Source organism: Pinus tabuliformis, chromosome 8 (genome assembly GCF_031772625.1).
Source record: "Pinus tabuliformis cultivar Carrire ecotype Pingquan chromosome 8, CPIR1, whole genome shotgun sequence".
In the NCBI taxonomy this organism is placed as follows: domain Eukaryota; kingdom Viridiplantae; phylum Streptophyta; class Pinopsida; order Pinales; family Pinaceae; genus Pinus; species Pinus tabuliformis.
Genome location: NC_142294.1, coordinates 1,812,882,784 through 1,812,941,599, shown reverse-complemented (window position 1 = coordinate 1,812,941,599; position 58,816 = coordinate 1,812,882,784). Strand labels below are relative to the sequence as shown.

Below are 58,816 nucleotides of genomic sequence, written 5' to 3'. Positions count from 1 at the left end.
TTGAAGGATTTGAATTTCTCGAATGCTTCGTCTTTGTGCTTCATAAGTCCTAACCAAACAAACCTGGAGAAATCGTCAATGAATAATATCAAGTATTCTTCTCCTTGAGGTGTCCTTTTCCTAAATGGACCACATACATCTGTATGGACTAGCTCAAGAGGCATGCTAGCTGATCCTTCCTTCTCTGGAAAGTTAGTTCTGGTTTGCTTTCCAAACTGACATGATTTGCATATGGTGTTTTCTGGAATTTTGATATCTGGAAGACCACGAACTGCCTTATATTTGCATGTTTTCCTTATTTGTGAAAAGCTTAGATGCCCCAACCTCCGGTGCCATAACCAGTGTTCATCATCCTTGCTCAAATAGCATTGTTGTTGTCCTTCTTCAAATATGTATAGATTATTTGGAGTTCTTCTACCTTTGATCACTGTTTTACCTGTATCAAGATCACGAACACGACATCCGTTTGATCTAAATATCACCTCGGTTCCTTGATCACACATCTGGCTGACACTTAGAAGATTATGCTTCAATCCATCAACATACAAAACATTTCCAGCTTTGACCTTTTCTTTTAACTGAGCAGTGCCTTTTCCTTTTATAGCTGCAGAAGTATCATTTCCAAAAGAAACTTTCTTTCCCTTTTCTAAAGCAGAATATGATTCAAGTTTTTCTTTATCACCTGTCATATGTTTTGAACATCCACTGTCAATGTACCATAGATTTTCTTGTCCTTCTGCATAAAATGCTATCCCACATCTTTCTGTTTGTGGTTCCTTTATTCTCCATGTTCTGGTGCTTGAGGCTTGTTCCTTTGTCTGCTGAAACCTGCTTCTGCATTCAGAATCTTCATGACCAAAGTTATTGCAAATAGAACATTCAACTTCATTTTCAAGAGCCGAAAAGTTGTTATAGGTCCTTTTTGTAATCCCGATCATACTTCTTTGTTTTTGAGCTTCTCTAGTCATGATTGTTTTATATGCAACACATTGAGCTGCTTTGTGACCAAAGTTATGGCAGGAGAAACATTGCCCATTGAAGAAATTTCTGCGATTATCAAATCTACCGGCCAAATGATTGTAATTTCTATTGTCATCCATTCTTGAAGCAAATTGAGAAGATTTTACCTGTGGCTGGTTGTAGCTTTTGTTCATCCTTAAGACAGATTGCCCCGGGTTTACCTGATAGTCTTTGTTCGTTCTTGATGTAATTCGTCCCTGTTTTACCTGGTGATCTCCATTGTGCTTTTGCTCATTCCTTCTTGCTGCATCAAGATAACTCTTTGAGGTGGATGCTTGAGATGTTTCTCCATTATACCCCAGACCTGTCTTGTTTAGCGGAGAACACTGTACATTGATGATCTCATCCAGAGTTTCAGATCCTTTGACAAACTTAAGATTAATAACCTTTGTTTTCCCAATTTCTTTTCTAAGGCCAACAATTTCACCTTCTAACTTTTCAAGATATTTTTCTTTTTCATCAATTTGAAATTGTAGAGTATCAATGATCATATTCTTTTCTTCTATACATGTCTTAAGTCTAGAAATCTCTTCATAAAAGCTATCCACATCTATAGCATCCATGTAATCATCTTCAAATGCCATTAAAAGTTTATAGTCATTACCTCGTTCATCTTCATCACTATTTGATAGACCATCATTGTCTTCATGAGTGTAGTAGCTTTTCTTATTTGCATTCTGTTTCTTGCTCCATCTAGCAGGTTCCTTTCCTTTATCAATCTTATCCTTATGAGGACATTTGGCAACATAATGACCTACTCTTCCACAAGCAAAACATTTAAAAGGTAGCTTACCTCTGAACCTTCCAGTACCCCGTTGAAGATTTCTGACAAAATTTGATTCTTCTTCTTCTTCTGGCACGTGACTTGATTCATAGTAGTCTCCTTTGCCTGAAGCCTTAAAAGCAACTTCTCTCCTGTCTGATGCACCTCATTTTCTCATTTCATAAGCAGGTAGGATTCCGTGTAGCTGAGACATAGTAAGAGTTCGTAGATTTTCCTTTTCTTCTATTGCAGACACTTTAGATTCAAACTTGGGGGACAATGATCTTAGGACTTTTTCAACCACAACAGCCTCTTTTATTTCTTCACCTAAGTTTTTCATACAATTAACAATCTCATCTACCCGAAGGAAATAGTTAGCCACACTTTCATCATTATACATTCTGAGATTCTCATACTGAATCCTGAGGGTTTGAAGTTTTGCACGTTTTATCTGTTCATCTCCTTCGTAGCTCAAAACAATCTTGTCCCATATTTCTTTTGCGGATTTATATTGCATAACCTTCACGAATTCAGATTGAGATAGACATCCTAGAAGAGTATTAACTGCCTTTGCATTTGTTTCATATTTCTTCTTCTCAGTTGAATCTGTAGGAGTAGCTGATGGAAAAGTATACCCTGTTTCTATAATGTACCATACTTCTGTACCCAAAGATTGAAGATAGGCAGTAACTCTTACCTTCCAATATACGAAGTTTGTCCCATCAAAAATCGATGGCCTGATTGATGCTTCCCTCTCGTGGTTGCTCATGATGTTAGATCTTCCTTCAAGCGATCAAGCTTCTTTAGAAGGACCTGCTCTGATACCAATTGTTGGAAATAATACTGAGAGGGGGGGTGAATCAGTATTATCAAATTCTTTTCAATATATCTTCCTTATTTATACTTTGAATAATTCTTCAAATATTGATCATTATGTTGTATGTCAGTATCATAAAATAATGAGCAGGAACAAGAAAAGCAAATAGTCACACAAAAGAACACCAGATATAAGGTGGAAACCCAATGTGGGTGAAAACCACCTGCTACAATATGTCTCTATCTTCTTTCAATTAGAAACTCATTTTACAATGATTTTGTACTGGTGCAGTCCTTTACCAGTACGCAGGCTACAACCTGCAGAGAGCTACAACTCTCTCTCTCGTTTTCAAGTCTCTCCTGGAGGGGAGCTACAACCCCCTACTTCTTTTCTTTCAAGGACCACTTTTCATTAATTTTCAGACTGGATCCAAGAACATCAAATAAACATCAAGAACATGTGAATCAACCAATCTCCTTATACAAACAATCCAATGAGCCACCCAAACTTCTCAGAATGCTGTAAACAGAAAAACAACACCAGTAACCTAAACCCAGAACACAACAGAAAATAGAAAACAGGCAGCCAACAAATATTTCAAAACAGGTCCGCAACTTCACCAATATACACCTGCGGATACCCGCACTTCACCTTCAGCTGCACTGCGTATACCCACACTGCGCTTTCTTCTGTACTGCGTACCTCGCACTGTGCCTTCAGCTGAGCTGCGTATACCCGCACTGTGCCTTCCTCTAATTAGGGCCAAATTAACAGTCCTCCAAGGTACCACAAACAGTCAGATCCACAGATCACTATTCCAGCCTTCAGATTTTGACCCATCAATAGAACTTATCCTTCTCCTTATGCTCAGGTTCCTTCTTCATTCAGATTCAGATCTGCACCATAACCCAATCACCGTATTCCAGATCTAGCACTTTATCAGATATTCAAAATTCAGAAGATGCTTTGCCAAATGATCTCCTTCCTCTTTTATAGCCTTAGTCCTTTCTCAATACCACGGTCCAAAACCATAAGATCAAAAAATTGTTGGACTAATACCATGAACCAACCATGAAAGTGCGTGAGATCAACACTTTTGGATGCAATACCACGGACCAAAACCATAGGATCAAAAACTGTCTGACTAATACCATGAACCAACCATGAAAGTGCGTGAGATCAACACTTTTGGATGCAATACCACGAACCAAAACCATAGGATCAAAAACTGTCGGACTAATACCATGAACCAACCATGAAAGTGCGTGAACTTTTCTCTTGCATGAAGGGAACTTTTCTCTGCATGAAAGTGCGTAAACTTTTCTCTACATGGAATAAACTTTTCTTTGCATAAAAATGCATGAACTTTTATCTACATGGAATAAACTTTTCTCTGCATAAAAGTGCGTGAACTTTTCTCTACATGGAATAAACTTTTCTCTGCATAAAAGTGCGTGAACTTTTCTCTACATGAAGGAAACTTTGTTGCACTATAATTTATCAAATAAATTTGCTGCACTATAATTTATCATTTGTGTGATTTGCCATCAAGGACAACACTTGTCTCATAATGCCAACATCCAAGCATCACTTTGAATCTTTCAAACTTTTTCCTTTTAAGCGCTTTGGTGAAGATGTTTACAATCTGCTCATTTGTGGAACAATATCATAGGTGGATTGTTTTGGCCTCAACATGATGTTGAATCAGATGGTATTTTGTATTGATGTGCTTCATTCGATCATGGAACTTTGGGTTCTTGGCCAACTTTATTGTAGAAGTGTTATCAATCAAAAGAAGAGTTGAATGCACTTGTTTCTCCTGCAAATCTTCCAGAATTTTCCTGAGCCATACAATTTCATCTGTTGCTTCAGTTGTTTCCACATATTTTGCCTCAGTTATGGAATCTGTTGGAACTGACTGTTTGCATGACCTTGAGAAGACAGCTCTTGATCCAAGACCCATAACATAACCTAAAGTAGATACCATAGTTTCTTTATCTCCATCGAAATCTGAATCAAAATATTCAATCAAGCTGAAGTCGCCCACTTGTGTATACTTGAATCCAAAGTCTTGAGTTCCCTTCAAGTACTTTAGAACTCTTTCTGCAGTAGACCAATGACCCTCACCAGGCTTTCGCATAAACATGGAGAGGATTCCAACAACAAATAAGATGTTCGGTCTAGTAGTAGCTAGGTAGTTGAGACTTCCTATGAGTTGTTTGTATTTTGTTGCATCCTCAAATTATTTTCTTTCATTGGATGTGAGTTTTAAGTTATGTTCCATTGGAGTAATCATAGGATTGCACTCAGCCATGCCAAACATGTTCAACAAATCTCCAATGTACTTCTTGTGAAAGAGGAATGTAAACTTTGGATGTTGGGTTACTTCAATACCAAGATAGTAGTGAGCATAGCCCAAATAAGTCATTTCAAAACCTTTCCTTAGTTCTTTATTTATGGATGCAATGTGGTTCTCCTTGTTCCTTGTCATCAAAAGATCATCTACATACACCACAAAATATGCAATTGTTTTGCCAACCTTCTTGACAAAAAAAACTGCATCATCAAGATCATAATGTTTGAAATTGAGTTTCACAAGATGCTTAATTAATTTTTCGTACCAGGCTCGCAGTGCTTGCTTGAGGCCATACAACGATTTTATAAGATTAGATATTTTGTGTTCCTAACCCTTCACAACAAATCCTTCTGGCTGGAACATAAAAACATTCTCTTTTAGATCTCCATTCAAGAAAGCAATTTTTACATCCATCTTATTGACTTTCCAACCATTTTGAGTTGCCAAGGAAAAGAATGTCTGAATGGTAGCCCATTTTGTTATGGGGGGGCAAGGGGGTAGGAAGTCTCCTCATAATCAACCCCTTCCTTCTGTGCAAAACCTTTTGCCACAATCTTGGCGTTGTGCTTTTCAATTGAGCCATATGTTTTATACTTGTTTTTGAAGAACCCACTTGTAGCCTATTGGTTTGGTTCGTAATGGAGGATCAACCAGCAGATAAGTGTCATTCTTTATCAAAGCATCATATTATTTATGCATCGCTTCTTTCCATTCATCATGAGAAGCAGATTCTTTGAAGGAATTTGGTTCAAAATATGTAGACAAATTCAGTTGATAATCGAAACATTCATGTCAACTGGTGAATCAAGATTGTCTACATCACCTCCATTCTGTCTAGTTTAGCTTCTTGTTCCTGTCTCTCCAACCCCATCAAGATGAACACTTTCAAGTGTCTTTGTTAGCCATTTTAGAGGACCTTTCTAAGATGGCCCAGGCTACTCAATTCACTGATTTGAGGCTGAATCAAAATTTAGTCTCCCAATTTTGTCAATCACATCACTCAAAGTATCATCAATGTTTGAAGTTTCACGTGGGGGAGAGACTCCTTCAGAAGAAGATTCCACAAATTGATCCAGTATAGGGATCCCCCCTTCAAGATGTGGAATTTCATTTCTTTGGGTATCAAGGCATAACAGGTGGAGCCAAAAACCCTGAGATGCCTCACTGAAGAAATGCAACCATACCACATTTCATAGGAAATCTTGTTTTTTATAGCTTTATATAAACATCTGTAACAACCCTGTGAAAATTCCATCTAATAAAAGTTAATAAAGGAAAAATAATAACCACGGTTGATGGGACACTTATTCCAAGTTGAATGTTGGGCAAAACATCCCAGTGTGGGTGTTCATTTTGGTTAATGTGGCTAAGGAAATTGGCAAAGGCAATGGCTAAGGCTTTGGAAAGGCAAAATGGCATTTTTGGCACATTTATCTATGAAAATAATGGAAATTAGGAGGAAAAGGAAGTGAAAGGTCACAAGTTGCATGTGAGGAGTAAAATGAAGGAAAATAGTGGAAAATGAATGAAATAAAGGCTTCATTAATAAAAAGACTTATAAAAATTAGTTCACAGACTTTTGTTAGTTCATTTTTGGAGCTCTCTCTCTATTATCTCTCTCTCTCGTGCTCTTGGACACTTAGAGTTTTCTTGGAGCACTCTTGGAGGGTGTGGCATACTTGGAGTTTTGGAGCAAGAAGGCAAAAGAAGAACAGGAAAGCACAAGAGGACATTGGGATCAGCAACTATAGCGGATTTGGCTTGCATGTTCCGAGTTGCATGTATGTTTTCCTCACTAATTTTGGAATGCATGTGGTTTGTTGGTAATAATTTGTCACTAGCATGGTGGATTGCCTAGATTGACAGTGGATTTGCCTATCCTTTCCATTTCCTAGATAGCCATGGTGTTGTGGGTTTATTCTTTGTTTTTCTGGCTGGTTCTCATGTTTCTTTTAGATTGGGTTGAGTTATTAGTTCCCAGAAGTCCTGGTTGGAAAAATGCTCTAGAAGCCCAGTAACAACCATGGTTGAGTTACTAGTCCTGGAACCCTTGGTTGGACAAATGCTCTAGAAGCCCTCGTTGGGTTGAGTTACTAGTCCTGAAAGACCTAGTTGGACAAACTCTTTGGAAACCCAACGACAACTGTTTGTTGAGTTACTAGTCCTAGAAGCCTTGGTTGGAACAAACGCTCTGGATCCCTGGAAGGCTTGGGTAGAGACCAATCTAATGATGGTTTTGTGATGTCCAACTGTGAGGTGGAATCACTATTTTATGGGTTAAGGTGGTTGGCTTCTAGAAGCCCTGCATGGTTTTGGATTGATGTGTTCTATGAGATCCCACATTCATTCTTGGAATATGGCACAGGCGTGAACAGTTGAAGAGAGATTCGAATCAACCATTCTATGGTCGGGTGGAACGTGGTAGTCTCATCCAGGGTTTGGATTTTCCATCATCAATAAGAGGTTATTTCTCCTTGTATTTCTATGAGTATTATACTAGTTTATATGTGGACCATACGGCTGTGATTTCCTTGGTATTTCTGTTGCTATTATGTTGGTTATATATATGTTTTACGATAGTAGCTATGTATGACTCTCATCATGTTTTTACTTATAGATGAATGAACAATGTATCTATGACCTAATGGATGAAACTGAAGCTAATGTGTTGAGGCATCAATGCTTCTCAGCAAAATCTGATACCCCTATGCTTAGATATATTATTTACACTTGTATATTACATATTTGTGATATGTTTGATGAAATGCATGTCATGGCTAGTAGGGGTCCAGTCAAGGGCTTGTTCAAGTATTTGGACTTACATCATTGTTTCATTGTTACCTTTATGTTCTGAAGGTGTCATTCGATTATGGGTAGTGACTTGGGCTCTAGGCCTACAAAAATGGCTCAAATCTTGGGGACGTTGGCACAACACTGAGTAAAATAGTCCCTGGACACTGGCATGCCTTGTCATGAGAGCGTCCAGAGCCTCCTAGATGTTGTTAGACCCATAGCATGGGAGCGTCTGGGGGTCAAGTGGTCTAAAATCTCAATGGGACCTAGGGGATGTATATCATAAATGTTGGGATGGTTCTTAGGGGTCTTGTAGTTGATGTTGAAGATCTGTATGGTGTGTTTCCTTCGGTTCCACTTCCTTAACGTGACTTAAGAAGTCAAATCATATCATAGTAACTTCTCGTCACATGTTTACCCCAATTGGTCGGTTACTTGGGTAGATGTGGGAGAAGGATGTTACAGAGTGGTATCAAATGCATGGTTCACCCCTCAGATTGGATGGGTTGTGTGTTGGTTATGCATTCATGTTGGTTGCATGTGTGTCACTTATGTTGTCGGGCTATGTGCTTGTTTAATTTGTATGGTATGAGTCATGGTTGTAATGATGTTTCCATCGAAGTTGATGGTGTTGTTGTCGAGTGCGATGTTATGAGTGTGTGGTTGATTATGCATTGCTTATGCATGTTAATGTTCACATGTGGTCAAGTGTACAGTAACGTAGTGTTTGTTCTCATGTATGAGGTTATGATATGTGTAGTTGACATGGTCATGCATTGATGACAAGACTTTAGCTAGAATGATGGGTACATGGTTATACGATTATGTGTTATGTTTCTATATGTTGTCATGATTATGTTATACCTATATCATGCTGATTTGTTGATCTTGTAGACGAGATATCATCCCTGAACTATACTAAAATACATTGGTTTATTGTGATTTGGTTTAGCTCACATGATATTCCTTGTAGGAAAAAATATCAAAGATGACTAGTAAGATGGTAGATTACAATGCCCGAGACTCTCCCTAGGGATCAGATGAGTAGCGTGGTGTTGGAAACTCCTCTGTTTTAGTAGACACATTGAGAAGTTATTGTAGCGACTACAACCATCCTCCAAAATTTTGCCTTTGCTTCGTTTTGGATCCTCCCTACCAACCATCCTTGGCAGCATGTTTTGCACTACCAGGTAATTATGCTTTCAGTTGAGTTTCTTTGGCTTATCAGCTTATGTTCACTAACTTGTTTGCCTTGCACCCGCAAGTTGACTTCTCGTGACTTGGTCTTCAACTGGTTCTTGTGCTGACTTTGAGAATTGCATAGAACTGGAGGGCAACCAACCTTGCTCTCTAAAATTACGTAGAGTATCCTGGCAGCCAGCTGCTCTCCAAAATTGTGCAGAGCATGCAGGATGCCTTCCCCTTGAAAATTGTGCAAAGTAGCCCATCACCGAGCTTGCTCTCAGAATTTGCGCAGTTCTGGCTAGCAGCCTTGGCTTCAGTCCAAAAATTGCACAGAGCTTGAGGGGCAGTGATGAGCCTCAGTATTGCAACAAGAATGCTGCAACCCCTAAGGCTACCGACTTTAATTATCAACCCAGGGTTTGTACAAACTTAAGAGGTGTTGACACTATATGTGCGGCATACAATGTGTCATTCTTTTGATGTCATGATGTAATGGAGTGCATGTACTGAACTCAAATCCTAAACTAATTGCAGAAAATGAAATGTTCGAAATCGAACCTTAACCTATTGCAAGAAAGAAAGTACAAGAAAAGAGACGAAAATTAAATGCTAAATCACACCATTTCCTAATTAACTGCCAAGAAACTATGCTTTGCAATAATGTTAAATTATTATGAACTGAATGCTACTATCTAAGCATGGAAGTAAGAAGCATCAAACATCACTAATGTGCCAGTAAAGAGACTGAACTAAATCTGTTTTTGCTTTTTTGTCTTTTTATGCAAAATCAAGTATGCAAATTAATTGTTTTTGTGGATGTGGCGGGTGAATTAAGGATGTTTGAGGATCGATGGAAGGGTTATGAGATGGTTGGGTGGTGTGGAAGATCCCTGGGAGGCTTTTGGTGACTTCCTAGAGGTTTTCCATCAATTCGGCCTCAAAATAGGTTGTTTCAAGAAAACCTACAGGATGTACTAGAAACCTACAGGATCATCTTGTAGGAATTACAGGAAACCTACAGGATACAGCCAAGAGCAAAATATGAAGTGTTGGAGGTGATGGGAAGCTTAGGAAAGGTGTGTGATGGGTGGAATGGAGTGGGAGAATACCTAAGATCACTTAGAACTCAAAACCAAAGTTGGGAGATGGATGGATTTGCTCAAGAGGCCTGGAAAAGTTTCCTTGTGAAATGATGAAATTAGCGAGGGTTTAATGACCAAAAAAACCAAATCCAAATTGGTTGGGACAAATTTTGGTATTAACTAGGATGTCTTAGGTCCCCATTCCAAGTGGAATCACTCAAAAAAACCTCTATTAACCCATGCAAAAAAAAAAAAACCATTACTAGTTGAAAATCTAGGAATTCGAGAATTAGTGAGCTCATAAATCTAAAAAATGTCTAACCAAATCAAGTGCAAATGCAATGGGGTAATTTTTTTATGAACTAGAATTTTTTTGTGATCTAATGCAAGTGGAATCAATTTGATTGAAGCTCGTTAGCATGCTCTAAAAATAGCAGAAATTTATTGTTCTTTGCTAAAAAGGAGGTCCAACAATCTAGATTTGGGAATAAGAAGACTAATCCAAGCAACTCAATGATTATTATGAACTTCCAAAGCTTTTCCAAGGATGAAATAATGCTTGTGATCTTGAAAAAGGATTTACATCAACCATTTAACTCAATCCTACAACAAAAAATTATTAATCTTAAATGCAGAAATAGAAAAGAATAAAAACTAGAGATGCATGTGAATAAGCAATGAAAAGAAGGAAAGAAAATGAATCAAAAGGGTTCTAAGGTTCCTGGGATGGCCAAACCCAAGGAAACTCAAAGACCTATGGAGGAGAACAAAATTTAGAGGTTGAACATGACACCAATCTTCATTATTTTAATCAATATAATTACATCTCTGCAAAAAAATACAATGGAGATGCAAGAATACAAACTCTATCCACAATAACATTAATGAAAAAATCTATCCCTAGAGGCAAATTTGACTTGGTACTTATACAAAATGATTGGGAATCATTCTCCATGAATGGAGGAAGCTTTCCCCACCAAAATCTCTTAATTAGTGGATCTAGTCCCCAATACTAGGTATTTGCATTAAATGGCAGGGAACACATTCCTAGATTTTCTCAATAATTCCCTAAAAGCAAATTCGACTTAGTACTTATACAAAATGATTAGGAATCATTCCCCATAGATGGAGGAAACTTTCTCCACAGAAATCCCTTGATTTATGTTTGAAAAATGTGCAGAAGTACTAGAACTTGAACCAGTGCCAGAGGTATTACTTGTCGAAACCATTGTGGTTATTTTACCTTCATCACCTGAGTCGGAACCCAAATCTTGTTGGATTGCTGCCTTCGCTTTATTTTCACCTTTCTTCTTTTGGAACTTCTTTGGTCTGAGTTCTCGGTGAAGTTTCCAACATTTGGATTCATCATGTCTGATCCTTTGTCAATGAGTACAAGTAGGTCTTTCACTTTCCTTTTGAGTTGTCACTGATCTCTTTCCCTTCAAATTGCTCTTCCTCTTGCTAACTTTGGAATCCTTGATTTCCAATTGTCTGGATGGTTTCTGTGAAAACTTGAACGGTTTGCCACCTGATTCAATATGTATGACTTGAACACACACTTCATCAAAGTCATCCGGATTAAACATCAATAATGTATGTTGTAAATATGAATGTAAACTGCCAATTTACTTTAATAAAGTTTCACATGTATCCAATGGAATACCAAGTGCCAAATCTTTCTTCTTGAACTCTTGAGTAAACTCCTGAACATTCTACCCCTTACTTTGCCTCAAATGTTGCCAATCAATAACAATTTGTTGCATATATCCCAAAAGATAGAATTGTTTTCTGAGAGCTTTTAAAAACTTAAACCATGAAGAGATGGCTTTACCTTTTCACTTTACATCTATTTGAGCTTTACTTTCCCACTAGATTAAAGTTGTTCCCCCCATTTTAAGTGTAGCTAAATGAATTTTTGTTTTTCATCAGAAATGTTTTGAATACGACAATACGCTTCTACCTGCTTAATCCAGTTATCTAACTTTTCAGGATTCATTTCTCCATCATAAATAGGTAGCTCAAATTTTACCTCAAGTTTTAAAAGAGATGATTTCTTAGGGAATTTTAATATATATATATATATATATATATATATATTTAGTATCTAAACTGAAAGAAGAAGAAGAAGAAGATAATGATGATGGAGATGCTGGAGGAGAAGGAAGTTTATCAGCCTTGCCTTTTCCCTTGTCCTTCTTCGATGTCTTTGAAGAAGTTGCATCTCTCGCTTTCTTATCTTCATAGAGTTCTCCCAATATTTGTTGCATGCTCAAAAACACTTTCTGAAACTGTTCATCGCTCATTTTCTCTTCAAGAGTTTCACCTGCATTAGATCCTATTATAGTCGATTTATGAGCGACTTTTCGCTTTCCAATCTCTGGATCAAACTCCTCAAGTGTTCCTTCTCCACGTCGCGACTTAGACCTAGTTAACATTCACTGGCAAAAATTCTACAAAACACAACCTGCTCTGATACCAAATTATGTGATCTGAAATCGATCATAATCTAAAACTAACATAGAATGGATTAATTGCCAACAGTGAATTGATCGTTTACCTTAAGTGTTGAATGTGGAAGATCGAAGGAAAGCAGTTGATTTAAGACTTAATCAAGAACTTAAGAAACATAATTAAGCATGAATTTGCAGCAAAAAAAGAGATAGAAGACAACAAACATTGATTACGGAGTTCATCCCTGATGGACTACGTCTCCAGGTCCACTTTCAAGATGGGCGTCTGCTTTATTAGGATTGATTGAAAGAGGTCTAATACACAGCAAAAACACCAGACTGAATGTGCACACGGGCACTTTTGGTCTCTATCGACAGAAAGCTCTCTCTCCTAGCTTTCCAACGCCTCTCTCGGTTCCCAATTCCGCCTCCAGATGGCCAAGATACACTGAAAAAAAAATTGCCTCTCTCTGAGAATCTGAGTACAAGTCTTCAAAAACCTCTAATATCCCCTTCATGAGCAATGGACTGAATTTATAGTGTGCAGGCTAGGTTCAGGTCGAACATCTTGGGCCAAACATGGTAAGTTGTTGAATGTATTTAATGTTTATTAGCCTCGGTCTTGTCACATGATGACACCTTAGGATAGGGTTACATGGTGGTTCAATTAAAAATAGCAAACAGCATAACAAAACCAAAAAATACACCATAGGTTATAGCATTGACCCTCGATTGTCAGCGAACGGCGCAGAGATTAACTACGGATATGTGACTGCGGTCTAACCGTTGGCTTCCACCTAGACGGTTAGTTCCAGCGGTTCCAACGCGCTAGCGACCAACTGTCCTTGTGACAACTTTACACCTGACAGTCGCGGTCTTCCGGCAGTCGACTTCAAGACTGTGCGACTTCCAAACTGCATGCCAACTATTCACATTGTCGATGGTTCCGTTGCGGTCTTTTGATAGCGCGGTTAACTGTGTGGTATTACACATAGTTTATAACATATGATTTAACATAAGTCCGAAAGGGTTTTTACAATGGTTTTTGTACATAAGTTTATAACATATGTTTTACACCATGGTTTTGTTTGCGCCTTAGGAATTTAGCTTTAGTGCTAGGTCTTAGGTTAGGACTTAGACTTAGGCTTAGGGCCATTACAAAAGATCTTGCCACCTAGCTTAGGTTTAGTTCTGTAGAAATTTCTGTTTTCCCACCCCGGTTTTCAGTTTTTCCTTATTTCTCCCATATAGTTAAATGCCCTTTCCCATAACCATACATTTAACAAGCTGAAAAAAAATAAATTTGCTGAAAACACAAATTCTGGAAATTTTACAGAATGCTGGAAATTGCAGAAATAAAAATCAACAGTAATAAACAGCCATTAAAACACATTTAAACACTGAGATTTTTGGTCAATGTGACCCTCGAAAAACCCCCTACAACTCTTGGGGAAAACCAGTTTGAGAGCTCTTCTTTATTTCTGAAAATTGCCTTTTACAGTGAGAAATTTCAGCAAAAAATCAGCAAGCAAATTTACAACTTATCTCTTTTCCCATGCTTCACAGCAAACTGGAAATTACAGCAAACAGGACAGCAATAAATGCTGTACGGTCTCCTCGATTTTCGTGCCCACTTTCAGCATTAAATGTTGCTGTATGGCCCTCATTTTGCGTGTAGAGAAATCAGCAAACTGCGCCTCGATTTTTGTGCAAACCTCTCCTCGAAAATCGTGCCAAAATCTGCCTTTCACTGTGTGCTGAATCAGTTGTACAAATCTGCTCAACTGCTGCCTTGGAATGTGTGCCAAGCTGCTGTCTCCTTCTCCTCCCTGCTCAGAAATCTCTCTTGCTCTCTTGCTCTCCTTCTCCCAATCTGCTCATGAAAGAATTGAATCGAATGTGATCTTTTCCTCCTTTTCCTCCCTTAATATAACTCCAAATGACTTTTGGGTGACCCAAGTGACTTTTGGGTGATCTCTAAATCCAATGGCTGAAATAGATTTAGATCAATGACTGAGATTAAATGCTCATTTAAATCTCACTTTTTATTTTTTAATTCACTCCACTTTAATAAGGACCCACTTAGTCATTTATTTCCAAAGTCATTTTCCTTTCTAATTTTTCATTGACTTTATAAAAGTCACTTTAAAATTAGACTTAGTAACTTTATCACTTAAAGTCACTTTTAAATTAGATTTAATTTTATAAATTATAAAGTCACTTTAGGAGAAAAATTAAATTCTTTTGGACACTTTTCCCTAGGCCAAAGATCAAAGCCTAAGGGAACCACCTGTCCTCCAATACCAAATTTCAACACTCCCTCTTACCGAGGAAGGTGTTCCTCACCACACCCATCTTGTCTCTGAAGTAGACATGCTTGCCCCGTGGTAAGGCTTTGGTAAGGATATCTGCAACCTGCTCATCAGTGGAAATATACTCAAGCTTCACAACTCCCTTTTGAACATAGTCTCTGATGAAATGATATCTGATCCTGATATGCTTTGACCTGTCATGAAATACTGGATTCTCCGTGAGTTTAATGCAACTCTGATTATCACAGTAAATCACTGAAGCTCTCAACGGCTGACCAAATAAGCCAAACATCTTGCGAAGCCAGATAGCCTCACAACTAGCTAGACTGGCTGCCATATACTCTGCTTCCGCTGAACTCAGTGTTACTGACTGCTGCTTCCGGTTGAACCATGACACTACTGCTGAACCCAACCCAAAGCAGCACCCTAAGTGCTCTTCCTATCAGAAGCACAACCTGCCCAATCAGAATCAGTGTATCCTGCCAATCTCACTCCATCTCCCTGCCTGTAGTCCAGACCATAATCCACTGTCCCCTGCAAGTATCGCAAAATGTGTTTTGCAGCCACCCAGTGAACCTTCCTAGGCTCACACATAAACTGACTCATCGTGTTGACTGCAAAACAGATATCTGGTCTAGTGTTGACCAAATACATCAAGGAACCAATCAGCTGTCTGTACAATGTGGGATCCACCAACTCGGAATCTGAAGCATGAAGCTTCTTCCAGTTGGTGATCATTGGTGTCGACATAGGTCTACAATCCTCCATGTGGAATCTGCTAAGGATGTCCAAAATATACTTCCCCTGCCCCAGGAAGAAATTCCCCTCCTCCTGCCACACCTCCAAACCCAAAAAGTAATGCATCAAGCTGATGTCCTTCATCTCAAACTCCGTCACAAGATCTCTCTTGCAGTGCTCTGTGAGTCTCTCTGCACCTGTAATGATCAAGTCATCCACATACAGCACCAGAATGAGAGGCTCCTCACCAATCACAATAAAGTAAAGGTTCAGATCTGCCTCACTCTTTGTGAAACCCATCCCCTGCAAATATGTATCTATCCTGGAGTACCAAGCTCTATGAGCTTGCTTCAGGCCATAAAGGGCCTTCTTCAGTCTGCACACATGGGACTCCTTCCCATGCACCTCAAAGCCCTGTGGCTGCTCAATGTACACCTCCTCCTGTATGAAGCCATTGAGAAATGCGATCTTCACATCCATCTGGTGGATCTTCCAACCCATCTCTGCTGCTATCGATATAATGGAGCGAATCGAAGTATATCGAGCCACGAGAGCGAAGGTCTCTTTATAATCAACTCCCTCTACCTGGGAGAACCCTCTAGCCACAAACCTCGCTTTGAATTTCTCAATGCTGCCATCTGCAGCATGCTTTACCTTGTAAAGCCATCTAGAAGTAACCATGGATTTGCCCTCAGGCCTCGGCACCACCTCCCAAACATCATTCTTCATGATAGAAGAATACTCCTCCTGCATGGCCTCTCTCCAGACCTACTAGCTAGCTGCCTCCTCATAGCTAGAAGGCTTAGAGTCAAGGATGCTGGTAACCATCACCATATAGCTACAAAACCTCTCAGGTGGTCTACTCTCTCTGACCGGCCTCTTCGGCTCAGCAACAGATGTGGCATCTCTCAAGGTGCCCTGAAGCCACTTGGGCTTTCTCTTCCCTGAGCATGCTTCTCCCATAGGAGAATGAAACTCCTCCTCCTCATCACCATCAGTAGCCTGAACTCCTGACTGTCTGTCTGCTGTCCTCCTGCCTGCACCTGAACCTATAGAAGCTGAGGCACCGTGTGAACTGTCCATCAATGGACTCCCTAGTGAGCTGCTCTGCATGCTGCCCGGAGCACCACCCCTCTGGCTCGGCGAGCCACTGCTCACTGACGAACCTGACATCCTCATAGATGTACCTCCGGATCCTCCTGATCCCTGCCCACTGGATCCCTGCGACTGACTCAACTGCTGCTGAGGGTCTGGCTGATCCAGATACTCTAACTCCAGTGACCTCTTAAAGGCCCTGTCCTCCTCGAACTTCACATCCCGTCTGACAACAACTCTCCTCTGTGTAGGAATGTAAATCCGAAAGGCCTTTGAGGTCTCACTATAGCCCACAAAGATACCCTTCTCTGCAGTGGGCTCTAGTTTGGTCCTCTTCTCCTTGGGTATATAGGAGTATGTAATGCATCCAAAGATATGAAGATGACCAATATCAGGCTTCTTCCCAGAGAAAGTCTCCTCCGGAGTCATGTGCCCCAAGGCACGATGCAGACTCCTGTTCTGCAAGTAAACAGCTGTGTTGCAGGCCTCTGCCCACAAGAACAATGGCAAACCCTGATCATGTAACATGGATTTAACAGCCCCTATGATGGATCTGTTCTTCCTCTCCGCAACCCCGTTCTGCTGGGGGTTGTAAGGAACAGTGAACTCCCTCCTAATGCCTACCTCCACACAATAGTCAACAAACTCTCCAAGGGTGTACTCTCCTCCATTGTCCGACCTCAAGGACTTGATCTTTCGACCTGTCTGAGTCTCCACAAGAGCCCTGAACTCCTGAAACCACTTGAAGACCTCACTCTTGGTCTTCAAAAAATAAATCCAAGTCCTCCTTGAGTGATCATCAATGAATAAAACATAGTACTCATATCCACTCAATGAAACATGAGACATCTGACCGCTCACATTGAAATGAATCAAATCAAGTATCCTTGTCGCTCTGTTGTCGCTGCTGGGAAAAGGGGATTTGGCAAATTTGCCCATCGCACAACCTCTGCAAGTATCAAAGTGATCAGTACTGAAATCTGGCACACCTGTAGTGATCTCCTGCAATGTCCTCAAGGCTCCATGATACATATGTCCCATCCTGCGGTGCCAAATCTCACACAGCTCAGAACTGCTAGCTCTGCTGTCGGTACTATTGCTCAATGCCAAAAGGGGCTGGAATGCAAACTTGTACACCTTTGCATGGCGTACACCTATCACTCTAGCTGAATCAACTGGAGTGCCCTTGGGATACATCAACACCTGTCCTCCCCTAAACAGTACCTCATATCCTCTGTCCTCCAAAGCTGAGACGGATATGAGGTTCTTCCTCATCCCTGGCACATAAAGAACCTCTGACACCTTCAAGGGAGGTTTGGACTCCCTCTGAAATGTCACTGTCCCCACCCCGACTGCTCTAACAACTCTGTCATCACCGAGTACTACCTCAATATCAGTGCCACTCTCTGAAAGCTCTGAGAAGTACTCACGGACTCCTGTCATATGACGTGAAGCCCCACTGTCCACATACCAGATACCTGAAGATGCTCCGCTAATCGAGGGAAAAGCATGCTCCCTCTGAACCTGTGTGGCAGGTGATCCTGCATTAGAGGACTCACACGTAGTGAACGCAAACTCTCGGTCAAAATGACCAGCAAAGTACTCAATCTCTGCTGAAGCTGCCACGTCCTGGTTCTTCCCCTTCTTCTTCTTCTTCTCCGGACACACAACTGCATAGTGTCCCATCTTTTGACAATTCCAACACTTCACCTTGGAATAGTCATTCTGTGTGTTCCCCTGTTTACCTTTACCTTTGCCTTTGCCCCCACCACTGCTTGTGGAAGCCTGCTTCTTCCCTTTGCCTTTCTTGCCTCCTGCCACTAGTGCTACATCCTCATCCTGCTCAACTGGCTTGGCTGCCCCAAACTGACCTTCCCTGATCTCTGTCTGAATGAAATCATCCCAAAACCTCTCCCATGTGGGAAGGATCTCACGTGCACAAACCCCATCAGCAAAGTTCAACCATGAACGGGGGAGGCCATTCACTGCAATCCGCACCAACTCAGTGGGTGGAATGGCCTCTCCAATCGCTGCCAACTCATCTCTCACATTAGTAATCTTTGTGAGATATCCAGCTGCACTATCATTACCCATCTTAATGTTCTTCAGCTTCTCCTTCAGGACCATCTTCCGGTTCTCATTGGTACTCTGGTAGAGATTGGACAATGATGTCCACATCTCATGGGCATTGTTCTTTCCTCTCACATGAGGAATGCAATGGTCTTTGATTCTGTCTAGAATCAGCCTCTTACCCTTGTTATTCTTTTTATTATAAGCTGTCAACTGAGTAGCATTAGTAGGCACAACAACAGGGTTCTGTGTGGTATGCACCATGATATCCCAGACTTCTGCCTCCTCAAAGATACTCTGCATTCTCTCATTTCAAACGCTGTAATTTATATGCCCATCCAGCCTATCCTCCACCCTTAATCCCAATGACATCCTGCTGTCCTAAAACTGAAAAATAACACTGTTGTAGTAAAGATAAAATTGTTGTTTATGAAAAAATCAGCTCGCTGGAATTTTCTGAGTGAAAAATCAACAACTGTAATTTTTCCTTTTGCTGTCCCAAACTGCCCTTCAGCACTCAAGCTCTGATACCATGTAGAAATTTTTGTTTTCCCACCCCGGTTTTCAGTTTCTCCTTATTTCTCCCATATAGTTAAATGCCCTTTCCCATAACCATACATTTAACAAGCTGAAAAAAATAAATTTGCTGAAAACACAAATTCTGAAAATTTACAGAATGCTGAAAATTGCAGAAATAAAAATCAGCAGTAATAAACAACCATTAAAACACATTTAAACACTAAAATTTTTGGTCAATGTGACCCTCGAAAAACCCCCTACAACTCTTGGGGAAAACCAGTTTGAGAGCTCTTCTTTATTTCTGAAAATTGCCTTTTACAGTGAGAAATTTTCAGCAAGCAAATCAGCAAGCAAATTTACAACTTATCTCTTTTCCCATGCTTCACAGCAAACTGGAAATTAAAGCAAACAAGACAGCAATAAATGTTGTACGGTATCCTCGATTTTCGTGCCCACTTTCAGCATTAAATGTTGCTGTATGGCCCTCGTTTTGCGTGCAGAAAAACCAGCAAACTGCTCCTCGATTTTTGTGCAAACCTCTCCTCAAAAATCGTGCCAAAATCTGCCTTTCACTGTGTGCTGAATCAGTTGTACAAATCTGCTCAACTGCTGCCTTGGAATGTGTGCCAAGCTGCTGCCTCCTTCTCCTCCCTGCTCAGAAATCGCTCTTGCTCTCTTGCTCTCCTTCTCCCAATCTGCTCATGAAAGAATTGAATCGAATGTGATCTTTTCCTCCTTTTCCTCCCTTAATATAACTCCAAATGACTTTTGAGTGATCCAAGTGACTTTTGGGTGATCTCTAAATCCAATGGCTGAAATAGATTTAGATCAATGGCTGAGATTAAATGCTCATTTAAATCTCACTTTTTATTTTTTAATTCACCCCACTTTAATAAGGACCCACTTAGTCATTTATTTCCAAAGTCACTTTTCCTTTCTAATTTTTCATTGACTTTATAAAAGTCACTTTAAAATTAGACTTAGTAACTTTATCACTTAAAGTCACTTTTAAATTAGATTTAACTTTATAAAATTATAAAGTCACTAGTAGGCCTATCCATTTCATCCTCATAACCCGGTTCAGATTACGATTTCTTTAGTTGAAGGCCCAATAATCCCCGTGTCAAGGAAGGTCCTCTCCTCTCCTCTCCTCTCCCTAATGGTCGAGCACCTAAAGGTCCTCTCCTTAACAGTCGAGCCTACTTACGCATCCTCTCCCTTTATGTCATTTCTGAACCAGAGAGATGCTCCTGAGAGAAGGTCCGGAGGGTCTTGCGCTTCCTAGTGCAAGGAGAGAGATTTATGACTGATCATTATATATGTCATTTCATACATGACCAGAGAGATGTGAGTGAGAGAAGGTCCGGATGGAAGAAGTTCACAATTCGATCTCTCAAAATAGCATAATGTTAGGAGAAAAATTAAATTCTTTTGGACATTTTTCCCTAGGCCAAAGATCAAAGCCTAAGGGAACCACCTGTCCTCCGGTACCAAATTTCAACAAGTTCCACCATAAAGAAAACCCATTATAAACATCTTTGTCACAATATGACATTTAATCATCAAACACCATGACAACAACCTGGGCCATACCCACCATGAAGAAGTAACCAACACCCTGAAGAATTGAACAACATTGGCGATGTTGAAGAAGCTGAAGATGGCTTGAACTCTCTGGATACACTACACTGACAAGATCCCCCTGGATCAATCATCTCCACTTGAAAGCTTTTGGACCAAAAAAGTTTGATTTAAGTAGATATCAGGTGAGGGTATAGTTCCCTCACTCTTCTGATCTCCATCCACCCTCCCTTACTGAGATTCATGCCCTTGAGTCCCACTCAAGATATTCAACATCTTCATGCCTTGAAGATCGAATATTCTTGTCCAAGATGGTATCTTCCTGCAACTCATTCATATACTCAGGTGCCAAATCATCAACAGTCGGAATCTGTGCATCTTTCTCGGGATCCATGATTATCAGAGGTTCATACAACTTCAGATTTTCTACATTTACAATTAAGTAAATACACATGTAAGGAGGTAAATCTGATCGAAATGCATTATTTCCAATCTTCTCAACAATTTTGAAAGGACCATACCTGGACACAAGGGTCTCAAAGTCAAATGCCATGGGTTTGAAGATGGTAATGATGAGGAATGTCCACATGTTTGGTTGTTTATACTATAATGCAGGACGGAGCAATCGTGGATACATGAGTTACCCCACGCCTAGTTTTTCCACCATTCATTATTTGTCTTTTTCCTTTCTATGATTTTTCTTTGTATTATTGCTCGAGGCTCTAGGAAATAAGAGCATGTTGTGAGAGATATGCAACAACTATTACCCCCTTCAAGTGGGGCAGTTCCTCGCCCACCAAGGGTTGGGACATGCAAAGGCTCCTTAATGATGTGTGGGGCACGCAAGGGCCCTAGGAACGAAGGTGATGGCCTTGATGAAGGGGTAAAGTTCATGTTTGGCTTTTGCCCACATGCTATATTAAATGTCCTGGCCATCTTTTGCATTTTATGATGCTCTTTTCTTTTGTTTCTTGCTTGTGGTCATGATATGCTTTTAATTTTCTTTTAATTGCATCAACCTATGGCGTAACAGTTCTAGGCCTGACCCAAACATGTGGACAAAGGGAGGGGGCATACCAGTGCCTAGTAGACCCAATGGTCATGTGGACCCAACAAAGAAAGATGATGAAATAGGGCCTGTAATGTGCAGAGGGAAGTGAAAATGTGAAATGGGAAAACATGATTGTGCTACCAAAACCAGGGTTTCCCAAGTAGTGCCCTTCTTGAAGCCATAACCCAATAGGAGAGATCCCACGGGACTAGGATTGAGGATTAACCCCCATTTAAAGTGAGAGAACAAAACCACAGTCAAAACCCTTCCTCCTTTCAAGTCACGCAATAATCCGTGCCCAATATGCCCAAGGACAAATGAGCATAAGCACCCGATTGTACAATGAAAAACATACCTTTAGAATTGGATTGTCCACCTTCAAACATATGCTCTTGACAGATGGGTGAGGGAACATATGACTAGTTCAGGGAGTGGAGATCAAATGGCACAATACATCGGCAAAATCAACGCGGGTTGCTAGCTGTTAACTAAAGAGATATCTAAGAAAAAAATTCTCCTATGGGGTCACCCCTTTTGGTGTGTAACAGGACTCATATACAGCCCCCTTTAGATTAAGGGGAAGTTGGAAACATAATCCTTTGGGCTTATATAAATTTGGCTTATTTAGTTGACGAGAGGGTGAAAAGCCTCAAAAACATAAAACTAAAATGCAATGCAAGAATTGGAACTCTTATTGCAGAAAGAAAAAATTTACATATCTGGTTGAGGGGACCACCATTAAGGAACTCCCTTCTTGTTTCTTGCCACAACCTCTGCTTGCCCACTCCTCCACTCTTGTTTTAGAAGGAAAAGGATGCCACTTGCATTGTCACGGCCATTTTATAGCTGATTTTCATCAATCTTTGCTGCCGATTTTCAGCTACATGATAGGTTTCTAATTATTTTCTTCCATTACAAATTGCAACTGTGCATCATTAATCTTGTGGGTTGGCTAGGCCCACTACATGCCATGATTTTCGATCACTATTTTTCATATTTGCACAAAGATATTCTCATGGAAAGAAATACATGTCTATGATGACTAAAAACTGTGTTAACACTCCTCCACTAAATCATGGAGATTTGAAATTCTTGATATAAAAAGGTAAACTGGCATGGACCTCCTTGCCCATTGCCCATGTCATTTCCCGTCCACAAGTAAAATTTGTAGCACATATATGTATTCCCATCTACATTTGACAAACAGGGATTGACATAAAATCCCTACTTTTAATAGTGAGTTTAACTGCAGTCCTCAATTATTTTGTCCTCGATGAAGAATCTCTACAACATGTTTATCTCTTTTATCTCTTTAGATCCCTGTAGTTAAAGCCTAGAAAAACATTCCAAGCTTTCACATCTTACTCAAGTGTGCTCATCTTGAAAGGTGGCTGAAAGACTTAGACAACTGTTCCCCCATTACATATCACCAATAATCGCCACATGAACAATAAACAGCCCTGAAATGATGGAAGCAACCGCCATCTCTCAGAATGATTTCTTTCCCGACAATCTTGGAGACAAACTTGGTAAAAGTGTGGCAGTCACCACAAACATAGATGCTTTTAATGATCCGGATAGGTGTCCCTCGTGGTGTGATAAGAAGCCCAAAAGCAACAACCAGCTTTTCACAATGATATGTGACAAAGTGCTCCTGATGATGTGGCTCTACATCTTGCAAGACAAAGCTTGTATCAGGTTCATAATATTCCGCCTTGGCCTGCCTAATCAATTCATCTAACTTTGCATGGATCTCCTCTATTCGCGGGTGTGTTCTATCTCTAGAAACAAATGAATGCAGTCTTTTCCCCTCAAAAATCCAGCTACGTTCTGGCGGTTTTTTGAAACCCCTGTTTTTCATCATTCTTCTTACCATTGTTGCATCATCCCACCAGCCAAATGACGCATAGATGTTTGCCACAAGGGTAAATGTTGCAACACCCTGTGGTTCTGATGCAAGAATACTTTCTCCAGCACGTTTTGCCAAATCAACATTGCCATGAATTTTGGAAGCATGAAATAAGGCTTTCCAAACCAAAGTAGTATCTTCTAGTTCATATGATGGCATTTAGTTGACAAAATCCTCTGCCTCATCCATGCATCCAACACAACCAAGAATGTCAATCATGCACACACAGTGCTCAATGCCTGGATTGATACAATAGTCTTCACTCATGGAATTAAAGTAACTACGTCCTTCGTCGACCGAACGTATGCTCTTACAAGCAGAGAGCACACCGATAAAGGTGAAACCATTTGGCTTTGCGCCTGCTTCCTGCATCTGTTGAAATATTTGAAGGGCTTCCTTGCCACGTCCATGCTGAGAAAATCCTGCAATCATAGCATTCCATGAAACAACATCTCGATCTTGATCATGCATTTTATTAAACACTTTTAGTGAGTCCTCTATGCTCCCACATTTGGCATACATGGTTATTAAGGCACTTCCAATACCCACACAAGCAGCAAGTCCACATTTAAAAATGTTGGCATGGAGGGACTTCCCCTCTTCCATGGCTCCTAGTGTGCCACAGGCGTCAATGACACTGGCTAAAGTGAACTCATTGTCCACAGCTTCAAATCGAATTCCATGATGTTGTTGCTTTCGCATTTCACCAAACAAGTTGAGGACCTCCTCTCCCTGCCCATTCTGTGCATACCCAGTAATCATTCTAGTCCATGAGACTATGTTTCGCTCGGGCATCTCTTCAAAAACCTTGTGTGCGTCTACCATAATCCCACACTTGGCATACATGTCAACAAGTGCACTTCCAATGAAAATGTATGATTCAAATCCAGTCTTGATAATGTAAGCATGAAGCTGTCTTCCATTTTGCTTGGCAGTTAAGTTGGCACAAGCATTGATTATACTGGCTACTGTAAAATGGTTTGGATGTATGCCACATGGTTGCATTTGGCTAAATAATTGGAGAGCTTTATCACCTTCCCCATTTTTGGAAAATCCTGCAATCATCACTGTATGTCACTGAATTTCGCTCTTGCTCTGGCATTTCTTGAAACAGTTGGAAGGCTCTATTAACCTGTCCATGTTGTGCACATCCTGTAATCATACCGGTCCATGATATCACATCTCATTGAGGCATTTTGTTGAACACTCTGGTGGCAAAATCAATATTCCCACATTTTGCATACATAGTAACCAGGGCATTATTCACTGTCACATTCAACTCAAATCCAGTTTTGACGATAACCCATGGATTTGTTTGCCTTGTTCCACCGGGGATGTCGATGATAGACTAGCAGTAGCCATAACAACACTAGAGAAGGCAAATTGTTATGATCTTATTCCTGCCCGATGCATTTCAGTAAATATCTCAAGGGCTTCCTCGCAAAGCCCATGTTGAGCATACCCCGCTATTATAGTATTCCATGAAACAGTGGTGTCACGTTTAGGCATTTTATCAAACACATGGCGTGAATCCTGTATATCCCAGCACTTTGCATACATATTAGCAAGTGCATTATTAATGTGGATATATGATTCAAATCCAGTTTTGATAATATGGCCATGGATCTGCTTTCCATGTTGAAGATGCACCAACTGAATGCATGCAATCAGGACGCTTGTCAAGGTAAACTCATTGGGCTGTACACCACTCTGCCGCATTGCAACTAAAAGTTTCAGTCCCTCCTCTCCATGGCCATGGTCCGAAGACTTGGCATATACTGAAATCATTGCTATCCAAGACACTGTGTTTATTCTGTCAAACACTTTTCGTATATCCACTACGCAGTTCAATTTTGCATACATGGTCAAAAGATTATGCTCCACATACATTATGTCTTCCTGCTCTCTAGCCTCAAAACCTCTTTTGATAATGTGGGCATGTAATCTCTTGCCACCTGTTACAGTATCAGTTTTGACGCACATCTGGAGAAACCCACCATAAACCCTAATACCGTTTTGTTGCTGCTCATTCAACAACGATATATCCACATCCTCATGCCTGTCCTTCTCTTTCACCCGTGACTTTTCTACAGCCTCTACCTCTTCCCTGCCTCCGCAAATGACATGGCCATGACAACCAAATGAATTCAGCTGAATCTGGAGAAGTTTAAGTTTTTGCCCGCGAGGAGAAAACCACCCTTGAGTTGTTGTTTCAGATTTTAGTGGCGTCACTGACACTGAGCGAACTGCCCCTCTCCTCAATATTTTTTTTGGCCTGAAAATTTTTGCGGGGAACCCCTCTGGTGAAACCAAACTTCCATGATGCTTGAATTGTGGTAATGTGTTAACTGATATTAATGGATTTGCTGATATCATCTTGACAATGAAAATAGTTCAGACACCAGCATTACCACCACCTTCACTCGTTCCTGCTTGCTTCATTCATTTTCCTTCACGCTGTTTCTGGATTGGATTGTTCCACCAGCAATTCTATTCGAACAGAGTAAAATTTCGAGATTAGAAATTTCTAGATTGTCGAACTCCACGAAGTCACAACAGTAACTGTATTTCATGTTACCTATTTCACTTTTCAATAGGAGTGATTGGAACAATCGTAGGCTAGATAAAGTTTATTCGAAGTCTTAATGACCAAGCAAAACAAAAAGACATGGCTCTGATGGATCTGAATCGAGAGCCGTCGTTCTCCAAATAGGTTTACTGAAAAGGAAAAGCTGTATCACAATGGAACAAATCCGGGCATAGCACAATGGATCGCTGCTCGTTTTGGCATAAAACTTGCATTGATTAAGGATGGGTTTAAATATCTTGGTTTCCACTTAAAAGCAAAAGCTTATCACGCAAGGGATTGGCAGTGGTTAATCGAGCGTTTTTACAAGAAAATCTCATGTTGGGAGATGCGTTTTTTATCTTTGGCAGGCAGATATATATTGGTCCGGTCTGTTCTCTCTCAACTGGCGGTATATTGGGGCCACCTCTTCCTACTTCCTGCATCTATTACAAGTAAAATGGCTTTTCTGGCGACCACCTTTTTATGGGGCGACAGAACTTATCAGTCAAAGATCCATCTCGTAAAGCTGGATTCCATCACACGACCGAAGGTTCTGGGCGGTTGGGGCCTTCTGCACATGCCGACTTTCGGGAAAGCCTTACTATGCAAATCCCTCATCAGAGGTATATTCGGGAAATGTTAATGGAGCACTATCATAAATCAGAAATACCTCAAAGGAAAAACTATGGTTTTTTGGTACAGAAGGCGCTCCCTGGGCATCAGAAGAGGCTCCCCCATTTGGCAGAGTTTTAGAAAGATCCAGTCTCTCTTCTTGATGAATTTAAGATGGAAATTGTTCACGGGATCTAGCATTTTTATTGGCATGGATTCTACTGTGTTCAATCTGGAATCGATGATTCCCCCTGCATTGCTTTCCTTCTTCTTCCAAAGGGGCTTTTTCACATGGGACAAATTAATAAAATCTTGGTCATCTCAGTCCCCTGTGTGGAAGGATGCGGCTGATTTATCACTGCCCCACTCTCTTCGTCCCTTATGGTCATCTGCTATCAATGGTTTTTCCAGCAGTGGTTTCTCTCAATCGGGATCCAAGGATGAACTCATCTGGTCGCTGCAGAATTCATCACAATCTATTAGTGTCAGAGATCTTTATGATGCTTTCCTACCAGGACAATCACCTTCCTCTCCCATCTACCCACTCAAATTGTGGAAAGCTCCCTGTCCTCTCAAGATGATTCTTTTCTCATGGCTCCTCTTCTCGGACAGGGATCTCACCTGGCAAGTTCTCCAAAGAAAGGGATGGCAGGGTCCAAGCAGATGTCAAATGTGCCTTTCGGAAGCTGAATCCAATGCACACATGTTCTTCCGCTGCGCCTCATCTTCAACAATCTGGTATGAATTATCTTTGATATATGGTTTTTCTCATCAAGTTTTTTCATCTGTACAGGAAGGCTTCAACTGGTGGAGCGCTCAGAATCCCTCCTCGCGCTCATTGTTTATCCTCACCTGCTGGTATCTTTGAAAATGGAGAAATGAATGCATTTTCCAGAACTCCAGATTGCCCCTTGATTCTATCCTGATCCAAATCACGGGCAATCTGCCTCCCGCAGATTAATCTCCAATCCAGCTCTGTTTTTCATATTCAGCACTTTTGGACCACCTTCTCTTCAATGCTGAAGTATTTTTCACTTACTGGTTTCCTGTCTCTGCTCCCACTGAAGGCTTATATTTCTCTCTTTCTCAATCTTTTTTGGAAGGTCTGCTTCTGTCTTGAAGCGACAATGTGTGTTTTGTTTCATGGTTATTCCTCATGCCTATATGCTGCGCCTTTTTGCACTATGCGGGGCTCAATGATTCTCGCTAGTTTTTCTCTATAAAATCAGTGACAAAATGTAAATATGTTGCCTCAACATTTCTCTCTAATGGAACAACAGCGTGTCTTCCTGCTGTTTCACACAGATATGATTTTGATCATGTATTTTGAACTCTATATTTTCTTAATATAACTATTTTGATTTTTCTCTCTGAAAAAAATAAAATATAATGACGTACAATAATCGGCGAATGATGCACATCAGTCATAGCTTCGAAGTAATTCACAATTTCACAGTGGCCAATTTGTGTCACTAACATCCAAAATTGCTAGCTTAAACCACATTTTCCAGATATCATTAGGTAAGCTTAGACTTTTATGCCAATATACATACTTGAATGATTCCTCACATCAAATTTTGATTTAGAAATCCGAAAGCTAAATAAATTTCTCACAACTGTCAACACTTCAAACGAAGAAACCTAGAAAGTAAAAACTGCATCTTGGTGGAAAAATACTTTGGAACATTTTAAGGCAATCGATGAGAAATATAACGATAAGTGATATAGGTGACGTTTATGGTAAAAACCTTGTGTTTACATGAGGGAGATTTATGTTTAAATTTAGCGGAGGATGTGATTTGGAAAATGTAATTTATAAGGGAGTATAATTTCTTTTATATCAATAAAAATGGTTATTTATTATAAAATAATATAGGTAAATTATTTCCACAATTGGGGTGACTGCCCGAGAATGTAGGACAGATATGGTTGTCAGGGTAACTGAATGCTGGGTACAACCCACCGCAGCCCACACGCTCATGGCGATGGGTGCGGTGGCCTCCCGCATGATAATGTACAGAGGGGCATGGAGAAGTGGCAGCCAGTGCCAGGGTAGTGACGGAGGTGGGAAGGACAGGACAGGAGGATGGATGGGACAGAGAGGGAAGGATGGGGATTATGAAGGTATGAAGGGTGACGGGGAGAGCATAGCTACGGAGGAGAGACGAAGAACCGACAAGGATTATCAACCCAACGACTTCCAACGACACCTTCGAAGTGGCAACAAGTATGTTATCTAGCTCTACTCGTCTTTTGCAATGTTATATGTGAGTTTCTATGGAGGGGGAATGAGGGATATGACTAGAGAGGGGTGTCGGGAAATAGGTGGGAGAGACCTGGGCATACAGGGAGGGAAGGGGACTGGGATTGAACCTGTAAGGGGTCAGGACCATGAGGAATTTCCTGCAATTATGTTGGCCTACCCGATAACCAGTGAGGAAGGGAAGCAGGTAGATAGGCAGATGCGAGGGAGGGTAATTGGGAGTGGCAGAGAGGATCGGATGGTTGTAATGGCAATCTGGTTCGAAGGGAGGGCGAACAATGTCGAAAACTTCACTCGAACTGGGCTAGGACACTAGCTCGGGGCGCAGAGCAGAGAGAGGCAAACACCGAAAAGGCAAAGAGGCTATTGCTTGACAAGGGAGAGGTGCTCGCAATCCTGGCAGAGGAGAGGCATTGCAGCCATGGGCAGAGGGTCATCAGGGCATTGATGAGTGTGGCAAGAAAGGCGAGGAGAGGGGAAGCGACAACATTGAGGAAGTTTGGAACTTAATGTTTGTGCTCCAATGTGAAATGTATGTGAACAAGTTCGCACAACAGGAGATATGGCAAGACCAGCGCATAGAAGAGGACGACGTAGAAGGGGAAGGGAGTTGCCTCGTGCAACTAACCCGGGCACCTCGAAGCCCAGATGTGGAAGGAAGCCAGTAGAAAGCTTATCAATGAAGCGGCCACAGCGTACAGGGTAGGGACGGATGCAAGTATCAAGAAGATCTTAGAAGATTGGGAGCGCAGATAAAAGAGGAGGTAGATTCAGAAGAGGAAATGGAGGCCTAGCGTGAGGTAATCCCGAACCCAGGGGATACAAGGGGGAGATTCACACAATTCAAGCAAACTCTATACTTGTATTGGCTCATGAAGAGCCTCATGGGGAAGGCAATGGAGTAGCTATCAATGGGGATGGCACTAACCCTCCAAGACATGCCAAACTACAAGAAAGACTTGCAAGCCATTCAGTTCTAGTTGAAAAAGCAGGACATTCGCCTAGATCGTATTCAAAGGCATATCCCTTGTATTATCAAGCTGGCAGAAGCACCAGGAGACTCAGCTGGAGACCCGGCCTTGGTTGACTCAGCCTCGGAGGATCAAAAGGAATAATAAGGTTCCTGAATGTTTTTTTGGTTTTTAGCAGATAGCATTTACTTTTATTAATGTATACTTATGATAGACAGAAACTCAGACTCTTATCATGATATAGATGTATATATATCTTGGGTAGATCGTCTTAAACTATATTACTTTTGGATGGCATATAACGAGGATAGGTGGCCAACAAACTTGGTTTCCCATTGGGCAAGTTGAAACCACCTATCTTATCTATGTGGTATAAACTTGTCTTTTATAAATAGAAAACAAAAAATCCTACCAAACTTTATAAAAAAAAGTAAATTATTAAAATTTATTTAAATTTGTATCCGTATATTGAATTTTTTAAAAATAAATAAAAATTTTAAAAATAAAAAAATCATGATTTATGTTCTTATTTTAAATAAATAAATAAATATATATATTATAAAAATATCTCAAATACATTATATACAAAATAGATATATTCAATAAGAATAATTACATTATTAATGTAAAAGTCATTTCTTACTTTGCAAATATAGTCTTCTATTTATATTAGTTTATTGAATTTAAAAAATTACAACTTATATTTTAATTTTAAACAAAAGGTATATTATAAAAATACCTGAAAACACATTATATATAGAAAGTAAATATAGTCAAAGACTATATTGATTAGAAAATAATTACATAATCAATATATATGTCATTTCTTATTTTGTAAAATATAATTTTCATTTTTATTTTTTTATTTTTTTTAATCTAATTTTTTTAAGAAATATTCACCTTGTCTATTTGTAATTCAAAAATTTTGTAATTTTGAGGGTTAGTTTAATTGGTTCAGTTTTTGTTGTTAAAAGTACCTTTACTATTGAGAAATCACAAGTTCAATTATTTTGATACTTTTGGTGTGAGGCTCCATGGTTGAGCTAGCAAGAAGTGATCCTTTGGGGTGGATCTGCATGCTAACTCCGAATTGGAATGAGAAGTGCTAGTTTCATGAAAACACTATCATCCCCCAAGAGAGAGAATAGGTTCAACTTCCATCCTTATGAGGAAATCCTTCTACCATTAGCTTTTGCTTTGTCTTTATCCTCCCAGACAAGGATAGTTTCATGAAAACACTATCATTCCCCAAGAGAGAGAATAGGTTCAACTTCCATCCTTATGAGGAAATCCTTCTACCAATGTCTTTTTCTTTGTCTTTATCCTCCAAGACAAGAAAGGGTCTTCGAGTGGCACTTCTCAACATTCTTTGCTTTGTCTTTATCCTCCAAGACAAGAAAGGGTTCCTCAAGTGGTACTTCTAAACATTCTCTAGATCTTATGTCTGTTGATTTTCCTAATCTTTTTTTTGCTTCTTCAATCAGGGGAAATGTCAAAACCTTTATTTAGCTTTAACTCTTGTTTTTCGATGAAAAATAAGTTAAAGCATGAAAACAAATATATCAGAAATGTCATGTAACGTGAACTAACCCTTCTTATAATCTGAAACCTCAATACATATGATTTTTAATTTTGTTAAAAAAATTAATTTTAGTATAACTATCGAAAATACTCACTATATACATCCTAATTAAAACATGTCAAAAATATATAAAGGCAAACTTCATTAAACTCTAAATTTTATATACATATATAATTTTCCTCTTATTTGATAGATATCTTTATTTTTCTTTTAAATAATTATTTTTCTTTTATAATATTATAATTTTTTTCTTTTATTAGTTAAACGTGTCGTCCATAAATTTTAAACATAACCTTACTCTAAAAGGTTAAAAATTTTAATAATCACAAAATGTATATAAATATTAAATTTCCAATTTTACGAAAAGAAAAAATTATTTATATTAGGAAAACAATTCTAAATTACATAAATTTGAAATAATTTAATTTAGTGTTTTTTCAAGTATAATTTGATAAGATTTTTTGTTTTCTCATTTATTTTTTTTTTGTCATGTCCTATGAAGTTGTTTGGATTAGTAAGAATGATCATTTCAAGGGAAACTAGTTTGAAACCCAACTTTCTATATTGTGACCTTGTCAAGGACGTGGACTTAGAAATAACAAGGAGTAGATTTCTTAGATACCATTGGTTTGGGTTGTATAAGGAACGAAATGAAAGGTAGGGAACGAAATGAAACACACACACAAATAGATATAGCATAGAGCACAATAATATACAACTTCTATTGATAAATACAATAGCAGACTATTATAGAACACAAACTTGCTAGAATTGTAGTAGTGTCTCTGAAGATAGAGAGATGACAATTACACGCATTCACAAAAGCTATTACAAGAGGCCTAAAGATTGATCTTTTAACACAAAGAAAGAACCATAAAGTTCCAAAACCCTAACCTTAAAAGATGAAGCAACAAAAGGTTTGCAAGCCTTGAGGTGGTTAGTTGGCATGTCAACTTCTCGATGGGGCAATTTTTGTATACAATCTTTATTTGGGGCACACAACAGCTCATTGGAAAGAACCATAAAAGGATTACAAATTTTGGCTTGGGCAAGGGCATGCCATGGCAACTCTTAGGTCACTAAAGGATCAACAAAACATCCTTTAGGGCCTCAAAACAACCTTTAAAGCTTGGAACCCAAAAAACCATAGAAAAAATTCCAAGAAGATAAAGAACCATTGAGTCTATGGAAGATATGAGAAACCCCAATATCCACATAGATCACTTCTCCCTCCCTGGGAAGCAATGATCTCAATTGTGTCAAGTGCCCTCATCATATGGGAAAACTTCTATTGCATTTGGCTCCCAGTGAGACACTTGCCTTGGTGAAGAAGTTGCGCTACTTTAACAGCCGGGTAGAGTTGTATGTTATGTTGGTGATTATCCTTCATCTAGTGTCCATGATCCAATCCACTGTAGTTCGCTCAATGTAGTAAGGATTTAGTTCCTTGGGGGACAACTACTTAGTCACTTCCAAGTTGTCCAATGGATGTGTAAAATATGGTTGAAACAATTCCACATTAAATATTGGGTGCAAGCCAAGGAAAAGGGGGAATACTTAATTCAAAAACATTTTTACCACGCCCTTTGTAGTTGTGTAAGGCTCATATTGAATTTGGTTTGAGCTTCTTGTGGAGGCATACAAGGTGCTTTCAACGAAAAAGTAACAATACCTCATCACCAATATGAAACTTGTGTGGAACTCGATGTTAGTCAAGTTGTTTTTTGTACTTCGCAATGCCTTTTTGCAAGATATCATGAACCTATTATTGGAGGTGTTGGATTCATTCAACAAATTTGGATGCTCTATTTACCTTAGCCTAAGCATGGGAGGAATTTGTTCGTGAAGATGTGATGGGCAAATCTACATTAATGGGGGCCCAACGGTACATTATTGGGGGCCAATGGTTGGAACCCCAAGCACACGTGGAAGGATTATGGCCAATATAGCCATGGAGGGCTCTATTATAACTATGTTGAACATATGTAAAGCTTTCATCCTAGGTACGCAAATGTTTAGACCTATACATATGCAAGATATGCACAATCATCCTATTGATTCATGTAAAATATTTTCACTTACTATCAATTATTTTACAACATTAACTTGCTAAATTTACACAATCACCATGTTGATTCATGTAAAATAATTTAACTTACTATCATGTTGACTTATTTACACAAAATTATGCATACATGACTCCAAAGCATAAATAGCAAATAAAAACATGACATTAACATTGGGCGCCCATGCCATGTAATAGGGCACATTTTTAGGTTTTATTTTTTGTGGTGGGTGGGGGGTCTCAAAATGTAAAGCCCACGGTGGACATATAGTAAGATGCTTTTGGGAAGAAACTTCCTATATTAAAATCATATGATTGTTTTAATCTATTTATAATTGGTATTTTGCACATTTAAAGCTTGGAAGCCATGTCTCCTCTATAAATATAGCTATTATGATTCTTTTGGATCGTTAATCCTTACTTTGCAAGGAGAGAAGACCTTTTGAGTGGCAATCATTGAGGGGTGTAGAACTTGTTCATTAACCTTGTTCTCTTTCTTTGTTTTTTATTTGATGATTTTTATGTAGATACATTGTTAAAAGCACTGGTTTGATAAGGCATTAGTTCATATCTCATTCTAACAATAACCTTTGCACCTTTATCTCAAAACCTTTAAACAAGCAGCATAGTATCACTTATAACTCAAACATATATTTCATAGTTAAAAAATAAGGCAACCACCCAAGCACAACAAGGATGAGGATCATAAACTAGTTTGTTAGAGTTCATTGGTATAGATATAGGATAAACATTATTAAGGAATTTAGACTTCTGTGATCCATAACATTGTTAGAAAATCTTCGGCAAAAATCACATAATCAATCTTTTGTCGACGCGTTTCGAACCAACCAGTGTGGTTCATCGTCAGGACAAGTTGAAGACTAATCTGGTTAAGCTGGTTTAAATATAGTATGCAGAGATTCCAACGGCTATAATGCCAACGGCTAATTTTGACCAAAGGTCCAAGTCAAACCACAATTATATTATTAATATTCTTAAAAACCGCTAAAACAAATAATTTATATATTAAGGGATTTCTTTTGTTATTGTAAGAAAATCATCTATATAATTAGTAATTCAAGTATTATTAAATTAGTATTCTTGTTAAATCTTTAGTATTTAGTTACAATAGGTAAATCCATATTTAAAGAATAAGTTTTTTAATGATAGAATATAGTAAATTGTGTATTAATTTAATAATAATTGTTTAAATCTAAGGTCCAAAGATAACCCTTATTGTATTATTTTAATTAATTATATCAAATTAGCCAAAAAATATTTTATGTTTATTAAAAGATCTATATAATATATAATCCCAAAGTTTATTAAATTAGTATTCTTGACAAATCTTTAATATTTAGTTACATTAGGTAAATACATAATTAAAGTATAATAGAAAATTGTGTATTAATTAATTGTTTAAAGCTAATGGTCCAAAGGTGAACTCTAATATATTATTTTAATTAATTAAATCCAATTGGCCCATTCTAAAATAATTTATGTTTATTAAATAATCTATATAATTTATAATTACAATATTTCTAAATTAGTATTCTTGTTAATCTTTATTATTAAGTTACATTAGGTAAATACCTCATTAAATTATGTTTATTAATAATAGAATATAGGTAAATTGTGTATTAATCTAATATTAATTGATTAAAGCTAATGGTAAAAAGATAAAAATAATAATTTATGTTTGTTAAATAATCTATATTATGTATAATTCCAATATTTTTAATTTAATATTCTTGTTTAATCTTTATTAATTAGTAACATTAGGTAATTATCATACTTAAAGAATATGTTTATTAATAATAGAATATCCAACAAATATAACTAACTTAAACTCACTCAATATTATAGGTATATCATATAATAAAATCAGATTATTATACGTAAAAATATAATAATTTCTTATTTATTATTTGACATAAAGGTCATTTTCCAACTATATCGCTTTCTATAATTAATTCACTAAAAAGATATCTATGCCACTTAGGTAAATAGATTATTACTAATAATCCAATATAAAAGCAATTAGTTAAAGGGAAATTCAAAAGGAATGGGAGAAATAAATACAAATGCAAAAAAAAAAAAAAAAAAAAAGATAAAAATCTAATCTAAAGGAAAATACCCCATAGAATTAAACGGGATAAGCCCGAAATTGCTAGAAATTAATAATCCAAACACTCCATACTAATAGGATTAACCCGCCAGAAACACACCAATGGAGACGGAAGACAGAGACCCTAGGACCTAACAAAAGGGGAATGAGGAGGCTAGGAAGACAAGGCTGGGACCCAGCAACTGCTAATCTTCCAGCCATCATCCCTATTAAGATTGTTCGGCCTTTTCTCAATCTCCAGGGCCTCTCTAAACTTGCGATGGTGAAAATGGGCTACTTTTGCAATGACTTGAGCCTCTTCTATACATACATGATGCATAGTCTTCCCCGCATGCTCAGCCAGGGCTGAGGACTTGGTCCTACCATGCCTTAAGTCCGCCGAATGCTCGCTAATCCGTTGCTTGATAGAGCGACCAGTCTCCCCAATATAAGGGGTCCCACAGGAACAAGGAATGACATAGACGCCCTTCATGTCCTTGGGATCGATAGGGTCTTTCACAGACCTGAGGGAGCTACGGATAGTGTTAAGAGGCCTTTTATAGATCTTTTAATAAACGTAAAATATTTTTTGGCTAATTTGATATAATTAATTAAAATAATACAATAAGGGTTATCTTTGGACCTTAGATTTAAACAATTATTATTAAATTAATACACAATTTACTATATTCTATCATTAAAAAACTTATTCTTTAAATATGGATTTACCTATTGTAACTAAATACTAAAGATTTAACAAGAATACTAATTTAATAATACTTGAATTACTAATTATATAGATGATTTTCTTACAATAACAAAAGAAATCCCTTAATATATAAATTATTTGTTTTAGCGGTTTTTAAGAATATTAATAATATAATTGTGGTTTGACTTGGACCTTTGGTCAAAATTAGCCGTTGGAATCTCTGCATACTATATTTAAACCAGCTTAACCAGATTAGTCTTCAACTTGTCCTGACGATGAACCACACTGGTTGGTTCGAAACGCGTCGACAAAAGATTGATTATGTGATTTTTGCCGAAGATTTTCTAACAAGGATAAACATTGTTCACAATGAAGTATGTTTGGACAAAATTTAGATAGAAAATACTCTCACGGATCAAAATTTCAAAAGCATAACTTCTCTATAGCCTAAACGGTTTTGAGGACCTATAAAACAACCTAAGACTTTGAAAAATCCCATAACACCTAGGAAATATACTATTTGTGCATTTTTACTTCAATAAATTTTAACAAAAATGAAATAAACTATATACAACGCTCACTGGTTTACCCAATCATTCTCTACACATACACTGAATAAATGCGTTAACAATTCATTTTGGATAGCCTCATTATGGGAGTCTAATAAGTTATAATTTTGGATCGACATGGAGCCATACAACTGCCTCCACTTCCATCTCAACCATTGTATTATAATTACTTCTATCACTATGATTATTATTATGCAATATTGCTCATATTATGTGGTTTTACTAGTAATGCGTAACATTGATGTCATTGAATTACATATGTATATTATAACAAACTTCAAATTTATAATTATGTATAAAGCTTTTAGTAAGTCAAAGTGTTCATGGTAACCAAAAAATGAAATAAATTATCATGATCACACATTGCAATTAAAACAATCTAAGGATAGTCAAATTATTCTACATTTTGTTAACTTCTTCTTCTTCTTTTTTTTTTTTTTTTTTTTTTAGAAAGAAAGAAAAACAATATATTATATTGAGGCAATATATACATTTTGTTAATTTCTATACATTGACACATTCTCGTTGACACTAGCATCTTTAAATGTCCATAATTACAATTGCACATATATGAAAATACTCACATAACCTCTAGTATATACCAAAGACACATACGATGTACATATATACAATTTACTAAGTTGCAAACAAATATGATATAGCCTTTAATTTAAAATACTTACTCTACTCATTAAATTAGAGGATAAATTAATATATTATTACTTCTCAAACATTTCTTACATTTTACATCCAAACAAAATTCAAATACAAAATGTGATAAAGGCATTTCTTATTAGGCACCCGGTGTGCATGATGTGGTGGTTGGGGCGGTTGGCTTTCGCACCCCCCAACCACGTTCGAATCCTGCGCGATGCGCGTTAGTTGCTGCAGCATTTCGATGTTCATGATGACGTATTCTGCTCGTTGATGATGACGTTATGTGATGGATGATGACGTATTCTGCTCGATGATGACGTATTCTGCTCGCTTCGGCGATATTGTATGATGAATCTGCTCGCTTCGGCGATATAAGATGTATTATGATTCTTCAGCGGGGATTCTCTCCCCCACTGAAAAAAAAAAAAAAAAAAAAAAAAAAAAAGAAAAAAAAGAAAAAAGAAAGAAAAAAGAAAAAGAAAAAGAAAAACATTTCTTATTAGAATTCAAAAACTTGTGAGAGACAATCTTTACTTAAAAATCACTAATTATGAAAACACTTTCAAATTTAATTTACATAATAAAAAATTAATTATAAATAATATTTATTTATTTATTTTTATATTAATAAAAATTATATATATATATATATCCATAAAATTCTTTATAAATAATCTTTATTTATTTATTTCATAAGTAATCAAAGGCGATGACAAAAAGTTAAATTAATGTGACAGAGCAAAACGAATTTGAATAGTCGGCGAAAAAAAAGGAGAAAGTTGAGTCGTGGAAAAAAAGGAAAAAATTTGAGTCGCGAAAAAAAAGAAAGAAGGGAATTGCGAATAACTTTTCAAAAAACTATGATATGAGGGGTGGTGGAAACCTGAAGTGGAGAAATAGACGTTTGACGTGATAGTTTGAGCATCGTCCTTATTTCTAAATCTTGTAATCGCATGAGTGGTTTATTCATTATTTTGGTTGTTTTTTTGGATAATAGGTTTATAAGAGTTTTTATTATATTTGTGAGAAGTATGTATAAAATATTTAGTTTTTTTTTTTTAATCAGGTATTAGTTTGTTTTTGATTAAAAATTTACGATACTTATTTATTGTTTAATATTAAGAATTTGATTTTTTTTAATTTTTATTATTATTTAAACTTATTTATTTGTAAGGTGATTGGTTGAGGTATTATTATGAGTTTTTTTAGTAACTCCGGCTTCTATTAGTTACTAATTTTTTGTTTTTAGTTTTATTTCCTTTTTATTTAATCTTTTGAATTATTTTTTTTCATCAATTATAGCTTTTTCACAATATATTCCATTTAAAGTGATTTGTTATTATATTAAAAAATATTTTAATAAATTTAATTATATTAATAAAAATAAAACACACACACATATATATGTTAATAAAAACAATATTAGTTAATCACATTTTTTATTTTTCCGTGATGACATTCAATAATGCAATATTTTATTAGTTGTTTTATTTTTGTGATGAAATCTTTGTCTTTGTTAATTTTTTTGTTTAATTAATCTATATTTAAACCAAGCAACAGGGACTAGCTACTATGTAGCCCTTATTTTTTTAAATATAAAGATACTATGAATTGTAGCATTAAAAAGAGAACATTGACTACATTATTGAAATATTTGTACATGCCCTTGTCACATTGCATTTGATCAAGTACTTTGAAAAGTAAGTCTTTGATATGATAGGTATCATAGTTTGAATAGTTTGAGCACCCTCTTCGAAGAATGTGAGATGTGAATATTAATTATTTTAGTTATTTTTAGCTTTTTATAAGAATAGTCTAACGAGATGACAATTTTGTTCAAAAAATAGTGAAAATTTCGGCATGATTTTGGTAAAAATATGACAAAATATTTGGGAAATCTCTGTGATAACTATCAAGCTTGAGGATTTTAGGTGCCTTGGGGGGTTTGGATGGTGTTGAATCCATTTCCACCATCAAAAAATGATTCAAACATTTTTATTTTTTTTTAACAAAGTCGGTTATAATATATTCATTCAATAAAAGGAGGGAGATAAACTGAAATACAAAATATTTAAGCAGATCAGGAAGGAAGTTTGGACAAAATTCCTTGGTTTGTTGTTTCCCGCTTTTACATGAAGCTCGACAATTCCTAACTTTCCTACTACACTTGGTTTGTAAATTCTAACATACTGCTGAAGTAGAAGAGTACATTTTCTATACATGACTAACTGAGGAGATATTCAAAAAACAGATATAGAAGGTGCATTATGGCTGTGAGAGTAACAAATTCTGATAAGTTATGAAGTTGTTTCTTCCTTTCATTCTTTGTTGATTGACTTTTTCTTCATTCTGCTGGAACTCACTGTAGTGATCCATTGAGTTTGATTTCTCCCCAAACTTCTTTCCCACCATTTCTTGCAGAGATTGTAGAGCATGCTCGATATGAGCGCAACAATTGTTAAGTTTGTCAATGGATTTTTTGTGCTCGACGCATCGATAGTTGAGAAAACCAAATTCTAATTGGCATCATTCCTTCCATGATTGTGCAAAAACCTAGTATGTTCCAACACAACTTTGATAGATTTGCAGTGAGGACAACATTGATTCGGATCCATAGAATGAGGATTAGGGGCTCGGTAAATTCAGGGAAATGAAAAGAAAATAGAGGAGAAAGGGTGTTGCAAGGAAACGGGGGAAAGAAATAGGAAGGCTCGTAGAATGGCAATGAGGAGAATAGAAAGGGAGACCCACTGCAGGGAGGAGGAAGGAGAGAGCACGAAGCTTCGAGGTGATTAGAGACAGAGAGCAGTGCGGTGCAATGACGGGAGCAGAGAGGATATAAAGAAAGGAGAGTCTCGAATAGGGACCCGTGATCCCAACGAATCATCACACAATGGAAATCGACCTACATAAAAGACGAGGGAAGCAAAAACGAGGAGGGTCTCTTATCAAATTGGGAGAAGGAGCTTTGACTGAGAGAGATTTCCTTAAGATTATGACAATGACATGCTTTAGAATGGAGGGGGACTGATTTTGGATTTTTCTAAGGTCCAATTGTGCATGTGAAAGGATGAGAGATTATGGTATGGATTTTAGATATATTTCCTGGTTAATTCTGACCTCTCCTTGTGGCCTGATGCAAGCTTTATTTGCAAAATCATCAACTATTTTGTTGTTTTCTATGAGAAAATGGTAGAATGTGACCTCTCCAATATTTTTCATATTATGTTGAATTCTAGACACTATTTGAGTTAAATCAACATTCTTGGGTTTCTTATTCTTGACCATCTACTGGAGGAGAATAATAGAGTCGCCAAATATGATTGGATTCATATAATTTCCATTGCTAAGAATCTGTGATCCCAACAAGAAATCATAGGCCTCTGCCCTATTATTTGATTCAATACCCAAACCCCACTCAAATGTAATATAATTTGATCCCAAATGATCAATTATAATACCTCCAGCTCCTGCAGAACTGGGATTTGATTTGGAGGCACCATTAAAGAAAAAATAAGGTTGCTTGAAATATTTTAATTAAGTTGAGAAATCCCGCTCTTTCAATTGAACCTTCCATTTATCATATCTAAGGGGAGTTATTCTAGGAAGGAAAACCAAACTTGGCAGATGATCCAGAACGAATTTGAACTAGAGTCTTTCTTCTTGTTGTAGTAGCTTGTCATCCTGTTTTTTTATCCCTTTTGATAGGATGAATTCCATTGTAAGGCTCCATGTTTTGGCCAAGATTTTTTGAGCTTCAAGCCTTATACTTTGAAATACGTACTTCTTTTTGGCTAACCAGATCTGCCAGCATAAGAAAGAGGGAAGGCAGGTCAAAAATCTCTTTAGCATGTTCTTATTTTTAAAGGAATAGGGGTAGTTGAAGGTCCACTTAGCAAAAACTCAGATAAGTTGAAACTGGAGTTGATATTAACATCAAGAGGGTTGACTGGGATTTGCCAACATTTAGCAGAAAAATTACAAGTGATGAATAGATGATGAATGGTTTCCTCTGCTTTAGAACATAGGGGGCAGATGGAGGGACCTTGAATTCCTCTATTTCTAAGATTACCAACTATAAGAATTTTCCATTTAAGCATGGTTCAGATAAAAACTTTGATTTTGGGGAGACTCTCAGTTTTCCATACTAATTTTCAGAGAAGCCAATCAGGTTGTTGATGGTCTTCTTGAAGTTTTCCATACCCAGACTTAATTGAATATTCACCACCTATTGGATTCCATTTAAATTTATCTTGTTGTCTGAAGCTAATTGGGGTTGCTCCCTTTAGATGGTGGAGAATCAAATTCCATTGTTGAAAAAGTTTGGGGGGGGGGGGGGGGGGGAGGGGGGGAATTATCGAGTGAAGATCTGATCTAAAGTTAAGATACCTCTTCTTTTCATCCAAGTCTTGAGAGGGAGAAACCTTGAAGTTTAGAGAGAGAGGGATTTCCCATGATGTTATCATTCCAAATATTTTTGCTTCCATTATTTCGATTATTTATGCCATTATTTCTAATTCTACTATATCTTTTGATTTGAAATTCCCTTTAACTAGTGTCTAAAAAACTCGTTTTAAACTGTATTAGTAATAATATAATTACCTGATGACAGAGTTTACTTTATAATTTTATTTTATGGAATTAATATTGATTATTTAATGAATATAAATTAGAGATTATAAAAGAAGATCGAGTTTACCAAATGACCATTAGGTTTAAAGGATAATAAGAAAGTATTATAAACTAATATATGATATACCGATAATATTAGTAAACATGGACTCTAACAACCCTAATTTATGTAACTAAATTCTAAGAATAATAATGATTTAACATGAATAATATTTGTTAATTTTTAATAGTATTGGTATTATTAATTATTATTTTTTTTCTACGTAAAGGCTATCTAATTCATATATTAACTGTACAAGTGAAAATTACAAACTGTGAGGCAAGTCTTCCAGGGCTTCTGAGAGCTCGCTGGGAACCAAAAACCAAATTCTGAGGTCTCCCTCTCGGGAAGGCCTTCACAAAACAAAACAGACCAAGCACTGATATGACGCTCCCACGCAGGGGCAGCACAAAACTAAACAGACTAAGCAGTGATATAACGCTCCCACGCAGGGGCAACACCCGACTATATTAGCAGAACCAGACATAAACATCAGTGGGCTTCCATTGGAGCCTCAGGAGGAGGATTCAAAACATTACTGCCCACGCAGGGGCGTATCTCCAGCTGGGATTGACTTAATAACCAGGGGCGAATTACCAGATGGGATTGATTGAGCAACTCGACAAAATTGAAATTGAGAATTGACCCATTGAAAATGAGACCCGACCAGCTTCCAAACAAAATTACAGCAGGCGAATAGGTAGACAACCACTTCCAGCCGTCAAAACGAAAGCGCAAGAGAGAATTACCCGTGTCAATTTTGATCCTCTCGATGTGTTGAGGAAGAAGGAAGGGACGCGCAGGCATCAGCTTCTCCGGCAAGGCTGTTGTCCTCCACGATGTACGCCCAGCCTTCTCCTTCTGGTTTACCCTTCCACATCTTGCGCCATGTCTCGTCTTCAATACCCTGAGGAGGAGGCCCCAACGGAGGAGACGCTTCGTGCTGACCAGCCTCAGACGCTGGTGGCTCCAAAGCGGAGCTATGTTCCCCTGCCTCCGGTAATTCATGGACAATTGCTTTGCCTTTGCCCTCCTCTTGCATCTTCTGCTGGTCTTGAGGGGCAGATTCCCCATTTCCTTCCGGAGTTCTGGTAAACAGAATTGAGATGTGGGCACTGAGCCCTGGGGAGCTCTCAGCCTTCGGCAATGTGAAAACCACTGAGCCAAAGGAGGGAAGTTCTGATTTGTCCTCTTCAGCACTTCCAACCTCCAAAAACTGGCTGATTGGAAGTGGAGTGGCTTTGGCTCTTCGATGGCAGTAGCAGCAACAACAGTGGTGATGTTCATCCACTGCTGGAGCTCGCGAGGAGGAGCCTCTAGCTGAACCTCTTCTACACGGCTGTCGCTGACGGATTTTAGCCATGGTGAAACTAATTCTGCTCTTGTGTGTGTGCAGGTGAGCTTGGAGTTGAAGACAGAACCAATTACCTCCCAAATCCTTCTCTGGTGCCCAATTTCCTCTCTGAGACTCGTTCCTTGGTTGCGGGGTGGACCAATTCCGGTTCTCACCCAGCAATTGAGCCAAATGCTTCCAGCTACAGGACCAGCAACCAGAGAGGCTATGGCGGCAATAGTAACCACCAGACACCCGACGATGAAGCGGATGGAGCTGCCACCGCCTCGGCTCTCTGCAATTCCTTCTTTCCCCAAATTCGCCCGACAAACATTCCCTGCAACCTCCATTGCTCTTGTTATGCTCTGCCTCATGCTCTCGATACAGGCGCGCATTAAGTGCTCTGTACAGCCCCATAAACCTACCTCCCTCACCATTAACTCCATTAAACTCAGCAGAGGGTTCCGGTTCTGGTTGACGGCCTTCATATGGAGGCCGTATTGTTTACACGGGGCAGCCCATGCATGGCATGTGGCATGCCCATTGTTGCCGTCCCGCCACCCGCATCCGGGGTTTGGTATTATTAATTATTAAGTAAATATAGATTATTTATTAAACATATATTAGTGTATATAACTTATTAATTTAATTTCGAATAACCATTATATTTAAATAAAAATGATATATTTTATAAAAATACAAATATAGAAGATCTAATGGACCATTAAATAATTATTATTAGATATATACACTAGTACCTAATGTGACTAAATTCTAAAAATAATAGTAATTTATTACCATTTATTTGTATTTAAATTATATAATGACCATTAGAATTAAATAAAATATGGATATTTTAATTATCAAATGAATTCCCTTAATATATAATAATGAATTTCATTTATTTATTTTTAGATAGACATAATCATTTATTTAAATTAACAAATTTACTTGTTTTAGTTATTTCTAAAATTGGTTGTTTGACTAAGATCATTAGGTCAAAATTAGCCGTTGGAAATATAGCCGTTTGAGTCTCTGCACACTCTACTTATTCAAGCTAAACCGGATTGGTTCTTCAACTTGTCCTGACGATGAACCACACTGGTTGGTTCGAAACGCGTCGACAAAAGATTGGTTATGTGATTTTGCCGAAGATTTTCTAAACAATGTTATGGATCACAGAAGTCTAAATTCCTTAATTGTGGAGGTGTTAGCTTTGATTAAGTGCAGAGATTTTTTGCAAAGTTTCCATATTGGTGAATAAGGTATGAAGGGTAGCTTTGAAGAGAGAAGATGTTGTCAAGACGAGTTGATATATTTGAACTCAAGCACTTGTTTCCACCAAGAAGTCTCACCTGTGATAAGCCTCCATATAAGTTTTGTTACCAAAGCAATATTCATCACTTCGGGGAGCCGAATAGAAGTTCCTCCCTTCTCATAGGGGGCAGTGACTTGTTTGCAACTGACCAAACTGAATTTCTTAGCCTATGTTTTTCCTCCTTGCCATAAGAAATTTCTTATGATTAATTCAATTTTCTTTTGGATTCCAGCAGGAACTTGAGTAATTGTGAATTGATATAAAGGGAGGGAAGATAGGATTGATTTAATCAGAGTTATTCTCCCAACTAAATTGAGCCATTGCATTCCCCAATTTTTCATTTTCTTCTTCATTTTTTCTATTGTAGCATACTAGACCTCAGCCTTCATGACATCTTTTGAGATTGGTAAGCCTAAATGCTTGAAATGAGACCAATTTGAATTGAAGGGGATACCAAAAATTTGGGAGATATGTTGAAGAGTTCTAATGGGGAATTCCATCAAAATATACTGCTCTTTGCATTATTTAGTATGCCTCCAAGAATTGATCTAAAATGACTTTAAATATTCTAGCTACAATGCAATAGGCTCCACCCATGTATAAGGTATCATCGACAAATTGAGAATGATTCATACTATTAACTCCTCTGCTGAACTGGATCCCAGTGATAAGACCGCACTACTTGTTGTGATCTAATTTCCTACTTAGAGAATCAACCATTATAATATAAAGAAAGGGAGAAATAGGGCAACCTTGTTTGAGGCCTCTGGAGCTTTGAAATTTTTTCACTATTCTTCCATTAATTAAGGGGGCAATCCAAGGCCCTTGGATACAAGCTTTTATAAGGTCAATGAATTCAAAGGCAAACCCAGATTTTTGGAGGATAGTAATGAGGAAGGGATGACTAACTCTATCAAAGGCATTGGCCATGTCAAGCTTCAAGATAAAGCCTTGCTCTTTTCTGGATAGACTAGAATGAATAGCTTCTTGGACCAGCAAAATATTGTCGATTATTTGTTTATTTGGAACAAAGCCTCCTTGATTTTCATAAATCAAGGGAGGGAGGAGGATTTTGAGTCTATTTGCTAAAATCTTAGTTATAATATTGTAAGATGAATTGCACAAGGATATTGATCTAAATCAATGGAAAGAGGAAGGTATGTTTTCTTTAGGAATAAGGGCCAAGAAAGTAGAGTTGGTATTGCCTTCGATTTTTCTCTTTCGCAAACCCAATGAATCATCCTTAGCAAATCTTTTTTGATGATCTCCTAGAACGAGCGATAAAAGGCAATAAAAAAACCATCAAGTCTTGGAGCTTTATCAAGGTGAAGGTTCCAAACAACAGTTGGAGTTCCTCTTCTTCTACATGTTTAACCAAAGCATCATTAGCCTCATCCGAGACTAAGTATGGGATATGTCTAATGAAGTCTTCATAATTGGTGTTCGCTTCATCCGCAGAAAGCAATCTTTTGAAGTGATTATGCACTTTTTATTTAATTTCTTCTTGCCCTTTGATTTCAAAATTCCCCAAAAACGATTCAAGCATTGATATGGTCAATTTTTTTGAAAAAAAATGGCATGGCGAAAAATTACTCTCCGGGTGAAATTATAGCCTCGGTAAACAACCTCTTTTTTATATATCTCGATGTTAATATATTTTTATTTCTTTAAATAGGTGAATAAGTTGTTGAAATAATTTAATATAAGTTTTATATTAGTGTAATTAAAATGGTTTTATTTAAAATATTATTATTTTGATAATATTTTTTCATGATTAAGGCAGATACTCAGTTGCCCAAGTAGATTTATTTTATCACTAGCTGAAGTTCAACAAGAGGAAATCGAATCAGATAGTGAGTTGCAAGTGAGAGAGAGAGGGTATCAACAATAGTCGAGAGTGTAGGGAATGACAGGAAGAGGTAGCGCAGACAAGGGATGCAAATCACCAACACAGAGGTAGTGACGCAAGGACAACACAGTCACTGCGCAGAGGGTGACGTAGTGTGGCTAGTGTGAGGGTAGCAGGTCCTCTCAAGTGTAAGAAATTCAATGTGGAGTGAAGAAATTTGCTTGTAAATTTTCTGTCAATGATTATTCTTCTATTTTGTTATCCATAGATTGTACATGAGATTTTGCTGAAGAATAATAAAAGAAACCGTCGTCTATTGTAGCGGTTTTCCTACATTGGGTTTCTCCAGGGACAATTGTCCAAAATAATTGTGTTAATGTGTTATTGTTGTGCTAGTATTTTCCCTGCATTTATTTTCCGCAATAATTAATTTTTGAGGATTGCAGTATATGTATTTCGATATTTTCCGTAAACAACTGCAAATAATTTGGCAAGCTTTGAAGAGATGGAATCAGAGGGAACTACAGTGTCATCTGAAGGTGATCGAGTTTCTGACCTTATTAGAGAATGTCTCGAACCTGCAACCATCGCATGATCATGATTAAGCTGCACCGTCTGACTACAGCTTGACTAAATGCTCACCATCTCCTCTTCCTCTCTTCAATCCTCGCGGGAGCTGCATATCGTGGGTACTTGAGAGCATATTCCATGGGCACCATTTTTGGTTGGACTCAGCATCATCTCCCAGGTCAACTGCAACACTTTCGGAGTCTGAGATAGATGATGAACTTGTAGACTTTTCGAAGGACCCCTATGAGTCTTCGTCCATCTGGAACGAGCCTCCACATTGGTCGACAACGATGGATCCACTAGCAGCAAGAGACATATCGACTTCCTCGGTTGGCAATTTTAGGGTTTCCCCGACATATTCTCTTGTTAGCCCTAACCCTACAAATTTGGTTCCCTTTCGAACTGTCAGTCATCTTTCTGTGGGAACTCCATTTCACTATTACCCTGATGACCCCCTACTCTATTACTTACCAGATTACCCTATCCCAGCCACTTTCTCACTTCATTTTTTGGAATCTTGTCTTGACATTCAGCCTCTGGTAACCTCCTCTGTAGATCCGAGACCCTCTAGGGTTTACACCTTTGATCCATCTGCTCACTCCTTACCGCCATCTTGCCCTCCCCTCCATGCCTCTGTTACTGTTCCTCCCTCCTTTTATTGTTTTGAAGGAGGTCCCATTCGCAGCCTGATAGGCCTATTGACCCTGCTAGGGTTAGCACTTCCTCATAAAATCCTTCCATCGAAGTTGTTCACCCAGAATCTAGAACTCGCAAGTGCAGGGTTAAAAAATCCAAGTGTATTAAGGTGAGTAACAAGGGTAGTCAGCTTATTCTCAGTGAAGGGCTTCCTATGACCGATGTCATCAGCACAACAAATAGGGTTCTGGTTGGAAGGGTATGCGACAATAATTATACTACTTCGAGACTACGAAAATGGATTTCGAAGATTTTGGGTCAAATACTGGAGGTGGTACCTTTGGTTGTTACAATTTCAAAGGGTTGGTTCACTCCCCAACTCCACAAACTTGAACAGGCAAACTGGGTCCTCATTAAATTTTGGCACATAGAAATGGTTCCCATTTTACTCAAACAATGGAGACCCCTTTTCGATCCGAATTGAGAATAGTTGGGTGCTGGCCCAATTTGGGTTAGGCTGCCAGGATTTCCTTTGCATTTATGGTCGGAGGACATTTTTAAGCGCATTGGGAAAACCCTGGGGACATACTTTGACCATGATAAATCTTTCATTGAGACAGAGAAGATGGCTTTTTCTCACATCCTGGTTCATTTGGATATTTGTGAAGGACTAGAGGAGAACATGCAAATTCATTGGAGGAATACCACCAGGGTTCAAATTCTGGATTATGAAGGGGTTCCATTCCATTATCGGCGCTGCCACAAAGTTGGACACCTCTACAAAGAATGTACCCTACTAGCCAAAGAGTTGCCATCGTTGGCGACATTGGATGACACTGGAAAGGTCGGGTAGTCTACACAAAAGGATCAACAGTCGACGAGGGAGGGGCCATCTAAATCAAATTCAACCGTGGCTAAACAAAGGAAACCGACTACTGCATCACAATCGCCTTCTCCAATGGTCACTGGGGCATGCTCTGCTGTTGTTGGACATCTTACGGGTACTGAATCATTTCCTCACCTCTCTTCTCCTTTTGTATCTATTGAATCATCTACATATTATCATGCACCTCCCAGGAATCTTATTCAATCTGGACTTGATATAAACTCGATTCTTTGTCCCTCTATAATTTCCCCTGATATTTACTCAAACCCTCCTCCTGCCATCCCTAATTTTACCTCGTGCCCCTCCTCCTCTCTAGATGCATCCTCTGAATCACACTCTAGCCATCGATATAATCTGCGATCTCTTGACAGGATGATCTCCTCCTCTGGTGGTGGACTGGGCTCATCCTCCCCCCCCCCAAAAATCCTGAAGCATCCTAAATCCTCTAGGGGTAGACATTCCAACATCTCCAAGGTCATTCAACAGGTCGGTCTTGATGTGGTCAAAGGTAGGAAACTCTCCATTGATGTGGTTCTTAGAGCAAGAAATAACCCCTCCTCGGTCCCCTCATGAAGTGGCTCTCCTTCAATTGTCGCAAGTTGGATAGCCCTGCAAAACGACTAGCCCTTAGAATACTATTTGAAGTTGAGAAGGTGGATATGATCTTGATTCAGGAGACTCTTGGAGATTGTGACCACATCATCCTGCCTTGGCACCACTCCTTCTAGGTTGGATCCTACATGCCCTTGATGCCCGTGGTCGATCAGGAGGACTTTCCATTGGAATCAATCCTAGGGCCTTAAGACTCATCAATGTGTGGGGTAGGGAAGGTGTTTTGGTAGTGGATGTATTCTCGGAACAACTTGGAATGGAACTTCGATTGGTGAATATCTATGGACCCTGTCACAATCATATGGTATTCTGGGAATCGGTATTGAATTCCTCCTTTATGCAATCTAATAACATCATCCTAGGGGGGCGACCTCAATTTCTCTATTGGATCTGTAGAATCATGGGGTTCCCACGCATAGTCAAACTTACTATCTGATAGTATCAGCCCATTGCTGGAGCATCACCATTTAATTGATATTCTGATGGCACGTCTACAACCTACTTGGAGGAATATGAGAATTGGGGATGTTATACTCGCACGGAAACTAGATCAATTTTTTATTAAGGAAACCCTTCTTGATAAACTTGCTCTTTACAGATAATGGGTGGGCTCGGGGGGTATATTTGATCATTCTTTGATATATATTGATATCGCTGGCCCCATGTCCAAGCCCAAAGCACCCTTCAAATTCAACTCGACTTGGCTTATGGATGAGAATTATCTCCAACTTGTCAGAGAGACCTGGACTGCTAACCCACCTCCCCTGGGAATGTCTGCCTCTTCTAGCTTTTCCAATAAGCTTATATGTCTTAAAAATAAAATGATTGAGTGGGCAAAGGCTAAACGTAGACACGATGAACAATTGTTGAATAATATTGAAGAAGAACTTGCCATATCCAAAGACCCTAGCAAAGAAGGTTTCTCATCCATTGAAGTTGTTAGAAAATTATATAATACAAAGAATTGGAACACATAAAATATTGCAGAAATATAAACACATAAAACAAGAGAGAGACACAAATATACGTGGTTCACCCAATTTGGGCTACATCAACGGAGAAACAGCCAGTCCTTCCTTTTATATCATCCAACAAAATGAAGAGATACAACCTACAACTGATCCGTTGTAATTTCCTTTTTGCTCTCACACTGTCTCCTCTCTCTTTCTTGCTCAGAGTACACATCTGCATAGCCGCAATACAATTCCATCATATATAGTGAGGGGTTGCCTTCTAGGGCAAAAAACCTTAAATTAAACATAATTTCTACCGTTAGATCATCCGCTTAATGAACAACTCAGATTGACTACGAAATTACAATATTTTACAAGGCAATTTTACATCTATTTTTAGCTTCGGGGGCGCTTTCCCCAAACCCCTGCCAGGGGGGGGGCTCATAAAAATCGACGTCACCCCCCCTTGACCCCCTTGGCAGTGAACAAACAAGCAGCATTGCTGCCCCATTATGAACCAGGGTCCAATGCGGCGATACCTCTGAATAAAGAAGATAATCAGGCTCCACACTCAACAATCTCCCACTTGGAGACTAATTATAACAACTCCACTGTTGCTTCATTTGATGGACAGTGACTCCACTTTGGACCTAATTGTTTCTCATCTTCATCATCATACTTGAAGACCAATTGAAACCATTTAGAATCTCAGTATCTCCCTGGTTACAACTTTTGTTAACATATCTACAAGATTCTGCCTAGTGTGTATCTTTTCCAGCTTCAACTGTCCATCTTCCAACACTGACCATATGAGATGGTACTTGAGTTGTAAATGTTTAGTCTTGGAATGAAATGCTGAGTTATTTTCAAAATGAATGGCACTTTGGTTGCCACTGTATAACCTACGCAACTCCTTCTTCTTACCCAATTCATCCATAAACCTTTGTAACCAAATAATTTCTTTACTAGACTCTATAGTAGCAACATACTCTACTTTTGTCATTCAGAGTCCACCAATAGTCTGCAATTTTGAAACCCAACTGACAGTTGTTCCACCTACAGTGAACACATACCTTGTGGTGCTCCTCCTGTTATCTCTATCACTTTCCATGTCTATATCAACATATCCATGTAGAGCAATGTTTGAACCACCAAAGCATAATGCTTGATATGTGGTACCTCTCAAATACCTGAGAATCCACTTCACTGCCATCTAATGTTCTTTTCCTGGATTGTTCATGTATTTGCTTATAACTCCCACTGCATGTGCAATAGCAGGTCTTGTGTAGACCATTGCATACATTAAGCTTCCAATCGCTGATGCATATGGAGCTTTAGACATATAATCCATCTCTTCCTAAGTCCTGGGACACATCTCCTTACTTAGTTTGAAATGTCTAGCCAAAGGTGTAGTAACTGGTTTTGCACTCTGCATATTAAATCTTTCCAACACCTTTTCTATGTACTCACTCTGAGAGAATGTTAATTTGCCAATTTTCATGTCTCTAGTTATACTCATACCAAGGATTTGTTTTGCAACACCCAAATCTTTCATTGCAAATGAGTTTGCCAATTTTCTTCTCAGCACATTTATTTCCTGCATATTACACCCCGCAACAAGCATGTCATCTACATACAATAATAATATAATATAGTTGCCATCATTTTGCCTTTTGAGATAAACACAATGATCATAGTGACATCTAGTATAACATGTTCATACATAAACTTGTCAAATTTTAGATACCATTGCCTTGGAGTCTGTTTTAAGCCATACACGCTCTTCTTCAACCTGCACACTAGTTTCTCCTTCCCTTTGACCTCATATCCTTGTGGCTGCTGCATATAGATCTCTTCCTCCAAATCCCCATGGAGAAAGGTCATCTTTACATCTAACTGCTCGATATGTAAATCTTTAGTTGCTACTAGACTTAAAATAGTTCTAATTGAAGTCATTTTAACAATGAGAGAAAATATCTCATCAAATTCTATACCTTTTTCTATGCAAACCCCTTCACCACAAGTCTAGCTTTATACCTTTTTCTACCTCCATATTCTTCCTTCAACCTATAAACCCATTTATTTTGCAATGTTGTTTTACATGTAGGCAACCTGACTAAGTACCAAGTCTCGTTATGTACCAAGGATTCCATCTCTTCTTTCATGGGTAGCTCCCACTTCTTCCTAGTTTCTACTTGCATTGCTTCTTCATAACATTCTAGTTTACTAGAATCAATCAACACTAAATAATATAATGAAGGAGAGTATCGTTCAGGGGGTCTACTTATCCTGGTAGATCTTCTAACACCAATTTCAAGTGTTTGAGGTGCATGTTGTTGTTGTGGTTGTTGTTGTTGTTCTGGCTGTTGATCATTATGATTTTCAGGCACCTTTACTTTTTTTGTGATCTCATCAAGCACTGTATATTCTCTGTTTTCTTTTTCCTGTTTATTTTCTTGCATCTAATCCTTATACAAAACCTTTTCATTGAATATGACATCTCTGCTCCCAACGATTTTGTGTTTTTTTCATAATCATAAAAGCGATAACCAAAATCATTAACACCATATCCAATAAAGGTACATTTCTTTGATTTTTCCTCAAGCTTTGTTATATTTTCTTTATTAATGTGGACAAAGGCTTCACAACCAAAAGTCTTTAAAAATGAGCAGTTTACCTTTTTACCTGTCCATCCCTCCTCTGGAATACCACCATCCAAGGAACTTGAAGGCCCTTTGTTTATTAGATAAACAACAATATCTACAACATCTGCCCAAAATTGTAAAGGCAATCCTACATGCAATCTCATGCACCTTGCATGCTCCATGATTGTCCTGTTCATCCTTTCTGACACACCATTTTCTTGTGGTGTTCCTGGAACTGTCTTCTCTTTGTGAATTCCATGCTCTGAACAATACTTATCAAACTCTTTTATGCAATATTCACCTCCATTGTCTGATCTGAGACACTTCAACCTTGTTCTTGTCTCATTCTCAACCAAAGCTTTCCATTTCTTGAAAGTATCAAATACATCAAATTTATTTTGAATACAATAAATCCAGGTTTTTTTGTTGTATCATCATTAAAAGTAACATAATAGCGAGAGCCACAGAAAGATGATACCTAAGCAGGTCCCAATACAATGTATGCACAAGTTTTAATTTTTCACTCTTCTTTTCTTTCGCAACTCCGAAGAATCTGACTCTCTTTTGTTTTCCATAAACACAATTCTCACAGAATTCCAAATCAACATGCTTGAAACCTGACAACAAATTTCTTGAGTGAAGAATCTTCATCCCCTTCTCACTCATGTGCCCGAGCCTATGATGCCACAATGTTGTATCTGCTCTTGTAGAGGTTAAAGCATTAATATAATTAGAAATACCATTGCATAAATACAATGTACCAACCTTTTCTCCTTTTGCTATTACCAGGGATCCTTTAGTGACCTTCCAAGTTTTATCTGTAAAAGTAGTTACACAACCTTCACCTCCCAACTGCCCTGCTGAAATTAGATTTTTCTTCAGATCTAGAACATGCCTTACCTCTTGGTGAGCTCCAGTGTTGTAGCAATAATGCTACAACTCCTGGGGCTTCCTGTCTCTCATTTTATCAACCCGGTAGTTCGTACAAACTTGGAAGCGACGGTGCTATATGCACAAGTACTAGCTCTTGTCGCAGCTGTCACTTGGTCAGCTGGCACAAGTCCGCTAGGGCTCAAGCCAACTTCTATAGGCTCTCAGAAGAAGCTTGCTAATTGATGGACGAAAGCTAATCTCAAAGGAAAGCTACTCTACTTGGCAAAAATGAACTGAAAGCAAATCAAAGCATGTAAACCTAGGAAACCCTAATTTAACTAGTCTAACCTCTACAATGCAAGAAATGTGAATGAAGCTTCTACCAATGCTGTCACTACCTCTGATAAATGAAAATGCATCGTTCTAACCTACTTGCATCATGAAAGTTATGTTTTTGTATTTTCTTTTAAGTGTGTGGGATGATGGTGATCTTGAGCTAACTAGGGTTTGGTTGTGCAGATGGGATGGAGAAGGAAGGAAAGCGTGGGATAGGTTGGGGAGGCTAGAAGAGGTCCCTAGGGATCCTTAGCACCCATCCACAGAGGTTCCTCGCATTCAGATGCTCAGCAACCGAGAGAGTGGCCTCCTACAGGATGGCTGTGGAGAATCCTACAGGATACTCTGTTTTCTACAGGATGTCTATAAATGGCTACAGGATGACCTACCGTGAGTGTTTGGAGTGATGGAGGGATGATGAAATGGTAGAGGGAGATGTGTAAGGTAGGGATGAGGCTGGTGATGGCTTTAGAAGTGGAAGATTAGGATGGGAAGTGAGTGCAGGGAGGAGGATGGAAGGTGAAGGGCTATGTCAACGAAAGGCTAGAGAATGGAAATAAGTGAGGAGTGAAAGACTTTGTGAGGTAACGGAGCGGAGCAGGGGTCAAAGAGATGTCTGCATGCGTGATCAGGATGGAGGACAAAGTGATGGAACGAGAGAGAGCAGTGTAAGTGAAACAAATGCTTATGACTGTCACTTAACCAAAAATGCATCAATCCTAAACTACTTGTGCTTGTAAATTCAATGAGCAGCAATCTAAACGTGAAAGAGAACGTGCATGCAGCTGTGGTAAGGAAGTGTGGTGCAGGTGCGAATCATGTGGAAGCATCTAACTTAACGTGACTGTGGTTGCAGCAATCATGGAATAAAGAAATGCGTATTTTTGGTGGTTAATCATGGACTTCACTCCAATCCCAGATGAGACGGCAGTGAGCCTTAACAACCTTTTTGTTGGAGCTCCAATGGACTATATCTATCCTCTGCTACACTAAACAACTGTAAACAAACTCACTATAAGCAATCTCCTATCTAACTCATGAAAAAGACCAACTCAACAACCTGTAATTCGAATTGCATGTGTAAATGGAAAGCTCACAGTGCTGAAATGAAATGGAAACAACACTACAGCAGAGGGGATCTATGGCTCTCAGGTTGGGCCCTAACCTGAGAGCTATAGTCTCCTTGAGAAAAACTCAGAACTAGATCACAAACTGCCTTCTTTATTCATAACTGATATCATGCCAAATTGGCTTACAAAAAGGAACAAAAACTGAACTGTGCTCCAAAATTACAATAGCAATATGAGAGTTTCAACAACCTATCTAAGGCTAAAGCCTTCATACTTATACAAAAACGATGATCCAACAAGTGTCCTACATTTTAGGAGCTCGGCTGTCCAACTAGAGTTTAACTGCTGATCCTGTAGGATGGTCATAATTGATGTTCCTGTAGAGCAGTTTATAACTGCTGTCCCTGTAGAACAGCTGGCCGTTTTTTAAGCTCAGAGGGGAGATGGATTAGAGCTCGGAGTTCTTGATGGGAATCATGAGGGATGTCCCTAGAACCGTGGACATCCTCTCCCAAAACCCGCAGTGCCACCTCATTGTCTCCTTAACTCCTTTTTCGTTGTCTTTTGCTCCCTTTTAATGCCAAAACCTGGAATCAAAATGCATCAGTCACGTAGAGAGAGTGCCTACCCTTCTTCCTACAAACAACATGAATAAACTAAGAAATGCATGCATAAGCAATAAAAAATGAATGGTTTGAGCAAGTAGAATAGGCCAAAATGAGCCCAAATTGTACCAAAATTGGGGCTCATCATCACCCCCCAGCTGAACCATTTGCTCATCCTTGAGCAACCTTGCTCCTGCTTCTCGTCCTTGGCTGAGGACTCGGGACCGGAACAGGCTCTTTCTTTTCCGCTTTTGATGGCCCTGCCTTCTCTGCCCCTGGTGGTGAGGGTCCTCCTTCTTCTCTTTGTTCGGTTTCCTGTAGTCGAGCCAAGGTATCCTGTAGGACGTTTTCAGCTTCCTGTAGCCTGGTTTTCTCGTCCAACAGGTCCACTCGGTCTTGCCATGTGCTCTTCTTCGGACTTCCCTTTTCGTAGGTAACTGTGACCTTTGAGGGGGATTTTTCTTTGGGAGAATCAGGGGTGTCCTTAATGACAATTGGGCTGCTGGACTGCTTCTGTGGCTTCCCTGTTTTTATCCGAACACTTCTCCGTGCTTTGAAGTAGAGAGGGGGGTCCCTCTTCCTTTTTCCTTTTGGCTTAGGTGGTGTACTGAGGCCGGCTAATACAGCCGCTGCCTCTCGGGCTAAAACATCCACCTTCTGCTTCTCGGATTTTGGTTTTGCATGGCTTCCTGTAGAAGCTGTTATCGGGCTTCCTGTAGAAGCCTTGGTCTTTGCTTTTGGGCTTCCTGTAGAAGCCTTGGTCTCCTTTCCTGTCGTGGCAGGCGTCTTTACATCTACTTGCTTTGTTGTAGGGGTTTGATCCTTTTGTTTGCTTGTGGGTGCTGAAGTGGTAATTGGGCTGACATGGCCTGCCCCAACTTTGTCTCTTCTGCTTTTTGACCGTATCTCTCTTGCTGACGGGATGGGGGAGTCAGCTTTTTCTTCAGCCTCCTTTTCTTCAGCCACCGCTTCCTTGTCTTCACTGCTGGAGGAGCCACTATCTTCGATCAACATTTTAATGTCCCCATCTCGTGTTAGATTCCTAAATGACTCCCAGGAGAGGGGAACTTTATACGAGTGCAGTGCATCCTCCACAAGCAATTTTATTAACCCATGATGGGCTATCTAATCAGGGACGCCCTGTCTTAGCTTTGTAGCACACTCCATTAGGGACTGCAGGAGATAATAAGGGATGCTTAGTTTTTGCTCTGCAGGAAGGTCAATTCCGTGCCTTAACTCAGTGAGGAGTCGGAAGTGATATGCATATACGATACTGAACCGGCCTTCACAAGTAATATATTTCATGATTTGCAAACTGACTTCGTTCCATGGTGGTGACAGGCTGGTCCTCCTTACCCCGTTTTTATCCTCAGAGAATTCTTCCTCAGGTGTGAAAAACTCCTTTTTTGCTTGCTGGCTCTGCTTCCGCTCTTCTTTATCCCACGGCAGACCCATGGGCAGTTCCGTGACTCGACTTATGTGCTCTGGGGTGAGTTGGAGGCTGAGGCCTCGGAAGCTTACCGTGGCCAGTGTCAGGGATTTAGGCTTCAAGGCCTGCAAGAATTCCTCGGCTACTTCATCATCGTAGCCCTGTAGCTTATCACAAAAAGGCATCCATTGTGCTCTAGTGAAGAGCTCAACCACTGCCGGGTTTCTCCTTAATGTATTTGAATCAGTGGGCTCTCGCCTGATAAACCCACCAGGCATGACGAACACAGTGGTTTTGACCAAAGGCGGTAAATACAAAAGGAATTCGGTCTTATAGACAGAGCATGCAATGAATTCACAAAACCACAGTCTAATTATACTGCTATCCTGTAGAAGCGATAGTATAGGCACGGTAATCCAATATCTTTTATGACCAGACTGTGAATAATGACCTTGCCACCTTTGAAAACCAATTGCGGAAGGAGTTTCAGGGTTACCTCTTTTCCGCCACCTTTTTTTACGTGAAGACTTCACCTTCCTGCAGAGACTGCTTTCCTGTAGATACTGTTTCCTGTAGGACTGCGTTCCTGTAGAAACTGTTCCTGTAGGAGCAGTGCGCAGACTTCGGGGGGGAGCTTTAGTTGGACAGCGGTCGAGAGGTGCCTTACCAGCGTTTAGGTAGCCGAGAGCTTGGCGTATCAACATGCAGAGGTAATCAGAGGAACTACTCGAGTTTTGAAGTGAGGTTGATGGATATACACGCTTAATCGAGCCGATTAGATTTTGAATCGGCGCAGCTCGTGGCGCGGGGGGTGAGTTGTCCCCGCCGGACCGTTGGGTGACGTCACCCATCATCCGCCTGCACATTCGCTTGCTGCCGCATTCATTCCCACAGATCTGCCGCCGCCCTTTTCGGTTAAACTCGTTTCACGGTTGACGGGACTGATCTTCACGTGCGTGCTGCGTGTGTCCTTTGTTGTGGCTGCCACCTCATCATCCTACTATCCCTTTACTAGCCGATGTGGCCAGTCAACTGGCCTTACGGCCGCTCAACCATTCACCTTTATGCCATGCAAAACAAATCAAAGTAATATCCATGCGATTTGATGGAGAGAAGGATTAGAACACTTACCTGCGCGCGTCTGCATATGATTTTCAGGTTTTTGGACGACGGATCTACCTGCT

The 58,816-nt window shown here is 38.9% G+C and overlaps 2 pseudogenes; both read right to left on the bottom strand.

Moving 5' to 3' along the window:
* Positions 1-23,258: 23,258 nt before the first annotated feature.
* On the bottom strand, positions 23,259-23,900 carry LOC149243509 (pentatricopeptide repeat-containing protein At3g24000, mitochondrial pseudogene; annotated as a pseudogene).
* LOC149243508 (pentatricopeptide repeat-containing protein At2g33680 pseudogene) lies at positions 23,901-24,806 on the bottom strand (annotated as a pseudogene).
* Between the last annotated feature and the right edge of the window lie 34,010 nt (positions 24,807-58,816).